Source organism: Seriola dumerili, unplaced genomic scaffold (assembly GCF_002260705.1).
Source record: "Seriola dumerili isolate Sdu_G_001 unplaced genomic scaffold, Sdu_1.0 BDQW01000149.1, whole genome shotgun sequence".
NCBI lineage: Eukaryota > Metazoa > Chordata > Actinopteri > Carangiformes > Carangidae > Seriola > Seriola dumerili.
In genome coordinates this window covers 11334837-11406925 of record NW_019174404.1, presented here as the reverse complement: position 1 = coordinate 11406925, position 72089 = coordinate 11334837, and the positions used below count along the sequence as shown (strand labels likewise).

The 72089-nt window shown below is 40.9% G+C and overlaps 4 protein-coding genes across 4 annotated transcripts in view; 1 reads left to right on the top strand and 3 right to left on the bottom strand.

Annotated features, from left to right (window-relative positions):
• The window catches only part of bahd1 (bromo adjacent homology domain containing 1), a 27898-nt gene extending 17061 nt beyond the window's left edge, over window positions 1–10837 (bottom strand). Inside the window, exon 1 of the mRNA XM_022750892.1 lies at window positions 10519–10837. The gene's annotated coding sequence lies outside the window, so the exon portion shown is untranslated. The remainder of the gene's footprint in view (window positions 1–10518) is intronic.
• Window positions 10838–16124: 5287 nt separating this feature from the next.
• Window positions 16125–24259, bottom strand: ivd (isovaleryl-CoA dehydrogenase). The gene is made up of 12 exons (XM_022751318.1): window positions 23990–24259; window positions 23059–23148; window positions 22813–22864; window positions 22422–22591; window positions 22220–22313; window positions 20713–20843; window positions 20479–20575; window positions 20209–20302; window positions 19499–19580; window positions 19275–19379; window positions 18592–18664; window positions 16125–17340 (listed from the first exon to the last, which is right to left on the bottom strand). Exons 1-12 carry the CDS (start codon window positions 24119–24121, stop codon window positions 17207–17209), a joined length of 1254 nt encoding a protein of 417 aa, XP_022607039.1. The 5' UTR covers window positions 24122–24259; the 3' UTR covers window positions 16125–17206.
• A 1466-nt stretch (window positions 24260–25725) lies between these two features.
• Window positions 25726–38299, top strand: LOC111225692 (inositol-trisphosphate 3-kinase A-like). Its single transcript, XM_022750711.1, has 7 exons — window positions 25726–26362; window positions 31391–31487; window positions 31768–31981; window positions 33302–33506; window positions 35477–35578; window positions 36008–36079; window positions 37221–38299. Exons 1-7 carry the CDS (start codon window positions 25952–25954, stop codon window positions 37491–37493), a joined length of 1374 nt encoding a protein of 457 aa, XP_022606432.1. The 5' UTR covers window positions 25726–25951; the 3' UTR covers window positions 37494–38299.
• A 2672-nt stretch (window positions 38300–40971) lies between these two features.
• On the bottom strand, window positions 40972–71658 carry LOC111225567 (leukocyte tyrosine kinase receptor-like). The gene is made up of 28 exons (XM_022750526.1): window positions 71579–71658; window positions 69893–70042; window positions 69393–69621; window positions 66783–66948; window positions 65374–65491; window positions 63226–63375; window positions 62538–62638; window positions 62235–62395; window positions 61732–61826; window positions 59996–60067; window positions 59481–59655; window positions 58154–58304; window positions 57801–57929; window positions 57288–57444; window positions 54726–54911; window positions 54066–54164; window positions 51646–51798; window positions 51352–51465; window positions 47616–47802; window positions 47426–47516; window positions 46875–46939; window positions 45616–45745; window positions 45426–45523; window positions 44731–44823; window positions 44357–44458; window positions 42721–42855; window positions 42150–42240; window positions 40972–42009 (listed from the first exon to the last, which is right to left on the bottom strand). Exons 1-28 carry the CDS (start codon window positions 71616–71618, stop codon window positions 40972–40974), a joined length of 4476 nt encoding a protein of 1491 aa, XP_022606247.1. The 5' UTR covers window positions 71619–71658.
• Between the last annotated feature and the right edge of the window lie 431 nt (window positions 71659–72089).

Genomic DNA, 72089 nt, shown 5'->3' with positions numbered 1-72089 from the left:
GAGCAGCCCACAGTAGCTGGAGACATGGTGAACAAATCGGTGAGCGGTGACCTACTTCCGAAGTGGCATGCTGGAGATAATATCCATGCGCTGCCTGCATTCACATTCGCCGTTGCACCGGGACATCCCTCCGTACTAACGCGAAATCACGGTCATGTTGCTGTAATATTCCTGCAGGGACTAAACTCTTTCACCGGTGGTGATTTTTTCTTTCCCCCCCCCTCCTTATACGAAACGCGCACTGTAATATGTCTTTAAATATAGGCTACATCTAAAATTAATTTGAGTAATATTTGGGTTTATTTCAGCCCAATGGTTTCCAGAGCCAAGACATCCCCGTGGAAATCACCAAACTTCCCCTAATAAGATCACTTCTTAAAAATAGGGACAACGACTAGCAATCATGTGGCAACGATACAGTGATGGAAATGTATTTTATTCTTCTTATTTTCCCCTCAAATCAGCATTAGATAATTTTTTTTAAAATCAGGAAATAAGGAGAAATTGAAAAAAATAAGCATCAAAAGATGGTGAACAACACACTATAAACGTCACTACAGCACCTACAGAAATGCTACACCAGGATACTAACTTTAAACTCACTATAGTTAATGTCTAACATCTCCAAATTGAAATTGAGAAGTGACATGAAACACTAAAAGATCACTATAAACTCACTCTGCATAAAAGGTATGGCCTATCACTATAAATAGCAGCATAATCATCATTATGTGTAAAATAACTGCCAACCCACTGATGAGTATTACACTCATAATAAAAACAACCATGAATCCCTCTTAACTAGGCTAAATTACTTTGTATTTCTTTCTTAAGAAATAAATCTGATGAATGTTACACTGATACCTGCTACAATTGTCACCTGAAAGAAAACTAACTGGTCCTTGAGGACAATGATTATAGGCTACTGCAAGATCACTTAGTCCATTTCGGAAATATTGTAGAAAAAATATATAAAACTATTATAAACCGGCTGTGTATAAAACACGCTTAAGTTCCTATATTATTTGTGGTTAACAGTAACAAACATTATTAAATATAGAGCTGAAATGATAAGTCTACCTACAGAAATGCGCTCTAAGAACTTTTTCACTATTCGGTGACATTTTATACAAAATAAAAGATAGATTATTTAATAATGAAAATGATAGTTGTAGCCCCACAGTGACAGTGACAAAAATGTTTACGTATAAGATCATTGTCAAGTCACTAATGAGTAGCCTACTACATCCAAATATTAATCCCTAAAGGAATATTCCGCTGATTTTTTTCCCCCTGTCAGATCAATGACAGCATATATCCCTCTTAATTAGTCTCATTTACTGTATCCTCTTGTCTTAATGATACATGCAATCTAATAATATGGATGAGTGATCAGTCTCTGCTCGTCATTTATTACCGTGCTTCTTGAGGAAACACAGATAAGATTGGCCTGATATGACACACACACACACACACACACACACACACGAAATACACTCACAGTCAATGGAAACTGCTCAGCAGCTGGACTCGCTCTGTGGGTGTTCCGTTTACTGGAAAACTTCAATATCTGCTCCAAACAGCAAGTCCAGTCTTTCTGACAGCAAACTGATCGGAAAGCCACCCCTTTATCAAGTTAGCATGTACCGTTAGTCAGAGTCAAGCTTAATTGGGGTAAATGCTGATTGTCCTCATCAATATCAGCTTTACATTGTGTAATTAAGAGCTGTAAACGAGCTGAGTGTGTTGAGTTAATGAGGCATGAGCACCGATGGAAGCTGAGGGAGTATAGACTGCTGAGAGCTGACCTGCACTGCAATAAACACACTGCAACACACTGCAGAGAGATGCATGAGTCCGACCAGGACGACTACAGTAAGTGCTTCCTACAAGCAGGAAGCACTCACTCGCTCACTCACTCGCTCACTCACTCACTCACTCACTCACTCACTCACTCACTGCTAGTGACGATAAAGACAGCAGATATGTACATCATTACTGGATAGTCCAAACACTTCCTTCATCCAGCATTGATACCACTTTAGGGCTGTGAACACAACACTTACATTTCATCACCTTTTTAGTTGATGTGGCAAACTTATTAGCAAACTGCCTCATTATACATCCAACACACACAGCAACATAAACATATGACGTTGAGTTTCTGGCGACCTGCTCAATATTCACTCTTCTGTTAGCTCTGTTTCTCGTCACTACCAACTCGACCAAAAGAATTGAGACTGAACCAAAACATTAAAGCTGACAGCCAGAAAACCAAAACAATGGGCTGAAAAACAGAAGCGAGGCCAACTGCAGAGTCAGGTGATAATTCTCTGTGTGTTCGTCACCATTAGCGACCTTTTCACGTCACACATGGTCATTTCATCCATTGTTATTATAAAACACATTGACTATAGCTGCTTTTACAGACTTGTTTAAAGGCACATTTCCCTTTGGTTTTAAAAGACACGGTTATCGATACTTTGATCATACTCTGCAGCTGAAGTGAAGTAAGCCAAACTGTGCATTTTTTTTGTGTTTTGGAATCATTTTAAAAAAGAATTTAATTGAAGCAATTATCAATGAAGACAGGTCGGGCTGTTGGGGCTCAGGAGGTAGAGTGGGTTGTGCACTAATCAGAGGGTGGGTGGTTTGATCTCTAGGACGTGTCCCCAAAATTGCATCTTGTGGCTGTTCCATCAGTGTATGAATGTGTGTGTGAATCGGTGAATGTGGCATGTATTGTAAAGTGCTTTGAGTGGTCTCCAAGACTAGAAAAGCACTATATAAATGCAGTCCATCCATTTCCAGGTGTGAATATCACCTAGAAGGACACTCAGAGAGTGCAGACTTCTGACAATGTCAATCAACATACACCAGACTTCAGAGAAAAAATAAATTCTAATTCGTAGTAAATGATCTGGATCTGCCCCAGAATGTAGTGGGTTCTTCCCCGGCTAAAGCCCCACCCCTCCACCAAGTTCAGTGCAACTCTGTTTGGTACTTTTTGCGTAATCCTGCTGACAAACGACCAAACCAACAGATACAAGTGAAAATACAAACTCCTAGGTGGAGGTAATAACCATGAAAAATCAATACTGAGGGGCACAAAATATTATACAAAATATAATTATATAAAAAAAAGTAACATTTAGTAAAAATGGACATTGTCATAATAGAGAAAACAGAACATCACACACATAACTCACATAACCCACAGGTTCCTTGACAAGTATCAAGTAGTTCAGGGAAATTAAAATTCCACTTCATCATCGTGTGCAGGGAGACAGTCCCTCACGTGAGTAAGCATACACCTTGCAGTCCCGGGCCAAGACATGTAATATGATTATAAAACTCAACAGTATTTCTTCAGAGTTGTGGTCCACTGTATCGTCTCAGTGTGCTCCAGACCATTTTCATCTCAGATATCTCCAAACTGATCTACATTTGGCCTTCTATCCCTATTCGACAAGATCTTGCCCCAGAAACCCTCATCTCGGGAGATATTTACTGAAGATGATGAATTTTTCATTCTGAAGGTGGAGAGATAGCATCGGGGGCGAGTGAAATAACACTGTAATACTTTATTGATCTCTCTCTCCTCTTGCCCCTGCCTGAAAAGTCAGAGCTCGGATTGTACCACAGACCAGCCGCCCTCGAGCTGCCAGAGCATCAGCGCACTGTAAACAAAAAGTTTACAAAAACAGCTACAGTATGTACTTGGACTGAAAGAATTTTTTTCATGAAAAAGAAAACAAGTTTACAAACTCTACCCTTCACATCTAAAAAGAATAGTAATAGCTACAATGTGAAGTCTGCTGTCATTTTAGAAGATGTTACATGTACGTCGTGGTGTACCATTTCCAATTGCATTTAACTCCGGAAAAACTACTGCAGGTCAAAGAAGAAATAATACATTCTTCCTCTTACAAATGAAAACTAATAAGAAATGAAAACATACGAGTTCAGTTCACTCAGGGGTTTTTGCTGCTACAGCCTTACTTGGTCCAGTATGACCAGTAGCTTATGGTGGCTAATATAAGCTAACATTAGGAAAGGATAAGCTAGGTATAAAGGAGTAACTGAGTTCATAGACTTTATTGTTCTTCCATTCATGTGGAACTATTAGGCTTAACATACAGTTTTCCCCTTTTATTTATTTACTATTAATTTGTCCTAGTTACCGTGTTGATCATTTTCCCAACAACCCACTGAAGCAGTGATCATCAGGATTTTTTAAGACAATGTATCAAATGGCAATGTGGAAACAATCTGACTGTGAAAACAGCTGATGCTAGTGATGAACCCGCAGAAAATTACCACCTGAATCTGTGGCTCCTCTTGCCTTTTTTAGAGCTTTGTTTACCCTTTGTTTACCCATCAGGACCATGACTTTACTGTTTTGGTTCACTCTCTCCACTTTCTTAGCATTGCTTTCAGCCAAAATAGGCAGCGATTTATAGTGAAAAAGCTTTAAAAAAAAAATCCATTGTACAGTACCTGCTCAGCACCAAACAGCAGAGAGACGCAGTAAGGGACCAGCTGTTGAACATAGTGGAGCATTCAGCAGCTAAAGAGCCAGATATTTCTCTCAGGAGTTGGCGCAGACCAAAAATGGAGCTAAAATAGAGGGAATACTGGATTCGCCAGGTGCCCAGAAACAACTTTGTTCTCCATGGCCTCAGCACCTACAAGGCCAGCCACAGCACTGCCACCACAGTAAAGGTTCACACTGGTAACGCTCAGAGCTAGTGTGGTTTCCTTCCTCATTGTCTCTGACATTATCTTCAGTGACGAAAGCGTCCAGAGAGTCATCACTGTCATGATAGGTACACAGGTCTGATGCCATTGTAATGGTGACTGTGTCCATCTATTCCTGACCCTTGTGAGCAATAACCCCTCCTTGGTGTTGCGACTGCGGTCACACACAGCAACTGTGTGAACGCACCAAAAATGTAATAAACATCTAATCCCCTAAAACCAATGTGGTTTATGTAGCCACATAGAGAAAAGCAGCGAGTAGCTGGGCAACAAGTATTCACTTTCAATTTCACAATGATCTATAAATACACGTTTCATTGCATATATTTTTAATGTGATTATTCCAACAGTATACGAGTAATCCAGTGAAGACATACAGGAGGCCTGAATACAGTGTTAACCAAAGCTTTTTTTTTTTTTTTAACAGTGTGTGACAGATTTGAAATATTTGTGTCATGCATTGCTGATAGCAACAGTGTGATACATGACTGGTTTGTTTGTCTGACAACAACTTATTCACGCAAAAGAGTGTTTGTGTGAGTTAAAATCATTTAAAAGGGAGATTATCAGAATTTGAAGAGTGGAAAAACAGAAGAGTTAAATATAATAGAGCATGAGAGGAAAACTGGGGGATTTTCCAGGGACAAAGCATGAAAACAATCTGATAAACTAAATGTGAGGAAGATATGAAACAAACAGGGCACACAGTGATGTCTAAGCCTTGAAACAACTGAGACACTTACAGTGAAAAAGTAGCTGAAAGCCAATAAAATGTTTAAAATCAACACACAAGTCAAGAAATTGTCAAGGACACAAAAGCACATGACATTGAAAGCCCTACGTATGCTGGTTTAGTAAGCTGTTATTTCTCAGCTTCAGTGTGTAGCCTACAGATGTAGAGATGATAGTTCAGCACTTCAGAGCAGATACAGGACAGGAAGTGTAATTATCTGCTTCTACTGTTCCTCTTCAAAGAGATGAGGCATGATGCCAGACAGCCTGATTGGAAAAGATGGAGAGGAGGAAAAAAGAGGGTTAAAGAGAGAGAAGATAGTCAGATAGAAAAAAAGTGATGAAGACTGAACTCAGAAAGATTGAAGCAAAGCGCCAGAGAGGAGTTGGAAAGTGGAGAGGGAATGTCACACCTCACATCTCATTGAGCAGCAGAAAAGTCAGACTTAGTAGGAATCAGAGGGACAATTTTTCACATTCACCCTTCTGCTTTTCTTTGCTTGACAGCTCCTCAGAGATACATCCGTTTGACACAGACCGTCTCGAGCGAGCAGGTGAGAACAAGGCGAAAGAAAAATTTAAAGAGAATGGTGTTAGAGACAGCAATGGTGGTGGCGTGGGGGGGGGGGAGTGGGGGAGGGTGAAAAGACAAGAGAGTGATGGATTGAGATAGTACGGAGAATGGAGACAGAGAGAGATTGTCATCATCATCATGAACAATGACTCTCTGATAGGAGGCCTCTCGCTGGATATTCAGCCCAGCTGAGGAAGGAGTGAGGAGGGGGCGGCCGCCTGCCTGCCCACCTGCCAGGGTCTCAGTCATGCTTTTAGCATCTGCCAAACTGAAGGACGCTTAGTGCCATGTGCTTTTCACTGAAGAAGCCTGACGTTTGTCAGTCACAGTGAGGGCTTCTGTTCTGTTCGGCCGCAGCCAAACAGGGTTTAACGTCCCCCCCCCCCAACGCACACACACACGCACACATACACACCCCTACCCCATGTAAACAATCCCAGTGTGTGTGAGAAGTGAGCGAGACCCCGGCTCTGAAAGCTCCACATCCACTGCAGCTGTGGGCCGCCCGACAGCTGACGCCAGGCTGTGGGTCTCTGCTCTCTTTCTCCTTCCTTCCCCACCAGCCCTGCCTCCTTCTTCTTCTTCTTCTTCTATGTTTCCATGAAACAGACCTGTAATTTTCACAGCTGTGTCTCGGGCATTGTGCCAGGGTGAGTCAGGGAAAGACAGAGAGAGAGAGAGAGAAAGCAAGAGAGAGAGGGGGGGGTGGGTTGGGTGGGGGGGCTGGTGGACTAATGGCTTTTAGAGGACTACAGGCTACAGCACAGCTTTGCTAATCCTGAGCCACTCAAGATTCACTGCTCATTCAGACCAGAGGAATATTCAAACAACTGAACAAGATAAAGATCCAACTGCAAAACTCATTAACATTATAAAACATACTAGTGAAGTTCTGTGAACTGCATGGTGGCCTGTGAGTATGATTACAGTTTATTATGACTTGGGTCTTACTTTTGTGGTTTTGAACAGCATTTCTATTGGTCATTGTAACACTGTATTAAAGTAACCGCTGAAAGCTTAAAAACACACCAACATCGCTTCAACAAAGTCAGACAATCGGACAGGTGGTAATGAGGTCAACAATTTAGCCCGATTAAACCACGTTCAGAGGTAAAACCAAAAGCAAATGCACCCAAAATGACGGTAATAATCCCAAATTGCAGGAAAACTATTTGCATGCCAAACTAAGTAAGCACAGTAGGCCAAAGTCAAGCCAGGAAGTCAGTCTGTAAACTGTGATGCTTGTTTACGACGGACAGTTTGGGAGATAATTTTACCGTTTGCCTTCATTTTCTCCTCCAAATAAAACTGACTAACATGGGGGTTTATATCGTCTGACCGCTAGTGTTTCCTGCTCTGTTGGACTTCTTTTTAGCAATGTCACCACATTCCTAGATCTCAGCCAAGGCTGGATTACCCACAGGGCCTAGCAGGCATCTGTCCTGAGGCTCCACAACTCTTCAGGGTTAAGGGTTAGGGGTTAAAGCTCCAGAGTTCAGCTGCTGATAATTTTAATGAATATTTGCACAGAAATATGAATTATTAAAACATAATACAGTAAGTGACATGATAAGGGCCTTCTAGCTGTGTCCTGCTTCATTCATGATCTTGAAAAGGTCCTCGCTATGGCTAAATCTAGTTGGATGTGTTCAGGTGCAGTACTGGGTGTAGGTAAGTCAGTACACAGAGCCAACACAACCACTACAGTTATGCGCATAAAACAGAAGAAAATAGACTAGAAGCATAAAAATATGGTTCAGGCTGCATTTATGAGTGTATTGTGCGAGTAAAAGAAAGGCCTGTGTAGAAGCCAGATTGTTAAAAATATCCATAACAAAAATAACGTATCTGTTCCAACCTTGTGAGGCAGCTGCAAGCAAGAATCTATCTCGCTGGGCTTCAAGCTATTCACTTGTGGCCGAACCATAGTGGTTTGGGCCAATAAGCATCCAGTGTGTCTTAGGTACGACGACAGCGAGAAGCAACTTTGTTAACAACAATGTCGGGTCCTAAAAAGGTTAGCATAGATGCTGCTATAGCATCAGTTATATCAGAACTGGAGGAGCACTTCTTCGGCAAGAGTTAATTTTACTGGTAGTGAGAAAAAAAAAAAAAAAAAAAACATGGGAAGGATATAGAATCTGATTGGTTGTAAGCCCAGTTGGTAGACACTGATAGACAGATGGTTCATCCAAAAAGTATTTTTTGAAAGCACCTGCCCTTTTCCAAACAGTTTCCAATGAAGCCTTCACAGATGGTTCTGTCTAACAAACCATCTGGCGCATCAGGTTATATCTGTTCTGTCAGATGACTGAAAAATGTGGCTGAAACACCTCCTGAGAGGAAGTAAGCTGCCTCAAACCCCAGCAGCCCACATCGACAAGGTAGGACAACCCGAGAGGCGAGACGTCGGGCAGGAGAGGTCTTGTTGCTGCTCTCTAAGCTTTTGCTCGCAGTGCACAGTCATAACATCAACTCCGCTCTTGTCTCTGAAGCTGGACAGTTAAGAAGATAACATTCAGCAGGTTTTCAGTAAGAAAATTAACTAACTGCAAAAGTGACAGGCACATACAGGTTCCCAAAGCTGTCCATATCTAGCCCAGATGAAGTCTGATTTACAGCAGAAGCTACTGAAAAATAGAGCAATTATCAACAACTGACTACAATGGTATAAAAAGTTATATAAAAGGAGATCGCTTGTACTGAATGGCATCCAAACAAATCATGCCCAATGGGCCGTATGAGCTCCCGTTAGATAATATTTAACATCACTCTGTGGAGCACCACAGTGTGATGATGATGACAAGTGTTTTGGAAAAAGGGGATGTGTCAGTGTACTTTTCCTACGCTGCTTCGTGAACAATAAGTCATTCACACTGAGTGGAATGTTGTTTTCACTTTTAGAAAATGTCCCATACTAAAATATACGCATCATTTAGCAAGATTGGAACAATAAACCACATTGAGTGTGTTACATTTGTTAACACCTATTGTCTTCCCGTCTCTGCTGTCCTTTCGTCTGACCACATGTGGCCTGTATCCGAGCAGGAAGTATCCGTCTCCTTTGGGACAGCAGGGAGGACAGTGTGTTTGGGTGACATGAGGCACACACCCCACCCCCCCTCCTTCAAAAATAATGGGATTATGTCCAGGATTGATATCCAGCTTTATGGCTCACGTGTGGCCACTGCACCCTCTATTCAACATGCTGCTATGACAGGCCTGTCAAGGTAGGCTGCGGAGAACTGACTGGACACAAATCTACCACGTCCTCCAAAACTGAAGCTCCATTGTCAGGCTTTTCTGTTCACAAGAGGCTTTACAAACACCATTATGCCGAGGAACTCACCAGGCAACTTGTATTTCATGCATTATAACCCTGCTGTCATGTCAAAGCCTGTGCTTTCCGGCAGGAGACGATCAACTTCTCACAAAGTAGATGTTTTAGTTTTTAATCCAAATGGAACAACAACTAACAGTTATCATCATTAACCATTCATCTGATTATTTCCCTGACTAAAATTAATAATTGTCTAAAATGACACTAAAAAAAGAGAAAAACGTCCTTAACAAGTTTCCAAATCGCTTGTTTTGTTTGACTAAGTGGTGGAGGATGTACTCAGACCTTTAACTTGAGTAAAAGTACCAACACCACAGTGTGAAAATACTCTGGCTTCAGTAAAAGTACAGACAGTATCAATAAAGTTTACACCAAGTATGAAGTGCTCTTTATGCAGATGGCTCATGTCAGTGTTATATAACTGTGTTTTACATTATTAGTTGAACATGAACAGATCTGGTCGACATGCAGCTGATTTAAACTATTTCATATGCTTTCAGTGGTTAAACTTATTGTATGTTAATGCAATGTAATTTATATGCTCTACAGGTTTTAAACTCAATATCACGAACAATATTTCCCTCTAAAAAGAATTGAAATTAAAGTCTAAAGTAGATTAAAATAGAAATACTCAAGTAAAATACAAGTACCTCAAAACTGTACTTAAGTAATTGTAATTTTAAGTAAATGTACTTTTGCAAACAAAAAGTCCAACCCCCCACAATCCAAAACAAAGACCCTAAGTCACTGTCTAATAGCAAACACACAAACTCAGCAGCGGAGTCGAGCCTCAAACTTGACTGGAACAGAAGCTGCTTGTGTGACATTTTCTGCGATCACGAGCTGGAGTCCCAGCCGAGGCTCTCACTCTCCGTGCGGGCGAAAAGAGACTACTGTGCCACCTGCACAAGTGCAAACAGACAAAACTGACATCTCCAAAAGTGGCCTCTGGAGGTTAACAGACCACCAGCAAAAGGAAGGATCCATCTATCTGTCTGTAGCTGACACATTATTTCAGCCCCAGCATGTCTCATCGCTCGATCTTGTCCTGCCACTGACACTTTCAGTTTAGCCGGAGAGACGATAGGAGTTGAAGGTGTTTGTGTCTTACCGCTTTGAAGACTGGAAAATAACCCAGCAGAGACGATTCTTTACAGGGGGGCGGAAGAAAGATTACTTCCACAGGGCAAGAGCGTGATGCGTCAGGTGTAGGCTTCCCGCAAGTGAAGGAGGAAAACAGAGTGGAAGGCGACTCATGTTGAGTTGATCGGGTGAAGCCGTTTTTTTTTTTGTTGTTTTTTTTTCCTACTCCAAACTGCACTGCTCCATGCGCTACGCGTAAAAATCCACACTCGGTACACTTTAAACTACAATCCAGGTTTCTAGGACGAAGTGAGGCGTGCCGAGCATTCCGCGGAGCTCCTGCAAACTACGGCTCACTTCAGCGTGTTTTTACATAACAGCATCATCCGCTTTTTATGTTGACGCATCATGTAGCGAAAACATGGAGTTTCTTAAAGGGCCACGGACGCGCCGTCCACATGTCACCGTCCACCCCCCGGCAGCCCCGCTGTGGCTGACAGATGGCTTTCACCTAGTTAATGTCTTTTAAGCCCCGTTCTTTTGACACTTGTATTAACCCTGGCAGCAGAGAGTGAAAGAGCTGGTCTCTCTGCTGCTCAGGACTGAATGAAGGATCTGTGGGTTGTCAGCTCTGGCTCATAACCAAAACCTGCTCCGACATGTGACTGCATAGTGCCTCCTGGAGCACTGATGGGCAGGAGTTTGTTGTCTATTTAATGAGACTTTAATTTTTCAGTGTTATTTTATGTGGTGGAACCTGAGATTTCTGTCATTATGGGTTTGTTTGGTTCAGTAGTCTATATGCAGAGAGAGTGGTCATCAGATTCCCCAAACTAAACTAAACTATACTGAACTAAGCGAAATTAAAATAAAATAAATTAAAATAAATTACAGAAATCATGGAATATGAAAAACCAAAGGGAAAATGATCATGGTTTTTCTGTGTGTGAATTAGAGACCACTGCAACCTAAGAACTCATCTGACAGACACATTACATGATTGAAACCCACACTAATCTCAGACAGCTGCTGATATAACACATGTTTGCATACATTAACATTTAATCTGCAGACAGAGACTGAAAAAACATACTGCAAGTTCCACCCTCTCCTCACCTGTTATACAATGCAGACTTCAAAAAGGATATTAATCATCACAGCTCCACTTAATAATAAGACACCCTTTAACAGAGGTTATGAATTGAAAATAAATATTGAAAATGTAATTCTTTACTAATGCTTCATAGATCAGTTATAACCCATCAAGAAGATCATCTTTGCTGTTGCCAGGTTGCGGACAATACCTTTGGTTGGTGTTCATCCTTTCCATTTTGTAAAAATGTTGACATAAATGTTGGTAGTCCAAATTTTAAAAAAGCCTTATGGGTTTCTCGCTTAATAACAAGACATCGGGTCCCTATTTACATATTTTAATTAGTCATTAATAAAGAGGTTTAATCCATCAAGGATGTAGTTAAATGAAGTTAAATTAGCTGTTGATAAATGCATTAGTGAAAGAAGGTTACACAGCATCCAAGAAACATTTATCAACTTCAGACTTGATTCTTATTGTGAAGCAGGAAACCTTCACTTGACAATAAGGCATTCAGTTTGCACCTCTCCCCTAAAGGGAGGAGTCCTTCCTGCTTAATAAAGAGCCATACAGCCAGAGGTTACACAACAGTTTCCTTCACTGAGATGTGGACTCACGACCCAGAGGTTGGTTTAATTTTACATCATAATCACTTATTACTGATAGGCACCACTTTAGAAAGTTGTTATCAACGACTTGGAAACCCTTTATTAGTATGCTTAAGTGTAACATTAGATCCATAATATGTATTTGACATTATATAACTTAAGTTATAAGACACACCAAAAAAGAAATGTGATGGCGTCTGTATAAACTGACTGCTGCGCCACAGGTGCAACATCATCACTAAACTATCTTCCTTCATCTTGTCGTTGTGTTTTTGATGGAAGAACGAGCCACCTGCCAATTCAAAGGAGGAAATTGGCAGAAATAGTTTGATTGACTGTTTCCCAGATCATCTGAGGTCTTGTGAAATGTAAACAGATAAATTTGAGATTTTGCATTATGTCAAAGAACAGAAGCAGTAAAAAGAGGGACACTCCTCAAGTCTGTTCGATCGTTTTAAACTTGCTTCTTTTGCTTGGATATCGATTGGTTGATTGATTGGACTCCATTTCGGTCTTTAAGTTAAAATAAATAACAGAAGAAAACATTAATGTGCACAAGTGATCACACATACACACAAAATAATGTATCATTGTCAAAAAGAAAGTATAGCAATGACTGAAAAAGATAAGCCCACACCTCCCATAATACAGATATTCAGACTATCTAACTCATAGCATCTGTTTTCTTGTGTCACTACCTGGAGCTTTCAACTTGCATCTCATGGTCTTAGTCTGAAAATTGGTATATGAACACACGGTTGGGTCAACCATGCTGGTTCATAATTCTGGGTTGTTTGGGGTACTATGAATGGGTTGCTCATGCTGTGTGAAAGGGGGTTTTAAGGTGTTCATTTGCAGCTGAACAGCTGGTTGGGTTACTTTGACCCAGCTGCTCGTTCAGTCATTCATTATCCTGCTTGGCCATTGTTGAAATGTCTGGACCCATCTTGCATTCAGAGATTTGGAAGACACATGGTGGACAGGATTTCATGGTAGGTCAATATTAAGTGAAAGTCCCATTAGGTGCTAATTCTGGCTATAAAAAAATGTATATTTTTATGAAATAAAAAGTGAAAGATACTTTACCTGTCAACGTTGCCTACTAAAAAGTTAATAGTGAGGTTACATTAAAAAAACACACAAACTCAGCAGCGGAGTCGAGCCTCAAACTTGACTGGAACAGAAGCTGCTTGTGTGACATTTTCTGCGATCACGAGCTGGAGTCCCAGCCGAGGCTCTCACTCTCCGTGCGGGCGAAAAGAGACTACTGTGCCACCTGCACAAGTGCAAACAGACAAAACTGACATCTCCAAAAGTGGCCTCTGGAGGTTAACAGACCACCAGCAAAAGGAAGGATCCATCTATCTGTCTGTAGCTGACACATTATTTCAGCCCCAGCATGTCTCATCGCTCGATCTTGTCCTGCCACTGACACTTTCAGTTTAGCCGGAGAGACGATAGGAGTTGAAGGTGTTTGTGACATTAAAAAAAACGACAGCAATTTGAAAAAATGTCAGTAACCTTAGCTGCTAAACTGGCCATTAATTATAATATCTTGATATATCATTTTATGTAGAACATAATCATGATCATCATGGTACAACCTGGGACATCATTGATGACATAAGCAACAGCATAAATCAGGGAAGTGTTTGACTGCCCCCCCTCTAGAACTGCTGGAGTCCATGGAGTGGTTGGTGCTCAGGTTAAACCTTTATATACAGTCTATTTAACCAATGAGGTCTAGTAGAACTGTACTTATTTAACAAAAAAATAATGATGGTAACTGTTACAAAACACAATGTTAACCACAAACAATCCTGTCATACAAAGTTTTTGCTGTGCTTAAGATTAAGATGGAAATCTGGCTAAACAAAGCATGAGTGTAAGTAGCGTTAGCTGCGACCCTTCTGACCAATTACATAGATCGCTTAATCTCTTCCTAACATCTGAATATTACATGGGTAGCATAACTACTAAGCTTTGGACGTTATAAGACTAGCATTAAGCTTTACAGTAACATTAGCTGCTAACTGTTATCATTAAACTTATAGTAAACAAGGCTAGCATGAAGCTAAGCATTGCAGTGTCACTAACATAAATCATACATTATAAGGCTAGCATTAGCTGCTAAAGTTCAAAAGTTTGGGCATTAGAAGGCCAGCATTAGCTGCTACTTTTGTAAATTTCAAGGGTAGCTTTAGCTAATATTTGGACATTAGGCTTTGTAAATATCATTAAAGGCACATTTACAGTGACCTCTTTTTGTATTGTGTGTATTTGCATAATTATGTTTGCATGAAATTATGATTAGGTATACAACAATATTAATTGTTATATAATATACAATAGATAGATAGATAGATAGATAGATAGATAGATAGATAGATAGATAGATAGATAGATAGATAGATAGATAGATAGATAGATAGATAGACAGATAGATAGATATACATTCCTTCTCAGTCAACTTAAGCAGTTACCTCAGTGTGATAAAGATATGAATGTTTAAACCAGACTTATTTCCTGTAAAGGGAAAATCCTCCCTGAAACAGACCCATGTATTATTCAAATGCAGTGGGATAGTTCAGTCATTGTCTGAACTACAGTCTCCCCTCTGGCTTTCCTAGAAACAATGAGCTCTATGTTCAGTGGATACATAGGGACAATAGAAAAGTGTATGTTTTGTTTTGTGTTTTTCTCTGTCTTTTTAATTCTTTCTTTATCATAAGATACTTCCGAAGTAAATCAGGACAAGCACAGTCACCTCTGATTACAGTCAAGAGAGCAGACACAGTGTCTTTTACATCTTTCTGCAGAGAGCTCATGAGTGTCTTCAGATCTGAAATGCCACTCTTTCATCTCCACTGGAGGGTTAAGAAATGAAACAACAAACTCAGAATACTGTTAATCCCTCATCTTTCTTTCTTTTCTTTTTTTTTATCACACAGCGGAGCAGCATCAAAGTCCAACCAAACAATCTTCTGCACATCAATCAGTCTGAGTCAGAGTGTGTGACAGAGATGAAACAACAGTAGATGGATTGGAGGAAATAAGCTGAGGATCCATCATCTTAACAGGTGATGGAGATGTTTCAGCAGCAGGTTAGTGAGTGAGGGATAAGAGTGCGGGGATTATGATGCATATTCATTCATGGAAGAAGAGTTTTAAAGAAGAGAATGTTTTAAAATGTCTCTAAATTGTATTTTATAATTTTCGTAATAGTTTTTTTGTTTTGTCTTTTTAACTCAGACCAGAAACAGGGGTATTCATGAAAAAAAAACTTTCTCTTTCCTCTTTCCCTTAGATAAAAATAAACTTCTCAGAAAATTAGAAGAAATTGCTGTGTCTTCATTATATTATTTGTCATTTCACAGAGGGCTGTCTTTTTGCATAGTCAGGACAATTCAACTGTTTTTAGCCATGCTAATTCCATGACTCAGTGGATGGCAATGCTGGTGGGTCAGTGAGTTACTTGATCCATCACTTTGGCCCAGACTGAAATATCTCAACAGCTCTTTAATGGATTCGCATGAAATTTGAACAGATATTTATTGCCCTCAGAGGATGAATCCTATTGACAATGGTGATCCCCTAACTTTTCCTGTAGTGCCAAAAGCAGGTGAGTGTTTTCACTCATCCTGTGATACAGTATAGATCAGCATCTGCTGGATCGTCGTGAAACTTTGCAGACATTCATGGGTCCCATATAATGACGCCTAATGACTTTGGTGATCCTCTGACTTTCTGCAACTGCTACCATGTTGGATGTCTCGACAGCTGTTGGCTGGATGGTCATGACATCCATCAGCAGAGGCTGAGATACTGAATACGAAATTTTTATAAAGCACTTTAAAATAAGTATGCACATGGGACATTACTTGTGATCCTTCAGGAAGTATATAAAAACTGTCAAAAATTGCAGTTCAGAAATAAAAAAGGTTTAATTTTTATTTCCTGCAAACGGAACTAGTATATATTTCATACATTTTCATACTGTACAGCTACATACTGACACTTCAGAGAGAAGACAAGACAGAAGGTTTCTCCAATGGGACTGATTTACACAGTATACAACAGTGGAATATGTTTGCTCTAAAAATGAACAAACAGGGTTTCTAATGCTAATTCAACAGAGTGCTCACAGACATCAGCTGTTCCTTCTTAATGATCAAACATTTCAAATTGTGAAAGGGAGTTTATGAAGATTTGATTCGCAGCCAAGTTACAATGAAAAACTCCTCACATTTAAAGACTTTTTTTTCCTATTAGCTGTAGTGATCATGAGGTGAAATGGTTAGAGAAAGTTATTTCTGTGTGTTGTCAGGTTTTATAAACAGCAACAATGACCTGCTTGAGTGTCCTGGAGTGACACTGAGCCTCTGGCATCTATTTGCCAATTTCCTTACATAATGCATGATACAGTATTCACAATCCACTTGTTCTTACAACCCTTGAGATCACGGCAGCAGCAGTTTTGGAGCATTAGTAGGACTGTTCAAGACAACACAAAATCAGTTTTCATCTAGTGGATGGGCCTCAAGAAACTGTTAAAATCATATAATAATGATGATAATAAAAACTTCACTGATGCACAGCCATATTATTATATAGATTTTCAAATTCAATTTCATCACGAGCAGAAAATCTGTGGTACTGCCTGTTTATAGGGATCAATAATTAAGTCATTGTTTTATTGGCATTTCAGTGGTTATTAAATAACTAACTGAGACTACAGTAACCTAGTATATTTATATAAAAAAAAATTACATGACATGAAGGCCACTTCACACACTAAATCAACATTTAATTTGTTTTGTCAGGCAGCTTGTAACATCACTGTCAACACTCTGTGATTTCATTTGTATTGTGTATGAATTAGTACCAGGTGAGACTGATTCTGAAAACCCACAACAACCTAACAGCAGCAACAACTCATTCAGTATAAGGCCCCGGGAGTGAGTAACTGTGTTCATCCATGGCGAATCGTTCCCTCAGCGTTCGCCCAGTTCAGCTTATTTGAACATGGCGTTGAAAGCTCGTCCGATGATGAGCCGACGAACTTCACTTGTGCCCGCGCCGATTTCATACAGCTTTGCATCACGTAGAAATCGTCCCATAGGGTAGTCGTTGATGTAGCCGTTCCCACCTGTTGACAAGTGACACATAGGTTAAAGTTAGTGTGCAGTCTCACAGCAGCCATGCCTGTATGAATAAAAGCTTTGTCAACATATCAAATTATTGATTTGCTTGCACAAGGTACAAAATGTTCCCTCAGTTTGCCTCAAAGTGCTTTAGAGATTACATTGTTTTCATTACCTTGTCAGATTCTACTCAAACTGTATGACAACAATATGTATATCCGTATGCATGGCTCGATAACCAATGTGTATTTTATCCCTGAAGTATAATTTTATTAACAAATCCTATGTCGATACAAAATAGATTGCTTTTGCACTACAATTAACTGTATTATGTGAATCTGTTTGAAAGTTTAAGAAAATTTCTAAATTAGGCAAAAAGCACAGCATTACAAAAAGCAAAAAACATCAAACAGAATCCTTCACCCCCTTAACTTGACATGTTCATTTGTTTGCATAAATTCTTACATTCTGTTAACAAAACGCTATAAAATGAAGGCATTTACTGGGCAAAACAAGATAATATGTCATGTACACTTGGTTCATCAAAGCCTGGGATGAGGCGCAAATGGCAACAGGGAATATAACATGAACGTAAAGAGGCAAATTCTTTGTAACTATGCAAAATGAGGGTATTTACAAAAACCTGTGATGTGTAGAAATCAGTGCACATCAGTCAAACATTCGCATTAAAATGAAGCTTATCAAAAGTTAAATCAGGAAGACATTCTTTCTACTTTACACCCTCATTCAATACATCCACTAAGCCACACCTCTTGGCTTCTATCCATCCGTATTATATACATTAAATTCCCACCACTCCATTATTGTAGAGGTTTAAGAGGCAGTTCCCTCCATGTTGACACTATGTAGTCCAGTAAACCTCCTCTCTTGTATCCACATTGCAGCCATTCGCTGCTCAGTGTGCCATTTATTAACCAAATTAGCTGCACCTGTAGAGCCCTGCTCCCAGCTCCTGACAACGATGCTAACATCAAACCGCTACCAATTACAATGGCACCACGACTCCGTTCACAATTAAAGTACAGGGTTATCACACTGACCAATTTATAGGTTTATTCCAAAAACTGGGCATACATCCCAGACTAAATTCATGCCTCAATTTAAGTCCATAAATTAGACTTTTCTGACAGTAACTGACTGTAAGTTCATTACAACCTGAAATATGTTTCCTTTCCTAATCAATGCTAGTTTAAGGTTCATTTTTCATTTGAACCCCTCAGTTTCTTGGCACTTACCCAAACACTGAATACCATCCAAAGCAACCTGAGTGGCATTCTCAGCACAATACAGGATCACTCCAGCACAATCCTGCAACGAAAACACAAACAACAGTCACTGTGTGCAGGGTTGGGGAAAAATACCTTTGGACAAAGTAAAATAAGATGCTGACTCAGGGAATGACGGCCTTATGCAAAGAGCTTCACAAAAGAATAAATCGTTCATTCTTCCTTAGGTTTCAAGTGAAGTCTGAGGAAATTGTATGATAAATTAAACTGTATTTTATCACAATATGAACAGTCAAACATATCTAACCACAATCTGACATAACGTGAAATAAATATCCCACAAGTCCTCAGATCATTAGTTGAGATTACAATCATCAGTGTTTTTTGAACTTTTGACTGAATTTCACAGGTGGAAATCTTCCACATGATATGCAGTATTTTGACATTAAAACCATTGAAGACGCCTTTTCAAGCCTATGAAATACCTTTCAAGATATAAGACGTTTTAGAAACATTTACAGAGGTAACAGAGGTGAAAGAAGAACAATTGCTCATCACACAAATGCATCGATATACAGTATTTTCCAAATATATTTTAACATTTTCTTGCCAGAGGTTTAACTTTTAAAGCACATTTTAAATAATATTTTTTCTGAATATCAGTGTAGATGAGTGATTAGAAATCCTCTCACCATTGCACTGAAGTGTCCTTTGTCACAAGCCCGGGCAACATTATACACATACTGCCGACAAGAGCTCAGTCTGGTGTACATGTCGGCCATCTTGCCTTGCATCAGCTGTTGAACAGATGAGCATGACACATTAGGTCAGTTTCACTCAAGTTTTTCTACACTTTTAAATTCTTTGCTGCCAATTTCAAACTGACTTTGTCTTAAGTGAAGGCTAAAGCTCAAACCTGAAAGTGCCCGATCTTCTGTCCGAAAGCTTCTCTCACATGTAGGTAGGGGACAGCAAAGTCCAGAACTGCCTGCATGATGCTGCAAAGTAATTATTTTAAAATCTGATGAACAATTCAAGTCTCATTTATCCGGATATTTAACAGCAAGTCACATAAAGTAAATTACAAGATGCTAAAAACAAAAAAAGTGAATGATGTGTCACGGTGTGTTCTCTGATTCAGTGTGCTAAGTGGCTTTTTTTTTTTATGGCAGAGGTGTGAGTTTGATCAGCAATGTTGTTGGTTGTTGTGAACATCTTTGAAATTGCCTTACTGTTTCTGATATCAAAACATTGTATTTCATAAGCCTTTCTGAGGACAAAGCAATCATGTTTTCTATTCTCTTTAAACAATGTCTCAACACTTCCAGTTATAAAGGCTTCAATAAAATGTAAGCACTGCTTTGCTCATGTAGGTAAATATAAACTACACAAATATGCAAACTACATTTTTTTGGCGTGCACTCAAACCCACAAGGTTTAACAAGCAGACAGTGTTTGCATTCAAATTGTTTCCTCAGAAAAACCTGAGGCAGAGTTAACGAGGTATAAATATTCCAACGCCAAACAGTCACATTAAAAAGTAATTACTTAGTTAAATAAATCCAAGTGAGAACACAGAAATTACCCCCAACATGTTATATTTTGTGTGTTCTGGTATGAACTTACCCAATAGGTCCAGATGCAAGCACCAGCCTCTCCAGATCTAAGCCGCTCATCATCACATAAACGCCTTTGTTCAATGGACCAAGGATGTTTTCCTCTACAACAAATAGGAAAAAAAGTTTGATCATCAATGGACAATAATAAACAGCAACGTCACTCGAGGATCACGTGGCACACGTGCAAAGAAATGAGCCGAAACAAAAACCGGTCTGTGGATTCTGCTGTTTTACAACTCAAGTCAACATATAGCGGAGAGAGCACTTCAACACACACCTGGGACTTTGCAGTCTTCAAAGATCAGCTCGCAGGTGTTTGATCCCCTCATGCCGAGTTTGTCGAGCTTCTGTGCTGTAGAGAATCCCGGCATTCCCTACAAAATACGCACACATACATCCACAAACAGAGACACCTTTTAAATTGCTATTAACATGAAAACCCATAACATCCCCTCAGCTACATGTGAAGCAAGACGCAGAGAAGAATACATCTGTACTTGACTGGATTTACCTTTTCTACAATGAAAGCTGTGATGCCTCTTTGATGGGCCTCAGGATCTGTCTTTGCATAAACAATAAGGACATCGGCATCTGGCCCATTTGTGATCCAGAACTTGTTGCCATTCAGAATATAGTAGTCACCTGTTAAAAAAAAAAACATACAAAGTGGAAAGGGAGTTAAACAGCAGGGTTATCCTTTACATCATCTTGTGTGCGAAAAAGTTAACAAATATTCCTCATCGAGAAGGCCTGAGCCCAGACCTGTGATTTTGGTTATTTAATTGGTACCTTCTCATAAAGAGTCTTAGGCCATCGCAGCTGCAGACGGCTCAACAATAAATTCTCTCGTCCTGGGATCATAACACACAGCACTACTCTATCATTTACCTTACAATCAACAATGGCTTCAAAATCAGTATTTACAAGACATGAAGTAAGGCGCAGCCACTAAGGATCACACCCTACAGCTGATTCCACGCTGACATGTCGCAATCATTTCCACCTCTCTCTGTGTCAGCTGGTAGGTTCAAGGTGATACACTCGTTCACTGAGGAAGCACAAAACAGCTGCAGCATATTTTCACCTCAGTGAATGTGTGCACCTTCTACACATGACCTTAAAGTTTATTTTTTGATGATGTTCTTTGACAAACATGAAAGGCTCCATACACTGACGTCGTCTACAGCCCACCAGTGCTGTTTGTCTGCCTTCTCTGTTCACATCTTATTGCCTCAAATTAATTGACACTTTTCCTGTTCATAGGGAATTTGAAAGTCACATTTGTATATTTGCATTCCTTGTGTTCATTGCCTTAGGGCCATGCAGGTGCTTTATGCCATTTTTGTACTTTGCTGGTATTTTGGTTCACACTCAGCCCACTCTCTCCACTGAGCGCAGCGATATGTGGGAATCACTGAGTCTGATTTTCTGGAGAAAATACAAATTGCTGATAACGTCTGATTAGAATCAGCCAAACCTAGAACTTATCTATGCATCAGTGTGCCATCCAAAAACTTGTTAAATGTCTTAAATACCCACCTCTAGAATGAAAATGTATCAAGGGGAGATGAGAGTTACACTGTATACAGCCTAAAAAGTTCTCTTATCAGGCTACTTAGCTTGTCAGTGACGTTATGTGACATGAGGTGAAGGTTACCTTAAATACGTATCAGTCTAAATTCTAAACAGATTCTATCTTTTAGCTGGCCAGTCTGAGTCACTTGGCAAATGTAATATTCAGTGAGAAAAGGGCTTAATGCCAGCAGTGTGTTTGTCAAACCCTGACTCAGTAAAATTCTTAGGAAATGCAAAATTGATGATTTTAATCAGCATCATAGAAGCATCACAGCAGCATAGAAACCAGAGCATCTGATGGCGAGCTAATAAATCTCAGAGAACATACCTACACACATGCAGGAATACAGATATGTTCATATACTGTACGATTCAACACAATGTTTTGTAACTTAAGCCTGCAGCACTAATGTAGAGGAGTGATTCAGTTTTTGGTGTCCTACCTTTCTTCTTGGCTCTGAGTTTCATGGATACGACATCTGAGCCGGCGTTGGGTTCACTCATGGCCAGAGCTCCGATGTGCTCTCCTGTCATTAACTGACAACAGGAAAGACACAGAGGAGAATGAAAAATTAAAATCAATTTTCTTTTTTCATCATCAGCTTTTTTTTTTTCTCCAACAGTATGAGCAGTTTTGGCTCTGACCTTTGGCATGTACTTCTCCTTCTGCTTTTCATTTGCATGGCGTACCATCTGGTTGACACAAAGGTTAGAGTGGGCGCCATAACTGAGAGCAATGGCTGCCGTCACTCGTGACATTTCTTCCATCACAATGACATGATCTAGGTAGCCCAATCCTGTGCCCCCATATTCCACTGGAAGAGATGTACAGAGTAAATTAATATTAAAACACCTATAAAAGAAAGAGAGAGCAGCTTCCAGTCAATGCTTTGTTTAAAAAAAATAAACATGAAAAAGCTTCTTACTGGATAATTAACTCATAAAAAATTGTTTTGCTAATTTTCCAGTTCCCTGCAGGTAACTGTGACTGCATCTACATATGCTGTAGATTGACTGTTGATTGTTTTCCTCATACCTGGAGCAGTGATCCCAAGGAGCCCCATTTCCCCCATATCTTTCCAAAAATCCTGGAGGAGAGACAATCCAAAAGTTACCGATACAGACATCCTGCTCCATGTTTCATGGTAAATTTAACTGTGGCAGCAGCACAGCCAGGGTGAGGACAATGTTTGGTAATGTAGTTTGTTTGATGGTATTTCCTGAACTGTGACACGCAGTCAGGGGACAGCAGGTACACCTACAACTGAGTGTTTCAACTCACCCGCATCCCTGGGAATTCATTCGTCTTGTCGATCTCATCAGCATAAGGTCCAAGCTTTTCTGCGCAGAATTTACGAACTGTCTGTCTGAGCTGTGCAAAAGACACAAGAAGAGCAACAGACTTTAGATTAACTTATCAACTTATTTAAGCACTGAAAAAAGAACAGACTCTGACATTAGTTCCTATTTTCCCCCTGCAAGGCAGACGGAGACACAGCTCAGCTATTCATCTGAGAGGAAGTGGAGACAAATTTGTTGTCTGGGTTGCAGGTGAATGAGCTAAGGTATTTCACAATCACACAAAAACCTGTCAAATGACATTAGAGATATGTCCAACATCATAAATGAGCAGGACTGGAGGACTGACACTTTCAGCCAATCAAATCTTTTATATGAACTCCACCCCCTGCGCTCCTCCCTCCCAGTCAGTGTCCACTCTCATGAACTTGGTGCCAGAACATGACTGACCCCTGTCACCTTGTTTTGAATGAATAAACATTGATGTAAAGTATGTTTAGATGGACCTCTCACCGCCTTGCCAGTAATTCTAGCCGTTGTAGTAGTAAGTAATAGAGCAAATTCAAGCTGGTTAAGTTTTTTGACGGGAAAAATATTAGCTCCACCTGCTTCAACAGATCAATAAGAGGAAACAAAATTAATTTGGACTAACATTAGGAAGCTGTCGAGTACGAAAACTGTGTTTTCTAGGTGGTGAGCTAGGTCGGCTAATGCCAATGTGTTCTTATCTGTTAGCTAACGTTATGTCATCACGCCATGAGCATTGCGCTCTTACATAACCGCCCGTCAAACTTATTAAACCGTCCTGTACTTATCTTTGTTTATGTGACTACTCTTGGACTGTTTCTACCGCAAGGGTATCTGCACAGATAAGTGAACCTTGAGTGTCTTGTTAGCTAGCCGACATGGCTAACCTGGATCTGGTCTTCGGTGAGTCCGTTCACCACATCGTCCACCGGGACGGAAGCCCCGGCGCATCCTCTCCTCGCCACTGCGGGGATGGATAACCGGGAGCCGAGGCGGAGAGCATTTCTTACGGCAAACATTGTGGTTTCTTGCAGAGCGAGAGGTGAAAGGGGGGAAATAAGCCAAACGCTGATACGGTGGATGGTTGTCAGACCCCAGGGCTAGCTGCCCGTTTAGCGGAGGCAAAGTAAGAGGTCTCACTCTGCCACTATTTCCCGGTACCACAAACGTCATGGACGCAGTCGTTCCCTTTTCTTGTTCTTTGGCGCTTGGCAGTTAATTTGTGCATTAACGCCACCTACTGGACTGGAGTATACAACGGTAGATCAGTCAACAAGTGCAGTATACGTTAATGATATGAGGATGCAACACTTTAGCACAAAATAATGAAGGTTATAAAACAAGATGTTTTCATAGGGATTCTCTTCAAAGCAGGGCCTAAAGATTAAATAACAGATCCATGTTGAGGCACATACACATACGTGTGTGTTTAATGTGGAAAAGAGAGAATGGGAGCTGAGAGAGGTCACAACACGAATGAATAGATGAGGAGTGATGAGGTTATAAACTCCGCTTTGCACCACATTGACAACTGAAAGCATCTGTTTGGTCTTGGGATGCCTGCTTACATTCATAAGTCATTTTCTAAAAGTCTACCTGCTTTCTCAAATTAGAATAATATAAATTATATTTTGTCTTAGCTGCTGTGTTTGTATAGATGACTGAATTTTTTTTTCACTTAATGCTGTGCATATCAATCTACATGTAAACTGTATAAAGACTCAGCACTGTAGCTGTGAACAACATAAAACAGACTTGAATCTTCACTTTGGTCTCTCAGCTTCTGCAGTGATTTGCAGCATCTTCTCAGTGTTACATGGCAGATGTCAAGCACCTTTGTGGCTGATCTAACTTACTTGCCTTTCTTTATGACCTCATTAGCTTTTTTCAAAAACAAATAAATAAATAAACATTGTCAGGAACACCTCTGCCATGCTTTCTTTTCCACAGCCATCTGTAAAATTATTAAAATCAAGATAGTGTTCTCAGTTGTATATGAAAGGATGGTTGTAACACTCTTCAAAGATTTGTTACAACCCACCCACCCAACCATTGTTTAGTTTACTGTATTAGTGGTTTCAAATTAACAGGGGAAAATGCATCACATTTGCCAGGGAAACTACCGTTTAATCCAATAGGCTTATAAATTATGAATTTGGTTTTAGTAAAAATAATTTACTTTCTTACCTCAAAATGTGTTTTTTCTCTGTAGAATCTACATGTGCCTGTTTCCAGCCTTGACAACACAACCACGTGATATCTATTGGGGGGAAAGTGTCCCTGTGTGGTGGAATTGTTGGTGTTACAACTCTCTCCATGTTACAACCGCACTAGTCAAATAGGGAGGCTACTTGAAATAACGCTGTTTTGTGTTTTGAAGGCTGAAGCTTTCAAGCGGTGGTGTGTGTGTTTTGGTGGGAATATTTTGGATTTTCTGGTGCTTTAAGCACATTCTGATTCAAATGCAGAAGAAGCCTGTGCCTATTAAACAACTTAACCTGTCAGCTGCTTTAATTTTTCAGCCAGGAAGCGAGAAAGACAATGCGGAAGATAATAAACCTTCTACAGTCGCGTAAGGGAGTGCGCCGGCGCGCGCGCGCGCGCCTGTAAACGGTATTGAAGCGCGAAGCGCGAGCCGCGCCACCAGCAGAGAGGGGTTCCCCTCACAGAGCAGAGAGGCTGACAGAGAATGTTTGAAAGCTCGGGCAACAACGAGGAAGTGCCACAGAGGACCGAGTGAACAGACTCAACGTGCGTCTGAACTTTCTGAAAGTGAAATGACCGGATTTAGAGGCTGAAGTGGAAGAAGCTCTCTCGTCGTGCGCCCTCGCGACGGATTAAGGTCTCCAATGCCAAAAGAGTGCAGGAGAAAGACCTCCAAGGACTTCGGGCTCCCTGGGATAAACGAGGGATCTCGCTTAGAGCGAAGATCAGCCGGGAAGTCATCCCAGATTTGCGATGAGCTCCTTCAGAAAGCCGCTCAAATCGCCCCGTCGTCCGCAACCGCAGCGCCGACTGTGATGGATGCGCGCCGGGTACCGCAGGTTACCATCACACCGGAGGGAGGCGGCTGCTCCCGGGAGATGCGACAGGAGGACTGGGATGATGCGGTGGACGGTACCCTGCGCAGGAAACTGTCCAACTCCTCCATCTCCTCCACGGGGTCCTCTGCTGTGGAGTCCGAAGATGACTTACTCAGTGACAACGAGAGCAGAAGCAAAGGCATCATAACTTTAGAGCATCTGGTGGACACTGGAGAGGTGAGTAACCTGCAAAGACATAATGATCTGGTTTGAGAAGGTTGAAGAGTTTTCCAGGGGTTTATAAGCCTATAGTTTCACTGTATTGTATGTATGGTATTTTCCAGTCACAGAATGTGGTAAATAATTCAAAACACCCTGTTGCTTCTCTGCATAAATTGCCTGCTGTTATGTACGGTGAATGCACGACTACATTATCTACAGCAAAAATGTGTTTGTATGGAGCATCCGGGGATGAAAACATTTTAAATTGCCACACTTGACCTCCTGTTTATCTTTGCAAATTCGCATCCTTTATAATTACCCAGTTACAGTGAACAGCTCATGTTATGAAAAGAAGAAACGGTGAAGCACGGCAGCACATAAACAGCAGTCAGCAAATTACTTCCTCACAGAAGACCACTGGGATATGTTTGACTGCAGACAAGAGACAATTGCAGAGTGATAACAGTGATTGTTCAATGTTTGTTCAGTTGGACTTTCAAGTTCCATGTGTTAAAAGTGAGCGCTGTAGCAAAGATTTCCTGTGGGAAATTAGTCACTTATATAGGAGTTACCTTTGTTTCTGTTCTGTTCTTGTGTGTGTTGTTTTGAGATCTGTGAAATTTCAGTTGTCAAATGTACCAGTCACAGTCACGCTGTGTTTCCTTTGTTATTTGAGATCATATACAAAGGAAGATTAAACATCCTTGAGAACCCTGCCAGAGAGGAAAATCTTCAGGAAATGTAATTTTCCCCACTGAAATCACATTATCTCACTTTATGTTTAATGGGTTATCAAAGCCTTTCATATCACGTTAATGATGCCAGCCGCTGTATGAACTGAAACCGGCATGAAGAAGCTGCTGAAAGCCAGATAACCTTTGTTGTGTGGGGATCTCTGGACTGGTACTGTCAGAGCTGTGCTTCTGTTACATATCATGTTGTTTATTATTATTACATATAATCTTTGAGGCCACATGTATGGTAGATGCTGGAGATAAGAACTAAGCTACTTACATGATTTCATCTTTTAAAAAAGGTACAGCCTCTTTCTCTGCATCCTCAGTGGCATTTTTTATATCAATAATTTTTGTGTGTCAGGTTTTTTGCGGCTGGATCTCTCACTCAGAAGTCATACTCATTAATATGAGTGATGCATGTGTTACATGTTAAATGTCAGATCATCAAGTCAGTGAATTTTATCTTATGCCACAGTAAGCCCTGACCTTTAACACTGTGAGTCCCTCCTTCAGCACATACACTAGTGTTGAGGGATCGGCCTTTAGTTCAATAGATGCTGAGGGTGCAAATTTGTTTGCCGTTAACATTCTTGGCTGATACAGTTTTATCTACAGTTTTACCATTGTCCGACAAGTCTCAATCCTACTGAACATGCTCGCATGTGCATTAAGATAGTGCTGTTTTATACCTTCCTTTCATTCTGATATTGTACATTGAGATTTGAACCGATCAGCATATATTTCTGCAGCTATAGATCTTTTACACAATCATGTGAGTAGTCGGGAAGTTGAGTGTGATCATAGTGAGTCACCTCGGTGTTACAGCCTCTAGTCAACAACATAATCTGCTTTTTGTCTGAACTGTCACCACGTTTAACTCAGGTTCAGCCTTTCAACAGGTGTGTGTGTGTGTGTGTGTGTGTGTGTGTGTGTGTGTGTGTGTGTGTGTGTGTGTGTGTGTGCGTGTGCGTGTTTATGCTGCTACCACTTCTCGTCGCCTTCTCCATACAAGGTCTGTAGCTGTCACTTTGTTTTAAACAGACTAAATACACATTGCCTGTTAAGCCTGAAAGCGAGAGTGTTGTCTAACATAAACATTGTCCAGTCAAGTGAGTCTCAATATGAAAGCTTCCCCAAACATGAGATCATTCAAACTCTTTTAGTGGCTCTTTTGGACATTGAAACTTAAAATATGTTTGTCGTATCACCTCTGAAAATGGTGACTTTTATGCTGCTGGCCCTTCAGCCCACACACAGACACGCACACACAGCCACATAATACAGCACAGGCTAACACGCCTCTGTACTAATGTTTTTTGTGGTCAGTAGCTAATTTCAGCCTTGACTTTTGACATTTAGCAAAAAACCACTTCAGGAAGTAAAAGACTCCTGAGTATCAGTACTTAGCCTTTGCTAGTTCACACTTAAATGCATGTGCTGTATAATATGGATTCATTCAGAGTAGTGAGTGCACGGTAAAGAGTGTCTTAATGGAAATACAACAGTGGAGAAAACAGACGGAGAACAGGCGGGCTCATCATTGCAGTGAGATTAATTCGAGAGTCTGACAATGGTTTATTTTCCAGTAACAGCTTCACGTGAAAGGCCAATATAATGACTGGTCTGGGTGAGTCACATTGTCTCCCCCGTTGTTCTGCTCAGTCTCTGGAAATCCATTATTGGAAATTGTGTTTTTTGGGTTTAAAATGATTTTTTTTTTTTTTTTTTTTAACAGTTTGGATCAGCATGGTGTGGAGTTAGCATGTCATATATTTACAAAACAGGCCTGGTTTTACAAAGCAAAGGGGGTGTCTGACAGAGTAGGAGACAAGTGTTGAAGAAACCAACCATAAAGAAAGTGTCAGATCGGTCCCAGAATGAGCTTCTTGTTAACTTTATTGCCCCTGCACGGTTTGTGTGTCTTCTTCTAAAGCAGTGGTAGAAGTGGTGCTACTTGTACTTTAGTATTCCTGTTTTGTTCCACTTTTCACTTCTGTGCTAAATTTCCAACAGTTATAGTAACTTTTGAGACATTTGACAGCTATAGTAACTTTTTTTTAGTAGTAATTATTTTTATGTTAAAAAACATGAAATGTAACAAATTGTTAAATGTTAAATAAGTGTATTTTACAAAAAGAGGAAAGATTCCACAAAAACGAATACATCTGTGTTTTTGTTTTCTTCTTTCCTGGCTCATTAATCATCTAAGATTTATTTTGTGACTCTGTGGAAGTCTGTTCTCGAAAAAAAAACTACCTATCAGCAGGTAAAAGTACAGTAGCTCCACCTAAACCTGTGGAACCTACAACAGTAAAATCCGGTTGTCAAATAGATGTGTCAGTACCATCAAGGATGCCATAATAATATATGTATATAAGACACAGAAGCCGTTCAACCACTGAATGAGTACTTTAAGTACATTTTACTGATAATTCCTAAATACTTTTACTTAAGTAAGATTTTGAATGCAGGACTTTTGTTTGTAACAGACTATTTTACATTGTTGTACTGGTGCTTTTACTTTGGTTAAGCATCTGAAAACCACTGGTAATTATGCAGCTTTTGACGTGCTTTGCTTTCTTGTACCTCAGTGTACTATAAGCAAACCTGCAAAAAATTTCAAGCTCTAACTTGACAGTTAAACCCGTATTATTCCAAGTGTTATCAGTAGAACTACAAACAAACTCTTGTGGTTTCTGTCATCAAGGCCGACAGGGGCAACGTGGTTTGAATAACAAGAAGTTTCCAAGTCAGACTTTGTGTGGAATATAAATATTGTCCAGAGAGCTGCAGGGTCCTTATGTTTACATCTAAAGGCAGGGTTCAGTTTCCGTTCCCTCTCAATCTGTGGATAAGACATTACGCAACATGACTCCACTTTATCTCATTCAAAATGCAACCAATCAGTAACACAAACTGTAAATCAGCATATTATCTGCCTGCATTAATTGACCAGCCAGTAGAGTTAAGACTTGCAGCGATAAAGCAAATGTTTGTTTGTGAAAGTCTGACACCTTCAAAATGTGATATCGTCAGTAAACATTGGCACTAAGTGAAGCGTATCACTTGACATTTAAGAGAGGCTTGGCTGGCTGCTGCGGAGTTCTGCTGTTCGTGAGGACTGTGAACACTCAAGCATGAGCAGAGTGTTTCACTGACATGAGAGACCTGTTTCATTTCCTCAATCAAAACACAGAAGAAAAAAAAAAGGACCTATCCAAGGGCTAAAGAGGGGATCTACAAACATGTTCTAGTTTTCCTTTCCATTGCCTGGGAGATAGTTTCTTTAGTTTTTTTTTTTGTTTGTTTTGATTATGTTGTATAGAAATATACAAATTAGAGAGTTAAAGTGTTGGGATTTGGTCAGTTTTCTTGGAGGGAATAAAACAGGCAGTCTCCCGTAAGTGTGAAGCATTACTGTGTTTCTGTGAAATCTGCAAGCTGTTACTGTGATTTTCTCTCCCTCTCTCTTGTGTGTGTGTGTGTGTGTGTGTGTGTGTGTGTGTGTGTGTGTGTGTGTGTGTGTGTGTGATGAGGGACAGAAAGAGAAAGAAGGTGAAACTGAAGGTGGTGGGAGAAGAGCTCTTAAACAAACAGCCATGAAAAAATAAAAAATAAAAATTTCTGCCAAGAAAAGATATTTCTCTCCTCACACATTTTTTTGTTGTTCAGGATTCAATGCATGCAGTCATACCAAAAAAAAGAAAAAAAAACAACTGATAAACTGACAAGTGAGTGGGAGTTGAGAGGGAGGCAACATGGGTTATTTGGTGTTAAAACTTAAGATTTTCTGTTAAATATGACAATTTGACCAAAGATGACAAATGCTGCACGCCACATTCAGTGTGAAACTCAAAAGATATTAATGAAGATCTTTCCTATATAACCAGAAATTGTCTATTGCTGTGTATACATGCTCCTGATGTTAAAAAGTAGGTTCTGGAGGACTTGTGAATCAAAGTTGTGAGACCATCACCACACCAAGCTTGAGATGCTCAATAGAGATGTTGAGTGCAGATATGAGTTTCCACAGAAATGGCATTCAACTGACCTAGATTGGAGGCTTCATGCAGCGGAAAACTGAAACCCTGGCATCAGATTTACTGGGTAGAATTGCTTACATGATCAGATTTCTATACAGACATTACAGGGTGGACCAAGGTCGGAGACTTGACAGCACTTCTTGTTATCAGATCATTTATGATAACAAGGACACAGACAGACTTACCTCAAAATATGACTCTGACAATGATTCTATTCTGCTCCATTAAATTCACCTCTAATTGTTTTCTTGCACCTTCTCCAGAGCAGGCCGTGGTGGAAGTTAAAGACGATTGTTCAGTGGCCCTTCAGGGCTACCCAGAGGAGAAAACTAAACTGGGTTCAACTCGCCGGGCATAAAGGTATGACCTGCTCAGATCATATCACTCACTGCTCACACCATCATATATGGTTTGTGACACTGTAGATCTCCGATCTCTGATAATCTGATGTCCTGTTTTTCTTGCTGCCTCCACTGTCAGTATTTAGTGTACAGTGTTTGACATGTTTCCTTTTGGTATCGTAATTTTTGTTGAATTGTTCTTGGCACTTTATGAAATAAGAAAAAAGTAAGAGGTCACTGCACTGACAGGGATGAACAGCCCTAGAATTCCCACAGTACTGGTTTTTATCTGATCTCAGGTAACTTCAAAGCGGCAGATGAGGGCACCATTCTGAAGAAGTTCTCAGAAAACGAGATGCAGTGTTTCGAGAAACTGAGGGATGACGCGCTGCTCCCATTTGTTCCCGGTTACCACGGCGTTGTGGAAAAAGACGGAGAATCTTTCCTCCATATGACTGACCTGCTGGCGAACTTTGACCTTCCCAATGTCATGGACTGCAAGATGGGAGTGAGGTAAGGAAGTAACATATTCATGTGTTTACTTGTAATAGATTTTTTTCATTTATTTATAATCTATATTTATCAGCAATCACATTTTTTTCAAAAAAGGCCATTTCTTTGTAGCGTATTTCTGCTACCCTAAGTGTCAATTTAAATAAGATAATGCAGGATCTCTTTTGTTTATGTGTTTGTTCTTTCTGTTTATGTTAAATGCTCATGCTCTTTTGAAACGGATTAATGAGATTAGTGAAGACTGGTGACAGTACGTGCCGCCTAACGCGCTTTTGCTCTACAAGGGAACACCTGTTGTAACTGCAGGCTATATGCTTGGCTTCCTGCCACAGCGGGCGGGGTGCCTCACTATATCATGCGCACAGGCACAAATACACACACATATACACAGACGCAGGCGCACACATATACACGCACACATGATTGCACACACGAATGTATATATGCACATGTTCATGCATGCACAGACATGCAGGTATGGACAACCCAACCATCTGAGAGCCTTATTTCCGGTTCGAACAAGCAAATGTGCGCGCACACTGAATCAAGCACAAACATACACACAGATATGCACTAAACCCACACACACACACACACGCCGACATCCACACATGAATAAATGATTTTATTGTGTACACAGTGTCTGTATTTCTGAGGCTACATACAGTATACACACATACACATTTACAGTCTCAGGGTGTCCCTGGAGACTCCCTTTGTCAAAAACACTCTCAACCACAAAGTTGCTAAACCGCCAACTTGCACAAACACACACTCAGACTTTCACACAGTTGCACACTGGAGTCTCCTCTCAGCTTCCCTCTTCAGCACAGAGGAAGTGTGGCTCACAAACTGAAACTGAAATTCACATCTGTTTGCACATAATTGTCTGGTATGAAAACGACAAGTGTGAATGTGCCGCTGTACAGTTCACCAGAAGAATTGAATACTGCGCAGTAAAGTCATTTATGCCTTCGTCATCACTTCTGCTTCAGAGAATACTATTATAAAAAGGTGTTGATCTCTCTGGCTTTAAGTGCGGCCAAAGACAAAATATTCTGTGAGAGTAATGTTTTGTTGAGAAAAGTCTTAATTGTTGAGAGTTTGTATTTTGTTAACAAAACAAATATATGCAGAAGTCATACTGGCTTCAGAAAAAGAACAGTATGTGTCTGTGAACCCTGTATGAATCCAATACAAACCCTGAAAGTAAATAACCGTTACCATTTATTTACATGCAGAGAACACTTTAAAAAATGCCAGTGGTGTGTAAACACAAAGGTCCTGCATCTGAAGGATTTTGCTTTCCTGATGTTTCAGGACGTACTTGGAGGAGGAGCTCGTTCGAGCGCGAGAGCGGCCCAAGCCGAGGGAGGACCTGTACAGGAAAATGGTGGAGGTGGACAGCGAAGGGCCCACTCCCCAGGAGCACACCCAACGAGGCGTCACCAAGCCTCGCTACATGCAGTGGAGGGAGACCATGAGCTCCACCAACACCCTGGGCTTCAGGATAGAAGGGATCAAGGTAGAGGGAGTGATATGCCATGTGGACACTATGAGCATGTCATCAACAGGGTGACTGTAGTGTGATGCTAAAGAAAGCTGGCTCATGACAGAATGATCTTTGGGGTGAATTTCCAAACCAGCTGGGAGGTCAATAAAAATACATTTACACACGTGTGTTCATTAACAAACCAGTACTTGGGTGAATTGAAGCTACTCTACTAGACATTTTTCTAATAGCAATGGGTTAAAAGAGACTAGTGTTAAAAGGATTGCTCGTAGTGACGAACCCACACCCAACTCTGCAGTTCCCCTGACCTCTAAGGAGTGTTTTAGGGTCTTTCAGCTCATTGTTTTGGTTGTACGTAAATTTACTGTTTTGATTCACTCTCATCTGTCACAGTTCATGCTTCCATTCACTCTCTGCTTCCTTTTGTCATGTTACTAACCGCTCAGTTCAGACGCTGCAGTAGATCGGCTTTCCTGCCTTTCAGCCATCGTACTTTTCCCCGCCCACCTACTCACCTGTTCCCTATTCCCCTCATCAGCTCTTATACTGTATTTATACTGGCCCAATTACACTCATTCCCTGCCACATTGACTTTTGCTTTCCAGGCCGTAGCTTTCCTGCCTTTCTTACCTGTTTATGACTGACATTTTGCGTGTTTTTTTCTGCCTGTCTGTTACTGCCCACTGCCCAGGACCTTCACCTGCTGTTTGCCCTTGCCTGCTTCTGCCTGCTGAGCCTTATTAAACGCAAACTTTTATCGGTATTTGAACCTTGTTATTCAGTCCTCCTAAACATGAGCCATGACAGTACGATGTGGACAGTATGGACTCAGCTGACTGTGTTCCAGTTCACAAAGAGCTCGCGGCTCAGGCTAATACTATTCATTCACATGAGCAGCAGCTCACCTCACTAGCTAGTGGACTGCAGGAGGTCTCAAACCACGCTGAGCGCATCCACGATGATTCAATTTCTCTCACTATCTGAACTGACCACTGTCTCCAAAAATGGCACAGAGAGAAAAGGCAGCCCAGCAGTTCCAAACCTCATTCATCTCCTTCCCCTGCTGCTCCATAGTGACTGTACTGCCTGCCCTGCTAGCTCTTCTTGACCCGCTAAGGACTCCTCTGAAACTATCCAGACTCAACCCAGAGGAGCAATGTCATTAGCACCAAGGTAACCTCTGCCTGTACTGTGGTCAGTCCGGCCACTTCCTTGGGACCAGTCTAGTAAAAGCCAGGGCGTGCCAGTAACTGGAAGGGTTATTTCGACAGATGAGGCAGGCTCAAACATACCCAGCTCATCTTTGTACAGCAGGGGCAATAAATGTGGCTCCCCACTCAGGAATTCCCTCTCAAGAGTGGAGTCACGGAAGCTGGCTCCTCTCTTTGTTGGCCACTTTCCAATCTCCAGTCATCAACTCTGCAGCGGTTCGCCTCTGTCTCCCGAGGTCGATGAGGATCCATCCCACATTCCATGTTTTCCCGTGTCCAGCCTCTTAAGAAACACCAGCTGCCTACACTGACATCCCCTCCTCCATCCTTGATCCTGTTTTGGTAGTGGACTTCCACCCGTGACCACCCTACCATCGATAGCCGTCCTGCCACGCCCTCGAGCCCTGCAATAACTTTTGCTTTCCTGCCCTTTTTTTTTTCCTGCCTCTGCAAGATTATCTAGTGTGCTTTTCATGCAATAACCTTTCAGCCTTTCTTGCCTGTTTTTGCCTGCCTGTTTTTGTATTTTGCCTTTGCCTGCTCCTTTTGCCTGGTTTATCTGCCCCACCTGTTTCCAACCACTGCCCACACCTTTACTTCACCTACTGCTTGCTCTTGCCTGCTCCCGCATGCCAAGCCTTAATTAAAGTTTTGGAGTCTCTGAGTTGTGTTAATGAGTCCTCCTAAACTCGAGCCATCACACACATCAGTCCTATTCGTCAATAATTTCATTGTGTAACACTTTGTATTCAGGCTCTTTTCTCTCTTTAGAAATGTGACGGTACATGTCGAACTGACTTCAAGAAAACAAGATCGAAGCAGGATGTCATCCAGGTGTTCAACGACTTTGTCGGCGGGAACTTCAACCTTATAGTAAGTGGCGGTCAGTTACTGCACACACACATATAGTACTGTTTATTCATACATTTAAGGACAAGACATGCTTTACTGTGCATATAGAGTACACAAAGCAGTCTCAACAACCAGCATTACCTCGAAGCCTACACCAACTACAAACATACAGGTTGAGCAAGCTCTCACATCCATTTTCAGTGTTTGGACAAATATAAATCAGTTTTTGAAAAAGGCTGAGGCTCGTCTAATGATAAAGGAAAACAGCCTGAAAGTGTTTGAACTTCAAGAGCAAACAGGAGTAATTGCATACACACGGAACTAAGCAAATATTCACACTGAAATGCTGTTTGAGTTTTCTGCTCTGGGGGCATCCCAAATGTACATTGTGTCTACACCCATGTTAATATTTTATGATACGGCCTCAACTGTTCTTTTCTTAAAACACAGACATCTTACCTGAGCAGACTGACGGAGATCCGGCAGGCCCTGAAGACGTCAGAGTTCTTCAAGCGACACGAGGTGATGACTGATCTAAAGATGAATGACAGAGAAAAAACAAACATACCGCACCTAAGTAAAGTGTTGCACCTGGAACCTTATCTGAAACTCTGCTTGAGGGATTGAACACCATTGTTCACTTACTTGGTGTTTTGGTGATGTGGTGGACAGCTTCTAACATGTTGATAAAAAACGTCTGTGAAGACCATATAATTTTCATACGAATCCAGCCATTCAGTGACCCCTTGCGCCTTGCATGGCCGTGGTTCCCAAAGTTTCTCACTTGACATACTGCACAGTCCTGTCAAGATAAACTCAAGTAGCAATCACTTTTAGCTAACTATTTAAATCCATTACGGTTAGCTAATTATTTCAGCTGTTTATCCTTTTAGCTGAACTGCTCAGACCTTCTCCACTCATTTGCAAACTAGTTTTTGCACACTCTCAATCATATCATTTAGTGCAGTGCACTTCTCACTTAACTGGAGCCTACCACCTGCTCAGGTGAGTGTGGGGGTGAGCTAACCCCGCACACGCCTGTCCAAGCAAACCAAACCCCACACAACCACTACATGCTAATTTCTGTTACTGCTGACAATTCCCACTCTATATTAAGCACCAGATATTATTCATAAGTGCACAAGACCCCCCAAATGTTACCTACCGCTGAACAGTTCAACCTATCTTCACATATTCCTGTCCAGTCCCTCACTACTACTAAGAGGACCTAATGACACACACCTGTTTCCCCTTTCGCTAATTAAGCTGAGTCAAACAACTGAAAATATTCAAAGTGGGCTGACCCTTCCAACATATCAAGCCTGCAAACAAAGATCAACCACATCTCACAACCAGTGTATGGGATAACTAAACCAGAAAAATGAATAGAAACATCCAACTAAAATACTGAGTAAATAACAATGATAATAAAGACATAACAATGATAATGTGGGGGATCAGGGCCTAAGGAAAAAGGAATCTTAATAGCTACTCTACAACCTTAAACGCACATCCTGGGAACTGCAGAATTACCCCCTGTGGTACAAGATCCTGGTTGGGATTCACTGTTGTATACAAGAATTTGTATTTATGGATTGATGGATAATAAGGAGCAGGAGAAAGAAAAGCAAAAGCTAATACGAAACCCTTCTTGTTTTTGTAGGTCATTGGAAGCTCTCTCCTCTTTATCCATGACCACACGGGCAATGCACAGGTCTGGATTATTGACTTTGGCAAGACCACAGCGTTACCGGAGGGCCAGATGTTAAACCACGACATTCCCTGGCAGGAGGGCAACCGGGAGGACGGTTATCTGTGGGGGCTGGAAAACCTCATCCACACATTGGAGTCTGTAAGCAACAACGGTACCAGTGAACAAACCTGTTGTTCATTTGCCATACAAAATAGCCAGGCTCTAGAAGCAGGTGGCCAGTGACCTTTGACTTATAAATATGTGTAAGGAACTCAAACTATTTTACCCACAGAGAGGCCCTTAGGGAGGTTTCATATATGTTGATATGCTTTGGGAGCTCTATGAGCAATGTTAAAAAGAGTACATTTACCGTTTCAAGCAACAAGTGACCATATTTGGCACTGAACCGTTTGATACTTACACTGACAGCGAAGACAGGATGGACACTGAACAGAGAGGAGCAGAGAATTTGTCACTAGTCTGAGTAAAAGAACTGACACTAATTCAACTTCCTTCAAAATGAACAGAAGTGAAAGTGTGGGCTTTCTGCATTTCAGTTTTAGGGAGGGGATGTTGCATGTGAAGGAAATGCTCATAGAATCCTAATTAAATCAAGGAGAGTCAAGTCACAAACTCAGTCTCACTTCATACCACCAACTGTAACCATCAGCCATGATGTTACAAACCTGAGTGTAATATTAAAGCACAATTTCTTTTCAGTATGAAACTCTGACTGGGTCACAGACCTTATAGTCATATGACTACAACATTATAACACATTCTCAGTATAGTACTGCATACTTATTAGACTGTATTATCAGTGTCACTGTTTTGATAAACCGTCATGTATTGTGTAACAATTTATATTTCTTTCATTGATTATATCACTGTAATCAAACTTGTAAATATTTAAATTTCTTGTGCTGGTGCACAACAACAAAGCACATTTTCATTGGTGTTGGTCTTATTACTGGTCAGATTATGATGTGTGAGAAATGTACAAATGAAATGAATGAAAATGTACACGGAATTAAAAGGGACCAATACAGTTTTTTTTAATGCTCAATAGTAAAACACTAATTTAGCGTACCTTTTATGTTAGTCAGGAGTGCGGTCATGCCTGTCATTGGGACAAAACTGTGTAACTGATCAAACTCACAAATGAGATAAATATATGTTGATTTATTTGGGGCACAGTTAGGTTAGATGAAAGACAGTATATTGCATAGAATGCCTTTGCACTATTGGTTGAGGCATAACAACACCCTCAGCTACATAAAGAATACAGAAAAAAACTTTTCAGTAAGTGTAAAATAAAATGCACCAGGCCATAAAACATATACACTGAGCAAGAGCAAGATGAGGGTGTTTTTTTTCCTCTGTGAAAGAAATTCCACAGTAATCGATATTTGTAAGTGGCACAAATCTCTTGCTAAAAAGGATTCTTTAGAAAACTATATGAGCCTTTTAGTAAGTTACCTTTTCTATAGATGTTATTTTCAACTGGACTGTTGAGCAATTTGGATAAACACTCACTAACATCAGCAAGCCTGAGCATAAAAAAAATACAGTAAGCCAATAGAACCCTTATATTAATGTAACCTTTCATTCAACATATTAAAAAATAAACTATCAAAATGTTTAAGCTCAAAACAAAGAGTACAACTATTAAATCGATTAAATAAGAATAACCTGAAAATGTAAATACCAAGATTTTCACAATTGAATCTTTGATTAATTGTGTAAGACAGATACCTGCAGCAGCATGTTTGGTATTTCAAAGCTGAATACCTCCCCCTGCTGAGTAAACATAGGTACTACCAGCGCTGCATCAGCAGATGCAGTGTAGTGTATCTAATGGCAGTGATCAACTACAAGTACAGATTCATCACAAACAATGAATGAATAAAAATGGGAAATAAATGGCAAAACAGCTACAAATGCAATGGGTTAGTCCAGTGTAAGGAAGTGAGTACAAAAATAGCAAATATTTTCACAGCTGCATGGTCATCATCGAAATCTATACGTTTGCAGTCCAGAGAACATGGGGGACAGGGGGTTAATAATCCAAAATATGCAAAGTCAAATCAAGAGTTATGTGGTTTGGGGGAAAAAAACTTACAGAACATCCACCCAGAGATTTTTTTCTTGCTGAGAGTTAGATGAGAAGATTTATACCACTGTCATGCCTGCACACCGAATATGAAGGGACAGCCAGCAGTCAGTTAGCTTAGCTTAGCACAAAGACTGAAAACAAGGGGAAAAAGCTAGCCTGAATCTGCCCAGAGGTAAGGAAATTTGCCTACCATCACCTCTAAAGCTCACTAATTAACATGTCATGTCTTGTTTGTTTTAATCTGTACAAGAATCAAAGTAGAAAACCAGCAATTTGAGGTTTTACAGAGAGTGACTCCTATAAGTCACTGTGCCTGGCCATGAAATAGTCCCACCCATAACCCCCAGTGAAACCCCAAACTTGTCATTTTTAACTTTGTTTTTGTATAGACTATAATATATAGTGTTAATTAGTGCTGGTAGGTATTTTGTTACCTTTGGACAGACAGGCTAACTGTTTCCCCTTGTTTCCGGTTTTTATGCTAAGCTAAGCGGCTGCGGGTTGTAGCTTCATATTTACAGTACAGACACGACAGTGGTTTTGATCTTCTCATGAACACGACCCATGAGACTGAATGAACAATGGAAACATACTTCAGCTATCAATGAGTACAAAGCTAATGTTGTTCACATTGGCATCAGCTAGGAAGGCGTCAAAGTGTTCGACCGGGCGTCAGGCGACAGCCAGGGAGAGATAAAGGAGGCTATTTACATCCGTTGTGAGTGGATGTTGTGTTGATAGCTTTTTGCCAAACTTGTTTCCAAAGTTAAGAATAAACCTTCAGGCACAAGATATACTGTATTTTCATGAAACACATTATTGCAGTAGTTTGGGAGTGTGTGTTTTCACATTATTTGGGGTTAAAGCAAATCAGAATCACGTGACAAGCACTACAAGTTGCTGATATATGCATAAAATTATAAATGAAACAAACTCCTAATTCCATACCACCATACCAAAGACGCTTTAATTAGTCTACAAAAAGCTACTTCTGATTTCACACTGACATGAAAACTTCTAATAAAGCACATTCTCAAAGATTCTCTTCCCAGTGGCTCAATATTTTTGGCTTGTTAGGGTCGTACTGCACGCTGAATACTACGAAGTCCAACCAGTTGTTTACAATAATGCAACACATATTACTGCCAAGGCTGTTGTGAAAAAAATACACTCAAAAGACAAAGAAAAAGTAGGTAAAAAAATTGGAGTCCAACTACAGCAGTTATTTATGGCAGCCATCACCAACAGTGTTGACATTGGGAAAGTGCAGGGCTGCATGTCGTCCAGTGTTTCAGCTTCAGTGTTCAGCTACCAGTTTACCAGAAGCCAAGGAAAAGAGTCCAGCACTGGCTCCCTGTATCACAGTGCAGAGGAGTGTTTGTGTGCATGTGAGTGTTCGAGTGTGTTTTTTCCAGCATTCCAGGAGCTCTAACGATTTGATGCGGTGGCTCTCAGACTGTGGTGGAGCCCTCATGGTCATGCTTTTTGTTTCACAAATCCCGAGCTTGAATCTGTCTGTCTGAGTGTGTCAGACAAGGGGCTCATTGACAGTGACATTTTCAATTTTCAATATTAATCCAAATCCCTGTTACAGTAAGCCGTTTCTTAGATTGGGGTAACGCTGAGGTCTTCAGACAGAGAAAAGCCAGAGTCTCGGTCGCGTGTTGGTTTCTCGGCTTTGGTGTGTCTCCTCACGTCTTCGTGTCCATAGCTGGCGTGGCGCTTCAGCAGCAGCTTGGGCATACAAGATGAGGAGGAATGGAGGCCTAACGCCAATCCCAGGCTTGTCCCTGAGGAGACACTCGGGGCAGAGCTGGTGTTTGTGATGGCTTCTGAGCCTTTGGGCATAACCAGGGGCAGGCTCTCTGCCTCGTAGCTTTGCTCATCGTAGGCATAGTTGACATTGCCACAGGGGAAACTCTGCAGCTTAGCCAAGTCCATGCCAGCTTTTGTGGTCCCACTTGCTGGGGTCTTATGTGAGGATGTACTTGGTGCAGCTTGAGCCTGGCATGAAGGGGATGGAGTTGAGGGAGGAACGAGGTGGGTGCTATTGGCGTTGTCGCCCCCAGCCTCGTCGCTCTCTGAGGTTGGGTTGCAGGTCTGTGTGTTGGCGGTGGAGGATGAGGAGCTTGACAGTGGCATGGACTGAGTCTGAGCCAGTGTTTTCTTCCCTCGGAAATTTTCCAAAACCCAGGAGCCGTACGTGGGGTTCCACAGGTTCTTAGTCTTGTTCTTCAGCCTCTGGCTCCCTGAGGAGGAGCTGTTTCTGGAGCAAGGTCGGTGGTGTGGAGGCTCAGGGTGGAGCCAGTGGCTTCCTGCAGCTGTTGACAAACCAGGGGCAGGAACAGGCTCAGCCCAGCACGGCTCCAGTGCCTCACGGCACGATGTCACTTCATGGTGGACAGGTTGGGTTCTCTGGAGGAGCAGACGAGGTTTGGTGGGCTGTGGGGGAAGAGGAGTAGGACTTAGGCCCAGAGAGGAGAGCCCCAGCTGGGAGGAGGAATCCTGCGAAACAGGGTGGGACACCAGGAGTGGAGTGAGGCTGGTGGAGGTGTGGTCAGAGGGACGGATTACTGTGCCGCCATCGTCCTCTGTGTTAGGGCTATATTCCACTGGTAGAGGTGTGTTGATCACATCTGGGTCCTGATAAAGAGACGGACAGATATTAAAAATCAGTATTTGCATAAGAAGACAGGAAAATTAAGAGGAAATTATAAAGGAAGGAAAAAAAAACATATTTGGACAACAATATTCATGCAATATTAATGTGATATAAATTATACCTGAGTGCAGTAGTTAATTCTTTCCAGGATAGTTGAGAAATTGGGCCGGTGCTCAGGACAGTGCTGCCAACACTGGGTCATGATCCGATAGCTGCTCAGTAACACACACAAATTCCAGGTACATTTTTTTAAGCTGAATGTTATATAAACTATATTATAAATCTAATTCTGATGGACAAATGGTAACACAATAATAAATATCCTTTCCCCCCACTGCTGGTTCATCACTTCACAAAAGAAGCAGAGAAAACTCTCAGAAAGTTCAATAACTTCCACATCAAAGTTGGTGGACAAAGCAGATTCTGTGTGGCAAGAAATAAACCTTGCACCGTGTATACTACATGAAATGTAGCTATGACCAATCAGAAAATGATACAGAAATGAACATTAATGTATTAAGGTGAAGCACAGGCACATGTTTAAATCATGGCCTGAATTTTGGTCTCTGCGATCTTCTGCGAGTTCAACCAAAAGCGCAAGAGGGGAATATTTCACAACACAAGTCTAGCAAAAACAATTTCCTTTTACATCCAGACTCGTCCAGTTTGATGTATTTCCTGTCAGTACTCACACAGGCCCAGGGCAGCCCTTGGGAGGATCCATTCTGCCTCCGCTGGTGACAAACTCCAGCACCTCCTGGTTGGTTTTACAAGGATATGGCATGTAGCCCAGAGAGAGGATCTCCCACAGCAGCACTCCAAATGACCTGCAGGGGGAGACACAGATCAACAACTGACTGGCCTGGATCATTTGAGGCGACAGAAGAGATGGGGGGGGCAAGTCAAACCTTTCCTGATCTCGTGTTCTTCAGACTGAGGAGGCCTGAATAAGTACCGTATACGACACAAACAACTACCAGAAACAACAGGAGATGTCCTTTGTCCTCAGCTAGAGGCGATTGTTGAATTAGAGTAAATCAGAATTCATCACATTTGTTTCTAACTACAAACCTCCCTGTTGGTCTTTAGTGTGGTTTTCCTCCTAACAAAATTACTGTTTGTTCCCTGCAGTATAATTACATCTGAATCCCACTTCTAAGTGATCAGCAGTTACAGCCTGCTTTATCATGCTGTGAGATCCAAAAATCACTGTTCGCTGACAGGAAACAGAAATCATTCATAGAAAACAAATTAAAGTTATGTTGCTTGGACTTGGATGTTTCATTTAAAAGTAAAAAAAAATAGGATATTGATATAATATAATAAGATATGATATTAACTTAAGTGTAAAATTTGTGTGTTGTGAACATTTGTTTGTCTCATATCAGTTCTACTAGTATTTCATATTATTGTAGTGCTCTGTTCGAACCTCCCAGATGGTGAACAATGCATTTTGTGTTATGCATTTTCCCACTGTTGTTCCCTGAGGTTGAATTCTCGTAAGTGGATGGAAAGCCAAACAATCTAGCGCTTGTTTTTGTCATTTGTTGCAGAAGAAGTTCTTGATGGAAAATGATTCTTCTTCCAAACAGCTTTAAGCAAGACGGAACAATGGCCCTCTGCAGAGCTTAGCTATCCTTTTTTTTTGTTGTTGTTCACGTGCAGCTAATACTGTGCCTATTCCCCCCTACCATGTTTGACTTTGCCACCCACCGTCTGCGCATTCTGTTTCCAGCTAAAAACATTCAGAGTTGTTTCAGACTTTATCTGTAATCAAACCTTTTTTTTAGCCCGTGCTAAATATTTGACTTGTTTCATCATTGGAGAAGTGGTTTGGACGCTGCTCAGCTGGCTCCGTGTTTCGAATACAGACACTGTTGATGCTGAAGATGCTCATTTGAAATACTGGTTTTTAGACCTTGAACTCATTGTAGGTCGTTCTGGTTTTGTTTAGGAGTAAAATTACTTGTTTTGTGAAAATCTCTTCAGCTGCAATTTGGGGTCTGCAATACTTTCCACCACCCAACTCTTTGACATCTTTGGAAATAAAAAAATAGATTTTCAGTGGAAGCCTAGTATGAGCTGTTTACAGTCAATTATTATATTATATTATATTATATTATATTAATATATAATAATAATATACTGTATGTGGTGTGACAACAATTAGCATGAGCACATGATATTCAGCATTTATCAAAGACCCACAAATTTCTGAATAATATGCTCTATAATAAGAGATCTCAAACTGATCCACTTTTAAAATGAAGACAGTTCTTCTTTGTGAATTTATTTTGGAGCCTTCCTGTATATATTATGCGTTTATACCATGTATCAGTCTTGCAGGTAAAGATTCCCTCCATAAAGGCCTCTGGTGGCATCCATTTGACCGGCAGCATGGCACGGCCGCCTTTCCTGTAATAGCTGGCTCTGGGAAAACAAAAAGCAGTGCTATCAGATTTAGGAATGTCCATTTATCATCGCTTTTGAAGGGAAGGTAAATACCACAAGGCCATGAACTCTGTAAGTACGTTTTAGAGACTGGCCCCATGGTGGAAATTAGATCGCTTTTCAACTGGCCCCACATTTACCACATCAACCCACTGCTGCCTGGACTTTGGCTCCCATGAGACACATCATCGTAAACCATCTGCTGTGCTTTGCTATGTGGACTTTAAAAGGTGCAGCTCCTGTACACAAACCTGTAAATATCTCGTGCCATGCCAAAGTCTCCGATCTTAGCCACTCTGTCCGGTCCAGGGCAGGTGAGCAGGCAGTTTCTAGCAGCAATGTCTCTGAAAAACACAGTAGCTGTTACAAAAAGTAGCTTCATGATGGCACCACACTCTAACACTCGATAAGTATGAGTCAAGTTTGTAATCTGATGGTTTTTCATGAAATTTTGCTGAAAAATAAACGATTTTTAAAAAAGGAGATTGACTTACATGAATTTACATTCACCTTAAGATGTTGTGTTTGTGTGTGTTGACCACTGTAGCTCACAGTTAACAATATACACATGCAATGAGAACAGCTCATCTAGTCAATCCAAGTAAATATAGTATATTTATCTGTATGTGAATATGGTAACATTACAAACCATTTTTGTCTTATTGATTATTTTTTCATCAGGTTTTCACATTTTATAATATTTGAAATAAATAAAAAAAAAAGAAATTCCTGAATTCAACAATAATATTCAACATATGATGATATAATATTCAAGTGTTTTTGTTGCAGTAGAAGCAAAACATCCTCTCAGCCGGTGCAACACACTGTTTGTTTACATGTAGTGCTCTCAAGTACACACACAAATGAGTGTAACCCTGGTGCTTTTTATTTTTTGCCTTCTTTAAATTGAGCTCTTAGCAGTAATAACAGGGTGTGAAATCTGAACCTGTGTATGAAGTGGTTCTCCTCCAGGTAGCGGCAGCCACAGGCGATGTCTCTGGCCATCCGCAGCAGCTCCCGCATGGTGAGAGAAGAGGTCTGGCCCTGGATATAGTACAGCTCGTTTTAGTGTACCACGCAGACAGAAACACACACACACAAACACACATGCACAGAAAGGTGCAGTACAGACGTACAGCTCGTGGCCTGTTCTGTCTCAGGAAGCTCTTCATGTCTCCTCCGGTCATCAGCTCTAGCAGGATGAAACGTGGCAAGATGTTCAGGCTGACTCCGATGCAGCGCACAATGTTGTCGTGGCTGAATTTGCTGCGTGGAAAAACAGTGAACAACACTTTGGTTAGCGCGACTGCAGTTGTGTCATGCAGTTGTGGGTAGTGGCTGACATGACAACGCAGATGAAAAAGAGAGAAGATATGGTCTCATGTTGCGCAAACATTATGTTCAAGAGTTTTGTTCTGCAATATGTCGACCTTCCAGCGCAGAAATAAACGCTGTGAATGGAATTTCATTATATAGCGCTTTAAACCAATTCAAGCTTTAATAAGTGTGTGTGTGTAGATTTGAAACTGCACAGGGACAGAATTGTCACCATCAAGCAAGTTTTGAGAAAAAAAAAAAAAAATCCTGAATTGGTGCATGCTCAGGTTAAAATATTCTCCCTAAATGCTTTAGCAGATTCTAAAATGGACTAATCGACATTCTTCCACTGACAGGTTTCATATATATATATATCTTGGCTGTCAGTTGAAACTTTTGGAAAAATGAAAAAGCTGATTGACCGAACAGATTCACTTGTTCACGTCATTCTGATGTGTTTAAATAACAGCATACAGATTTGAGGGATAGCAAGGGAAGGATCTACTGCTCCCTTAAATGCGGAGACACAGCTCGTCCTCTGTCCTCAAAACACTCATTTTGCTTGAGACTTTGAGAGAGTGTCCTAACCACTCTGTCCTTGTGCACTCTCAAATCTTGAATAACAAATTTATTACAAATTGTTTCATGCTGGCTCTATATTTTTGTCATGAATTAACTTCCATACTGTATGTGACCTGAGTGATTTGTGTTATCTGATCGTTATTAACCCCTGTCTGCCTAGAAACTTTATCTCTAATAAAACAAAAATGGAGACTAATAACTAGTCCTTACCAGTTAACATCACTCAGGTCATAAATTAGAACTAAATTAAGTGCATTATCCAAATATATCCCTGCATATATTTTGCCTGATTGGCCTCTCATGTCATTTGTCAAAACTACCAGTTCATTATTTGAGGTGTGTAATCTACCTCCTCTCACTCAGAAGAGCACGTTGAGCTATAAAACAAAGCCAGCACACAGGTCAGGTGTGCTTTAAGCAGGATGCACTGGCTGAATCATTGTGTGAACTAAATTATATGGTGACCGGTGCGGTGTGCTGCTGCAGTGTGGTGCACCTCATAATCAGCGCCTCCATCAGGAAATCCATTTCATCCTGTTCAGAGCAGATTTCTGGAAGAGTCTGTGGAGCAGAAAGTATCAGAGAAGTAGTTTGAGGTGTGTGTGTGCTATTGTTATGAGGAACGCCTTCACTAGACCCAATCAGAGGACTATTGAGAAGCAGGCAAACCCATGTGGAGATTACTCCGCTTTTTCTTTTTCACTCATCAAGTTTTTAACGTGTGCAATCAGACATTCAGCAATCATTTTGTGCAGTCATGATCATTTTGCAGTATTTCAATTTGTCATTGCATGATGATGATCATTACAAGACAAACCACATTTTCATATTAAGTAGTAAGAAAAACAAATAATCCTTCTTTAAATAAATGCGCTACAGAAACATGTCTTTTCATATCCCACACACGTGTGTGACCTTTAGAAGCAGCAGCACCCCTGTGGGATGTTGTTGAGTGGATTATATGTACTGAGCATAACTCCTGGTGAGGTGCTATCATCTGGCACTTAGGTGCAACTTGTCCCTATGTACCTCAGAGAGTGAGTTTACCTTTATGGCCACCTGCATGGGACTGTTATCACCGCTCATCCCCAGAACCTGTCCTTCATAGACTTCACCAAAAGCGCCGTGGCCAAGAGCTCTGAAAAGAAAAACAGTGAAAAATACAACAATTGAACACATAAAGGCACTCTATGTACCGCAGTAGCACAAGGAGACATTGTGTCCCCTTGTGACCTACCTGAGAAGTGTGATGTTCTTGCGCGGTACTTCCTTCAGTTCGCTGAGTGAGGCTGCTTTCCCTGCGAAGCAGTAGTTGGGGTTGTAGTCCGTCATGATGGTGGAGGAGCGGATCTTGCTCAGCTTGTACTCTGGACTCTGCAGACGCCCCCTCACTGCGTGCAGGTCGTTCTTTCTGCGGCACCACACTAGATACAAAGACGAGACAGAGGGACAAAGGTTTAAGGAACTTTCTTCTAAAAATCGTAACGCTGACTGTCACCAGGACCCCACACTTGCATGTAAGTTGTAGAAGCAACTTCCTGACTATCTGCTGAAGGTAGGAGCGGTAACACAAGGAGGGGTCAAGCTGCATCTCAGTGGTTGAGATGCTCTCTAACTGTTACGGTAGCAGTCAAAAATGATTCACAGACATGAATTTTGTTCTTAAAAAAAGCACTCCACCGACTTAGCAGTGCACCCCTCAAACACTGTCAGACAGACGATATCGTCTTTTTTAATCCATGCATTCTGCTTACTTGTCTGAGACTGGTGCATACATTGTCCACAATGTAACTTGACAGCTGTCAGTTTGGTTTGGAGATTCAGGTGCATAGAGGTCTTTTAACCTCACTTTTTTCTAATTTCACAATTTTCAAACTTATAGTCCTCAGCCCCAACAAATGTTGACTCAAGTGACAACACTTCAACTCACTTTCACACAGCTCCCTCTGGAGCCACAAAAGGCTTTACACAACTTTTTTTTCCACATATGCAGTAGTGCTCCCGAAGACCTGTGCACAGAGTTTGAGGTGTAAAATCGGAGGAGTTCCCTTTTAAGAGGATAAATCCTTCCGCGTACAAACACATCGTTTTTGTGGGATGTCCTCTCCTTGAGTTACTGCTCCTAGACTGTCTGTGCCAGTGAGTTTGGACTCACCCGCCGTGGAGGCAGCCCACGTCCCCGATGCAGGTTGGTAGTCTGCCAGGGAGGGGGGGCGTTGCGTGCAGGTAAGAGGTGCCGTCGAGCCATCGCCCGGTGCAGATGCTAGGGACTCAGGGGGGTTGGGATGAGGGGAAGGTTGAGACGAGGGGGGAGGAGGTGGAGGAGGAGGGGGTGGAGGAGATGGGGCGCCCAGGGAACAGACTACCTCCCTGCATGGGGGAGAGCTCAGGTGAAGAGACACCGTTAACCTGAAGGGTGTGTGTGTGTGTGTGTGTGTGTCTGTATGTGTTTTGTTTCTTTCTTTTTAAAGCCCCTGATCAATACAACATCTTCCTTTTCCTTTTTTTTTTTTTTTTATAAAGGAAAGTAAATGTAAGGTATTGCACACATGTCATCAGTCTTTGTTTTAGTACTTGATTTATTCACTTGCAAAGTCACACAATTACACACAATGCAGTTAGTACGCTAAATACTTCATCCATTTTTCATAAAGAAGATGTTTGCCCCAGTATGTTGTGCCCTGTTTGCTCTTTGTCTGGTAATTACAGGAGTACGATGTCATGCAGTTACACTCCACAGCTTATCTGCAATTAGTATCTGTCTGATTACACTCTGATTACACAGAGTGAATCTATGTTTAGTTTTGCCAAACCTCAAACTTTGTGCAATATTGTTTCACACACTAACATTTTGTTTCCTGTGTTTTCTCTGAACTCAGAACTTGGTGTATTTTGTCAGAAAATAAATTTTTCTGATGACTAATATTTGCCAGTCTGGCTGACCTTAACCTTTGCTAACCCGTCCTTTCCACTTTAATGCATTTCCTGTTCCCCATTCTTCTAATACATGACTGTCCTTTAAACATCGTTGCCCATTTCACCGAATCTCTCGTCTCCTGAAAGGACAGAGCGCCCCTATAGTTCTGTCTGCATCTGCAGGAAGAACCAATTTATTGCATTTTATCAACATATTCTGACACTTCTACTGTTGGAAATAGCGTTTTCCCAATGTGCATTTTGTGTATGCAGTAGCAACCGCATCCAATATGAACATCCTGTCTTATAATACTCTTTCATGTCAAGGGAAATGGAAGTTGTGTAGTTGATTTTTCTGATTTATGCCATTTCAGTGCCCCAAGCTTGTTGAAATATTTCGCTATAGAGCCGACTGTAAAACTTCTACTGCCTTGCTACTACCTGTCACGGCCAATGGGAAAAACAACTCCTATAATCCATCAGCTTTACTTGAAACCACTTTCCTTACAGGAGGTTTATTTTATATAACGGCTTTTGCCATGCCTGGTTTTCTTGTCAGTCTGTATTTGAGCCTAGAGAGATGAGTGAAACTGATATTTCAGCAGGAAGTCGGTGCTGTGCAGATTCCTCCAGAGACCCTCACACAAAGTTTAGATTCACCAAAACTGACTGTGGGAAAGAAAGAGGGAGCGAGTCTTCTATAGCTCAGCTTCACTTAATATTCAGCCGGAACCTGCTATATTCAAACACCTTAAAAGGCACTTGGTGGAGGATTAGTGTGTCTACCGGTATGCAAGGATTCCCTTCCCAGTTATCTGCAGCAGACGCAAAAAGGTGACAAAGGTGCAAAAAGAGCATAATTAGCTGTATAATCCCTCACTGTCCTATATTACTGCACATGTTGTTAAAACTGCAGACAAAAAGTATTTATATAAAGTGTCTGCAGTTCATAAAACAAGGTTTAGTATATAAGTCAACATCTAACAGTATATGTTGCATAGCAGCTTTTTAGACCAAGTTAAATGCAACATTTAACTAACATTAGTTATTGTACAACATTAATGTTATAATTCATATTAAATATTATATTGTAGTTGTCTCTTTATCCCTCAGTTGCCTTTCTTACTTGTTCCTAGAGTGTCATTAAAACTGCACAAATTGGTTAATTCCCTAATTATTCCCATTTTATTCCCATCACCAGTAAAGCTTTTTACATCATGTCTGACTGTCCAGTTGTCTCACATTGACCCAAACCTGCAACCAGTGAGTTTTTTTTTTTTTCAGAAACAGATGCTCATTGCTCACCCTCTCCTCCGTTCTGTACATCACAGTGCTTCGTGTAAATTGCATTTAGCTGGATCACAGCTGCAGTCTTCCTGCTATATCTAAGACTCTTATCATAGAGAGTCAATGCCCGTGGGTTCAGATTAACTTATGATTGTCACTGTGCTTTTTTTTAATTTATTTTCTGTTTTCAGCCACTGAATCATCAATGCCTGACATTTACTCATATCTAATCTCACTCACCAGTACAAATCTCCAACTGCGACAAACTTCCTTGTTAAATGTCAAAGCTTTCTGCTTGTACTTTTCATAGTCAGTCATGTATTTTTATATTAGTCATACGTTGAGATGAGCTTACAGTACATCTCTACTGTTTCATGCTTCCAAGAGAGCAATCGTTCTACTGTAGGCACTAGATACAAAATATGAACAATATGGTATGGAACCACAATCACCTCCATTATCTAACTTCTCATCTGCAGTATAATCTTGTTTCACACTCTTTGAGCTTATTTCTACCATATTTACAGCCAGAGAAAGAAGAGCATCACCTCAAACAAGTGCTTGTAATAAAAGTGAACCCATATCTTTCCCACGGCTCCTTTAATCATCCAGCGCACAGCCAGTGGAGGACACTTAAACCAACACTTATCAAAGGTGCTCCTGTTTCTCTTGTCAGTAACATCTGGATGCATCTGTACGTCCAGCTGCTGCTCACAGCCGGTGGAAGGTGGAGGGCACAGATTGCACACAGAACTGGAGGAGTCTCTTACTGAGGATGACGCCGGTGCAGATCAGCGCGATGCCGCTCGCAATAGTGGACACCACGACCGCCAGGATCAGCGATGTCGACATCGGGCCCTGCGGAGCCGGGCCTTGAGGAGCTGCTGGGAGAGAGAGAGAGAAGAAGAAGAGGGTCCATTGACAGGCTTCAAAAAGTGATTTAGTTTAGATGCTTTATCTGTGGCATTGACTTTATCAAATTAAAATGATTTGATAACACATAACGACTATTATCCTAAAGACATAGCACTGTATGCTTGGGGGTAATTACATACCTACAGTACCAATACATGTAACATTGTCGCTGGCCAGGACTTCGTCTTCCTCGCAGAGACAGAGGATGAGGTGAGTATCTTCATCACGTTTGCAGCTCTGCGTCTGGCAGTGGCTGCAGTTCAGCTGCACCTTGATCTCACACTCCCCATGACTCTCCATCGCTGGAGGGAACAATGTACACATAAACACACGCACGCAGCCAAACACAAACTGTTTGTTTGAGAGGGAGATCATTAGGTTTGCAGGACACTCCAACAAGGCGTGGTGATAGTCCATTATTTTCTGTTTCTCAGCCAATCCCACAAAACCAAAACCAACAATGAATTGATGCGACTAACAAGTGTTGTTTGTGCTGCTGTAGTCTGACATAACTTCCTCTGAGCCGAAGAAATGAACCGCTGTCCAAAAAGACATCAGTGAGCCACACGTTTTGCAGTGGCTGGACATGTTTGTTTCTTATGAAGAACATGGACACTGTAGTTTATTTGAATCAGTCTCACATACATCACCCTGCAGCTGAAAGCTGTCCCCTGACAAATGGGAACAATATTTACTCCTGTTTGAGTAATGTTTACTAAAAACGTCAGTGCCTCCCTGTTCATTATTTGAAAATTGAAAACATATTCATGACTGTTCTGTTCTGACAGCTCTGGTTTTGATGATTGATGTCTTCAGTAGGTATGAATGGGATAGAGACTGAGAGCCGAAGACAGGCTGGAGAAGTCGCACAGCATCGAGTGACAGGCTTACACAGTGTTGGTTTCGGTCGTTTCATGAATATTACTGACAAAAAGAAAAATAGAGAATATCACCAGCCTTCTGCTTTAGTCTCTGAACACAATGCATGTTGTATTCTGGTATGTGTGATCAGTTATGTGTGTATTTGTGAAAAATACAGTGATAAATTAGCTCTATAATACATTTAACCATTACTGGCTCAACATCTTGGGCCAGATTTTACATGGCTGTAATGTGATACTTCTTCCCATTATTAGGTTACTCTCCATTCTGGACTAAACAGTGATCCATTGTTTTATTAATACAAATTATGAATAGGAGGCTTGTGCCACGTGTGTCAAATACTAAACATCATTCTTCAGTTAGAGATGAGGAGATGTTTTAACTACATAAAAGAAAAACCTATTTGGCTTTCAAACTCAATCATGATAACATCTCTCTTTCTCAGATCTCTCTTTGAATGTGTTTCAAGTCGCTGAGCGAGTCATGGCGTTTGCGAGCGATGACTGGCAGCACACGCAGCAATAACAACAGCGTCTTTCACATGAGAATGGAAGTCTGTCTGTTGGCGCCGAGGGCAACAGGCTCCATGAGGCTGTGAATTAGTCAACTGCCTTCCTGTTCCTCCCGCTGAATAATTAGAATCAGATGGTAGTCTCACCAAAAACAAAAAGGGAGAAAGAAAAAAAACAAACACTTGATATACAGTCTATCCATGTGTATGTGTCTTAAGTGTTCAGACTGATAGCTCGGCACAAACAGGTACACACATATGCACGCACACACACTTACACACACACACACACGCACACACGCACACACACTGAGGCCCTGGTTGGATCAATAGCTCGGAGAACTGAGTGAACAGAGGCCCACGAGCTCAGGATTTAATCTTCACACCGACAGTGTCTCTGTGCTTTGGGATCAGCTGTCTGTTTAATGCTGTCTGTTGGGGACAGACTCCAAGCAGAGATGCAAATATATGTTACATAACTCTAAAGATTCTCTTGACTTTTCATATTCATTCTGCAACAAATAAAATGCAGAGTGGTGTCTTAGTTTACAGTACATCTGTTCATTGAGCCTGTAGTTTTACAGCCAGGCTACATGTTTAATAGTTTCACAGTTACAAAACAGGCTTTACTGGTTACTTTTTCACTTTCTGTCTTGATTTTATTTGTTATTATTGTTCAAATTAGTTCTTTTTGTTCATTTTAGTATCATTTCATATTCTATTTTATACTAATTCAATTAATTGATTTTTTTATTTCAAATTCAAGCTGTTGCTAGGAAACGTGTCACCACTTGGTTGCTTTATCCATGTGAATTACACCTGTATTTTATTTTTTCTAGTGTCTTCTATTCTCCTCTACTTTCATTAAAAAAACCTCTTCACTCAATGTCCACTTACTAGCTTTTTCCAACTATATTTAAAAAAAATTAAATTGAACCACAGCTCACAGCCTTCATCCGTGGATGGTGTTTCCTTTCTGTTCTATTCAATTCTATTTTATTTTATCTCCATAATTTAACTGGAATTACATTTAAAAGCTTTTACAGAGCTTTCTGGTTTTTCAAAAGCAAAATGGAGCATCTAATATACTCAACTCTACCTTACATTACTGTGCTCTCATCTGGACTAGTCTTTACATGATCATGACATCATGTGGTGCGTCAGACTGAGTCTCACCAGCAAGAGGCTGCAGGAAAATCTCTCCCATCGGATGAGTGAACGAGACTCCGTTCTGACCGTCGGCTGTGATCTCATCCGTCAGCGCTGCGTCACCTCCTGTCACAGAATTCATGTTGTCAACTCTCCTGTCTGCCAGTATTACAGTTCATATTAACACCTTTCTGATCCTGTTATGACGGTTTATGCTTGTCAGTGTGTTTGCCAAAGACTTCTTTTTGTCAGTTTGTCGCCACTCTCAACAGTTTTCTGTCGACTATGTCACCTTGGTGACAGAAAAGTCGAAAAAGACGCGAAATTGTGATGAGATTGGAGAGATCTTACATTTAACCAGCTCCGTCCTGCTGGCTCTGGCAGGCTGTTAAGTCACTCAAGGATAAAACCGTAGAAATAAAGAAAACAAATATATAGAATTAATATGTACGATTATCATAGCAACAAACTAAAAAAATGATCTAATTGCACTGCATCTGTGACATTACTTGTAACATTGCAAAACTGTAGGCTAAATGAATTTGAGAGTGACTGTTCTTCTTTAATTTAGTGGGGTGTCTTGGTGGAGATGACAAGAAAGGGTGAGACAGATGAAAAGAACAGACATAAAAGTGATTTTTTTAGTGCAGGGGTGGAAAATGGTAAAGCAGTGTGAAATGTTGTCACCTCTGTACCCTCCTCCGCCACCTCCGGCTGTGCAGGCCCCACCTCCGCCTCCAAAACCCCCGAAGGTGGACCAGCTGAGCTTGGACTGGGCCAGCGGACATGATGACCCCCCCTCTGCACCCTCCACCAGAGACTTGCCAGCTCTCAGGTAAGGACTGGGACTGTCTTTCCAGCCTCCACCTCCACCTTTGGGGGAAACAAACACATACACAAAATTAAACCCTATTACATCCAACATTAAAAGCCTGTGGAGGAAGAAACAACACAGGTGGACTGAACACATGGCTGGTTGTGCTCGATAGCTGCAGAAAAGAGACTGGGCGACTGAGAAAGAAGCAAGCCTTATTTCCCACATAACGTTTTTAATAGGTGCTGTTAAAAATAACCAAAAACCGTCCAAATCAATGAAACACTTAGTTCGAAGAATGTGTCAAGTTATAAAAAATACTAACTTTCTCTCATAAATTTGAAGATGCCAACCCCATATCGGATACCTGGTTACTCGAGCAATTTTCTCTGATTTGACGAAAAGGTCCCTCAAAAGCCACCAAAGACATTATACAGCTATTTCACAGGCTGATTCTGATTAGTAAACAGATTTTGATGTGTAAATGTTTTTGTCAGTCTTGGGCAGCAGTGCTTACGGTCTCATCATCATTGCCATTTCTGCCATATGTTCATCTGTATTGGCTCTATTCAGCTCTTAACTGGCGGCCATTGGACTGACTGAGCACGCACAGTAAATTAGCAGCAGAGGCATTTAGTGAGAGAGTGATGTCTGACAGTCTCTGCTCGCAGCGTGAGGGTCTGGAGAGAAGTCTCAAGAAGGCAAGGTTTTCCAAGGAAAGAGTTCAAGGTGGGAAGATGTCCAGCTGGAGATTTGAGTGAGGCAGAGACACACTCCAGTGGAGAGACTGTGAGATTTATCTCTGTTCACAGTTGAGCAGGCACAACAGGGTCAACGGGAAGGCTTCCTCCATTCTGTCACAAGTTTGTGAAAGCTGTGTTCAACAATGATTTAGTGCAGGGTGAAAAGAGCAGGTAGCTGGTAACTGACCCCTAGTCACCACAATGCACTGATAAAGACAGAAGAATCCTTTCAGCGATGAGCAGTAATTTTAAGGGGTGGCGGTTTCAATCACCAACAGATCAGGGCGTCTACACTAAGCTGAGGAGCAGAATCACACATTCATCCAGCAGGAGTCTCTAAGCTTTAGTAAATATCACAAGATCTTGAAATCCTATCATGTTATCCATGATGATGACATATATTACAGTTGATCTCCTGCAGCTGTAGTCTCATGTGACAGCAGGACAACCAGTTTTAACATTGACAAAGTTCAAGTATACACACCAGCAAACACACACATCTCCTGTACACACTACCAAAAGCTGCATATTTTCTCTGACAGACAGATCTTTATCTTAACAATCCCACTGAAGTTTCAATAAGATGAGCTGATAGATGGTGTCTGTTGAGACTTTACTGGTCAGGGGAGGATTTACTGAGAACGTTCCAGCAGACATTTCATGGGGGGGAGAGAAAGACGTCTCTGCCGTATATGTCCTGCTTCAAAGGTCAAGACCCGCCATGAAAGGAAAAAATACAATCCAGAGAGATCCCATTATCCACAGGCCAAACGCGTGCTGTTGTGTGAGAGCACACATGCATGCCAGCATGTGCTGCTTCGAGTGTGTGTGTGTGTATACAGAAAAAAAAGTTTTTTTAAGCCACCTTTTAGAGAAATTAAAAATGTGCTTTCGATTTCACACAATAATTTGAGTTCACTCAATTTCAAGGAGAAAGTCTGTCGTCCTTCGAGGCCCTTAGCTCTTCGGCTCTTGATAAAAAAAAGCCCATTCTTTATGAGGACACTTAAGCGCTGTGATCATAAAACATTAGACCTCTCTTGACATATTCCATTACAGAGCCCAGAAAAATGTTATGAAAAGGTAACTAAACCCAGGATTTCCATATTTTTACAGGCCATGCAAAAAACTCTGAGAAACTGGGGTGTCCTGGTGGCCTTGGGTTTAAAGTACTGATCATGAACCCTAACATCCCTGATTCAAATTCAGCTGGGACCCATACTGCATGTTTACCATGCCTTTGTCTTCATCTTCTGTCATCTCTTCACTGTTGACGATCTAATAAAGTCGTAACCCCCCCCCCCCGAAAAAAAAAAATCTGTCATTCCATCTACTTTAAATTACTTACAGATGTCAGTGTAAACTGTTTTAACCTGTTTTGATTAAAGAAATAGTCCCTCTGAGGACTGTTGACGACATGTTCTATGGATTATCCTGAGTAACAGGAACACTGATTTGAGAGAGAGATGTTTCTGTCGATTTTTTAAATGTAATTTTTCAATGTTGAGAGAATGACAAATACAACAGTGGAGCGAGTAATCTCAAAGACATATATCAAAAAAACTCTATCTCCGTGGCAAGATACTACTACAGGTAAATGAGAAAACCTGTTTTTCCCTAGTTTCATTGAACCAACCCTTTAAACAAACAAACATCCTGTAATGGCGGTGGGATAACTTTTTATTAACGGACCTGCAGCGCCGGTTCGACCGTTGGTACTGGGACGTGTGGTGCTGTTTTCGTACTGCTCCAGCGGTATCTGGTCCAGGCTGGACTCCGGGTCCTCGAGGTAGGCATTTCCTCCTCCACCAGCTGCAATCAGCAGGGGAATCAGCTCGCCGCTCTCCATCTGACAAGACGGCAACACAGAAACTATCATTGGTTTCACGTGCATATATTTGGCATCTAAACACGTCACTGCAAATGGAAAATGATTAGAGTTTTGACAAAGCATCAACATAAGCAGTAAAGAAAATTGAATATGACTCAGGAGACCTGCATTTTATTATAGATGAGATTGATCGAGTGTGTGTTCAATCTCTATTAAACCTGTGGATTAGAGTGTGAGACACTCCTGATTTGTCTCAGTGCGCCTGCAGGCATTTCGGATGCCTATCAGCGCATGCGCTTAATCTGTCCAAGGCATCACACAAACCCACAGAGAGGACGTACAGTGCTGAAGCAACACAAAGTTTCCTCTGTCACCTTAAAGATGTAGGTAGCTCCGCCTCCTCCACCTCCTCCTCCAGCCCACTCGGCGCCAGCCTCTCCCCTGAGATCATCTTCAATCACTGACCACTCTCCCAGGCAGATCTTCTCAGTGTGGGGATTTCTCTACACCAAAGGTCAGAGGGAGATTCAGGTTTAAGAGAAAGGTGCCATCTTCAAAAAAGTGAATGAATCTGGCAGGCAAGATTTTTTTTATTTATTTTTTTTATTTTGTTTCCTCTAGGTCACTCTCTCTCTCTCTCTCTCTCTCTCTGGCAAAGGATATCCCAGTGGGACATCACACACGTCAGTAAATCTTCCAAGCCTGACTTCACTCTCACCCTACTCACCCCCGGGCATGCATCCTCTCCTTGATGGCCCACCAAGATGTAAAGTATATCTCCTTTCTCCAGAGGAAATATGGCAGAGATGAAGACCCCGTGGTTGCGTTTGTTGTGGTTTTTGGCTCCTTTCCCTCCTGCAGCTCCATAGGCAGAGATCCTGAGGGAGATCAATGCACCACAAGGGAATTAAATGCTGTGACTGAAATAAACTGACTCAGGCTGTATATCATACTGGACAGATAGACTGCAGTACACTGCTATCGATATCTGACATAACACACCAATCAGGACGCACAATCACCTTTGTCATGATTTCCACTTACAAACACACACTCTGTGTTGACATTGGCTGGGTGTACCGCTGTGTGTTATTTAGCCTGAGTAATTCAACACCCTGTAAATCCTATGATTAATCCTGCCATTTTTCTCTTGTCTCATTTCATGTCGTGAGTGTGACAGTGAGGTCCCATGACCAACTGTGCAAAGACAATCAAACAGCTTGAAGTCTTGATCTGGCAGGACAACAATCAGTTACACTGAGCATGGCCAGAACAATTTAGTTCCTGAGCATGCAGTCACACCTCTTAACTGTCATTTAGCCCAGCTCTCTGACTCACACAACAATGTCAACACATGTGGATGACTGCTCTCTCTTCAGTAACTAAGCTCTTAAAAACTATGTAAAGAAGCGTAAACACCAACTCTTTCTGGTCACATCTGATCTGCGATATCCTGCATTTCAGGAATCACTGATTTTACCGGACAAGTCTGGCTATAAATGGCATTTTAGTTATTGTCAACAAATACTGTGAAAAGGCCAAAACCAGCAGCATGTTAGTCCATATGTCTATAATTTGACTTGCAATCACTGTCTGTGCTCTCAGACACTCACGCCTTCAGCTCCTACTGAAGATGTAAATCTTAAAAAAATGCGTCGCAATCATATACTTTCACTCACACTAAAAAAAAGGCTCAATCATTTCCTGGGCACTGTAGGTTTTTAGCAAACGTTGATTGAACAATAGTAAATGGAGCATGCATCACCTGCAGATCTGACACATTAGTAAGAATATCAATGGCAGCAAGAAGCAATAAACTAGTGTCCAGGTTCTGTATATTAAAGGAACATGTCGCTTTATGCGACGTTGTGACTCATTCATGTGTTTTAAGAGTTTTTAGACAACAATATGACTCGATAGTACAGATTACGTAGTCAGCACTTAGTAGGATCAATTCATTGTTGGTTTTGGTCTTTTGATGTGATTTTGAAGGAAAATAAAGACGTATTATGAACTGATGGATGAGCATCAAAGCCATCCCCTCTATCACTTACAGATATCTGTTGGTAGCCGGCACCCTCCACATTTGGACTCCTTTCAATGGGCCTTCCTTCCCCACAGTAACACTGACATTTTTGTTTCTGTAGGTACTGTCACACTGGGCCTGTGTCGGGCCGTGAGGTCCGCTGGCACCGCACGAGTTAAACCACCACGTCATCAGAGAAACCTCTAGAAAAAGAAAAAACACTGGCATGAGCTGGTGGGAGATTGTAGAATTATTGAGAGAGTCGATAAATGTAGGTACTGTATATTCACTTTGAAAGAACTGAGAAAAACACTAGAAAAAATACAAAGAGATATGTGACACTAAGGTAAACTGTTGAACATTGAAGAACAGAAGCGCACAAGTGGCACAACGTAGGAGAGTCACTGGAGATTTCATTAATCAACAATCTTCTACCTGGTATGTAAATTCTGCATGCACAATGGATTAAAAATAGCACGGTAGACAAAGAATGCTCCAGAAATTCACAAGGTATCCAAGGTGACAGCTCGAGCTGCACGCTACCTGAGGGGGAGGGCTCTGGAAGGGGGCTTAAGATATCCTCCAAGCCCGTCATGGACAGCAGAGAGTTGAGATCTGAGGAGAGGGGGAGCCCAGGTAGAGAAAAGGTAAGAGGAAAGAGAGAAAAGGAGTCACAGTCACCCATCTGCGTTTCACTGGAAATTATAATCAGACAGAAAGGACACGGATCAAAGGAAAAAAGAACAATTAAAGGACGGGTATTAGGGATGAACATAGAGACTAATGTGTAAGACTAATTCCTGCGCAGGAAGACATCATGAATATGTTTCTCTCTTATACCTCTTCATCCACTTTGCATCATACAGACACAGTAAAGTTGGTCCATTCATTGGTGATTTCACTGTAGTTTCTGTACATTTCTTTTCAGCATGCAAGTCTCTCCAGCATGACGAGATCCCAGCACAGAGTGAGCTCGTGGATGTAATGGGGAGAAACACAAAGTTAAGTTGTGGCCTGCTAAAGTTACTCTGGGATCCTGAGTTGACCCTGATATCAGTCAGAAAATGCTCCGGTCTTTCCCAACTGCAGCTGAGCATCACTGTCCCTCCCTTGAAGTTTGAAACCATCTCTCCCTTAAATCAGGCCCGAACAAAAACTGTCTTATCCCTTTAATTGAATTATCCCTTTAATTTTGTATCTACTCTAGTACCACGCAAAATGGAAAAATTCATCCGGGACCATTTAAATCAGAAAGAGTCCCCTCACATGACTGTGAAAATAAAAAACAACAACACTAACAAGTGAATGCAGGCACACACTTCTACTTGATGTTGGTTACCCGCGCATCACAACCAATAATAGCAATAGGGCATCCAACAGAAAACTGAAGACCACTGGAGCTCAGAGCGAAGGACAGCAGTCATCACTTAGTCTCGACAACAGTAAGTCCCAACAGTTGGGAGGACGCCATGTTCTCCTCTGCTCTCCATTTAATCCAGCAGGAGTTTGACTCCATCTGGTTTACAGATCATTTTAAAAGTAAAGGGACGAGAGAAACCAGTTCTACATACACACACTGATAAACAGGGAAGTTGAGCTGTCGTCATTGGGCTGTACCATTTTGACAATAAAGTACAAGAACAACTTTGAGCAACTTTGTGGCTTCATTAAAGATCCAAATATAAAGTCCTCTGTTATGTAATCAACACGTTTACTCATAAGAACAAACCGTGAATCTGTAATGGTAAGGATGCAACTTATGTCAAAACCTCTGATGAATTTCTCATGTAAATAGAGAGAGTGGAAGTGTGACCTTCAGGAACTGCAATTTGCCTGAAAGGTGTAATTTTAGTTTCTATCATTTGGCTTCAGAGTAACACAGAAAAATGCTAGTAGAGGGGAAAGTCCCATATTTTGGACTGAAGTAATTTTTCCCAAACAGCACCCTCTGTGGCCACAAGTGATAATCAAGGAAAAAGAGCAAACAAAACAGAGTATTTCTAGCTTCTCTTGACTTAATCACTGGAATTACGTTGTCATCATGTGACCTGAAAGAGAGCGAGGGGTCACATGGGAGCAAAAGTAGGCAGCAAGAAACGAGCAGCTGTGATTGAAGTGACCGATATACTCACGGGTATATACTCACGCTACAGTTACATCCCATCCTGAATTCGTTTTCTCATTAATATTATAACATTACCATTATTGGACCATAGTTTAAACGGTGGCATTGCTGTTACAGTCATTTTATACAGCATTTCATGTTAGCAACAGCTCACCTGTACTGAAGCAGGTTGCTCCAACTGCAATTTCATCGAGAGCAATATCAGCATTGGAGCCTTGTCCCCACACAGCTGTCACCTTCACATGGAACCTGGAGCGAAGGACAAACCATTTGTCTATCTGGCGGATTGTTATCGTTGTCTTCATGTGAAAGACAACAGGATCCCAAAATGAAAACAGCTCATACTAAAGAACAGGTCAAATCTTTACAAATTCTTCAGATGGAAGCAGGAAGTTTTGCTCTTTCTCATCATCAGTCTAAAGTATGCACTCATCCTCACACGCCTTCCCATCATTGTAAAATTGTAATGACACTTCTGCTGGAGAAAAAGCTTTTGTTTTGACATATAAAATAAAGGAAATGGAAATATTACAGAGCCTGGAGTGAAAGAACCTGTTCTTGAATGATAGGAAAAAAGGAAAAAGAAGTGAACATGCATAGCACTTCCAAGTTACATAATCATCTGCTCCGCTATCCTTTTGTTTTTCTACTACCTACCCATGATGGAGGCCAGTCAGCTGCAGGGCAACGTCTTCCCAGTCATCTGCCCGCTGATCTTTTCTCTCCCACACCAGTGGTGCAGCAGTGGTTCCATTATCCTCTATAGCCACCAACAATGAACCATTAAAGTCCCCATGTATATACAGAGAGAAGTGCATCTGCACAGACAGAGAGACAGAAGAAAAATTTAGCAGAGTTTTTTTTATTTTTTTTTAATGATTTGAGCAAAAGAACAATCTCAGAGGGACAAAAACAGTTGAGTTGAATAATTTAATCAGTGTATCAGTCTAAATAACCGACCTGGCAGGCAGCAGTGGAGACTGGAGGGGGGAAAGAAACGCTCTGAATGGACGCCTCTTGAAGGGAGTTGCTCTCTCTTACTTGCAGAAACAAGAAGTGCCCTGGGGGAGCACAACAAATGTGACACAGCGGAACACTTAACAGGTCATTAAAACAAATGGGCTTTGAAATAATGAACATCAGAGATACAGTATTAGTTTAAAAAGTTTTTGTTATATTTTTTAATGCCATACAATTGAACTTGTTTTATTGCTCAGTGAGAAAGAGCAGCCTATAAAAAACTACTCAGAAGAATGAAAGTTGGTAGCACTGCGTTAGTTATAAAGGCATTTCTCTCTCAATACAAATATGTTCTGCAGCTGGATTCAAGCGATCCATATGATCTCTGTGTGGTGTGACTTCATATGGTAGTAATCTCAGTAGGCATTCCTATCATTAGCTGGGTCTAGAAAGAACAATAAATGAAAAGCCGGTTTGAAACAAAATTGAGTTTTGACACTTAGCAATGTGAGATTTGTGAACAGACGTGAGGAGAGATATTAAGCGTTTAACTTCCAGCTCTCCAGAACAAAATGATTTATCATAACGGGAAGAGACTCCCCAGAGGCGAAGTAATAAAGTCAGAGAATGAGATGTGAATATACCCATTTCACACACACACACACACACACACACACACACAGCCAACCTGGTGTACTCTGCAGAGTGACACCCTGCATGTCTTCTCTCTCCAGGAGCTCATCTCCAGCGACCCTCCTCCAGGCCGAGTGCTTGTTGGACAGGGACCAACCACAGGTATCCTGCTCAAATGAGCAGTGTGAGCCAAACGGAAGAGCACCTGGGGAGGAGACAGATTGTTATCATTTTTCACTAAAAACAGACATCACAGCTGCTAGTCAGTCCATATTTCCCCCTTCAGTCCTCTTCTCCCAGAGCATGAATCACATTCGGGAGGAATCAGCTTAAAACACATAGGTTAATATGCTTGAGGGCTTGCTGTATTTCTTGATGTGAAAATGTGTGTCAGTCTGTGCATTTGTACATGGTTCCTTTACTCTCCATACTGTCTGTACTCAACACACACACACACACACACACACACACACACACACACACACACACACACACAGAGTCGCATTAAACTTCTCATCTCACTCGTCTCTGTGTTTCCCAAAATGAACTACTCCTTTAGTCACCGTTTTCTGAGATGGTACATTTTTGTAATCTGAACACCAAATATACAAATATACAACTGCCTTGTGCAGTAAAAATCCACTAAAGCCAGTGGCTAAAAGGACTTTAAAGCCTGCTCTCTATGGAAGAGTGAGCTTTAATTTGCATTAAAAAGAAAATCCATAGACTCAGGGACCATTTACCTATCTTACAAGTTCTTCCTTAAATAAGTTTGGCCAGTTTTTACGTCATTGTTTTTTCTTTTCTTAATTATTCATCTATTAAGTACATTTTGTCTTTGTTTTTCTTAAATGCAATTTTAAATGTATATATGCGTATATGCTGGTTTTTACCTTTTTTGATTAGGTTTTATATGTTTGACACATGTTCAAAACAGACTAAATATGATGGGACAAAAAAATAAATAAAAATCCTTTTATCACACAATGTAGATGTAAATAAGATCCATGATGAAAGTGTTTCCAGTCCTTAGCTAGACTAAACATATCGGCGATCTCTCCACTAAACTGAATTATCTTTTCATCTGATCTGGAGCAAGATGACAATAAAACCCAGCATATTTCAGAAACATTTATAAAATGTCCGAGTGTCCCTTTAACAGCACAAAGACTATTTTATGAGGACTCATATGGGATAGATTTAACTGGTGGGCCATTACAAAAATTGCACGACTACCACCATGGCCTCGCTCCTTTTCCCCGGGGCTCCACAACTCAAGGACTCTAAATAGCCCTGACTACATTGATTTTATTACTGACTGAAGCAAGGCCTTTTGATTCTCAGTGTGGTGAAGTGTTTTTCTTTGCGCTAAATGATTGATGTTTTCAAAGAGAAGGAGGAAGCTTGTTATATTTCAGACTGTGAAGTGGGAGTAAATGTGGCCTATTGATTGACTTTTTGAAAACACACTTTTTTCTGCAGCATGTTTTTCAAATCTGGGAATTTAAAACATATAATAGATCCACAAGGCGTACCTCATTTTATAATAAATTGTTGAATATGTTATTTTTTGACATTTTAAAAAGGCAAGGTTAAAAAGGCATGATTACAAGATGATAAAAAAAAACAGCAACACAGCAAAAACAGCAGCGACAAAAAATTAAAATAATTTGCTGATAAAGTAAAAAAAACAAAAAAAAAAACACTAGCTGATGGAAACATTGTGAAACAAATTATCCAAGGACAGAAGCTGCATTCAGGCTTCACACTTTAAGTGTCCATATAATAGTTACTCTCTGCACTTTAAATATGTTGTATAGAGGCGCTTAGTGTGGAATAATCTGGTACCTCCAGTCAAAGGATTAACAATTTGTCATGGATTTAAACTTTCATACAGCTAATGCAAATAGATTTCAGCCTGCCAATAGCCCCACTCTCTGCTTTAGGACTGCTGTACTGTATTAATTCTCCACCCACAATCACAAAAAGCACCCACACTTACACACATATTGTTTTCATACTCAGAATCAGTCCAAATGAAGTAGATCAAAACAAATAAAAAATTATTCATCGTCAATCAAGGGGAAACCTCTAAAGCCAGCTGCAAAAGTGCATTTTCACAGATTACTAATTGAAATTCCAGACCGCAATCTCACTCAAAGCAACATCATATTCTGCATCCTGTGTCTGTATGAAGACTCACCACAGATGAAGCCCTCATCCTCTCCAAACGGACAGTCGGTGTGGAAGTTACACACTTGGCTTGGGTCGATGCAGACTTCTGAGTTTACACAGTGGAAAGATTCTCCGCAAACTGCGTCCTCGTGTTCTGCATCACAGCAACCACACAACACTAATACAGCTGTACAATACTGGAATCACACATTGTCCACACCAGTGGTTCCCAACACTTTTTCCTCGTGACCCCTTAACAAAAAGCAATATTTTCTTATGACCTCTCGTCACAGGTTCAGTGGGAGTAGTTCAATCCATAACTGATTTTTCCTTCTCAGATTGTTTAATCTGAAATATTCTTAAAGGGAGGTAAAACTTCAGAGGTTTTAAAAACGAAATTTTAAGAAAAGTTTGACACATGAACATAGTTTTGTTTTATAGGAAAAAGAAATCTGATGTTTATAGGTCTCAGATCTTTATTTTTTGAACTGTTGGTCACACAAAACAAGAATCATATGATATACATTTATCAGTTTGTTGATGTTTTAGAGACCAGACGATGAATCTAAAATAAGCAGGTCAGACAACTATGTGCAACTGAATACATTAACTAATCAATTTCTGTCATTTTCCTGATCTAATCTTTTTTACCCCATCTGAAATGCTGACAGGCATTTGCAAAAAAAAAAATGCATAAAAGAAAAACCTGCTGACATACTGAGCACAAACACAACTAAATCTCAATAAGCACCTTTACATTTAGTGCAGTAGAAAAGCTTGTATATTGAAGGTTATTGTGCATTTTATGACTAAAGCATGAAACTTTCTCCAGTGTTTCTATAAACCATCAAGTTTATTTTCATACATGGAGGCTTTTCAGATGTGACCTCTGGGACGGGGCAGAGCCACCTGGGGTAATGAGTGTGATCCAGACCAAACTAGCATGCTAGCTTCTGATTAGAATGTTTGCTTATGTGCTAGCTAGTCATGTTAGATAGAACACACAGCAGAAGTTGTCAGTGTTATTAACAAGCTATAGCTACCTTAACACCTGGAAATGGTGGGGTCTGCAGTCTCCTGGCAAGTATGGTGCTCTAAGCAAAATTATGCTACGTCACCCTAGCCGTAACTGGAAAAGTTCAAAGCTGAGGTCAATGACCTCTCAAGGTCACCAGAGGTCAGGTCAATAAAACCTTGGGGTATGTAGACTATTTCATGCTTTAGTCATAAAATGCACAACTGTTTTGCCTGTCTACTGAGGGAATCGTAATAATTAGTGTTTTTCTTTTCAACATCTGTGGAACCTTTAAACCAGATATTTCTAAACATGTGTCTCTGTGAACCAACAGCCAGCCCGATCAGTTTGATCAAAGATGTTTATCGAAGGAGAACAAATGCTATAAGTGGCTTTGGTTTGAAGAGAAATCTGTCTATCACACCTCTGCAGGACATGGTGGACTCACCTGATTCACAGTTTATGAGCTCCAGAGAGTCCAGAGCCACAGTGACTCCATCTTGCCCCAAACAGGAAGTGTAGAGGAGGGTCACCTCAAAGGGCTCGTCCACCTGGCCGATCACACTCTCCAGAACCTGCCACTCAGCCCTGCATCAACCAGTCATAAAGAAGTTTAAGTATTTTAAAGTAATCTGTAGGAATTCACAGCTTACTTGATTATTATTATTATTATTATTATACGTATGGATAAATGTTAATTTACTGCATTAATAAAATAATAAGACAAAAAATTTTCTCTACTGCCTTCAATATGGTTTGTGTTTTTGCAGAAGCCTGCGTGGTCAGACATACTAGCAGCACCACTTTGTTGTCTCTAAGCCACAAACAGTCATCTGCTGTCAATAACTGAGCTAAAATGGTTAATAACATTAGCTAATGCCATTAGCAGATTGAAAAAGAAAAAGTTTACAATTCATGTCAGTTGCAGTTGTACAAACCTGATGATGTTTATCATGATTTCATTGATATCATTCATGTTTTATTGCATATTGATGTTTTTGGTGAAACAAGCTTTTCCATGTTTATAACAGGTCTAAGAAAGGAAAGCGAACCTCTGCTTTTATCTGTTTGGAAAGCTGAGAAAAGCAACAGTTATCTGGGGGAGTTTCCTTCAAATCCACTGGAATAAATTAGACAAAGGCAGCTCTCAGGGCCAAAATGTTTGTAGCATTTGAAGTGGAAAACCTGCAGGTTTATGCTTTTAGAAAATAAACAAATTGGCATCGTCAATGAATCTTCTTGTGGGGTCTTTAAATTTATCACAAATAAAATAAGATAAACAATAAAATACATTTGAACATGCATTAAAAGCATAATAAACGTTATTGTCATACTAAGCTGTAACATATAATTATTATATAGACCTCTGCTGTCCTCTACAAGACTTTCACTCGTCAGACCTGTAATTTACTTGAACTTGGAGTTGATATTAAAACAAACAATGTGGCAGGTTGGGATCATGGTTACCATCAGGACTTTTTTAGCTGTAATCAAACATTTTGTTTACACAATCCTAATTTTTTGGCAGAATATTTCCTTACAAACATGTGGAATTTGTTTTCTTCCTCTTGAAAAAAAAAAAAAAAAGGCTTTTTGGCTTGTTTTGAAACCTGCATTCTTAACATCATTTTGTGGCCTTCATCTTTTGCTCTTGTACTGGCACATCACTACCACCACTGTCCATATGCAGTCAGCAGCACTCCCATAGCTGTGGCACGCACAATATGTGCATCATATATGTTGACCGCAACAAACAAAAGCTGATCAAAACATTTCTCCACTGTGGCCAAAAGCTCCACAGGCAGAGTCTTAACCCAGCATATTAAATCAGTCTCCCTCTTAAGTTATTTTTTGGTTTCTCCAAGCCCCAACTGACACATATGATGTTTCACGGCTCAACTTGACAAACCTGGGCCACATACAGCAACTCTGCTCCTGCAATAATATGACTGCAGCCTCCACCTCAGAGTACAGTCGCCCTAAAGATGAGCCTTTTTTGACATTCTTTTTAAAGTCAGTCTCGGATTGCCACTTTGAAGATGTGATGGCAGGTTCACTAAGCCTTACTTCACACATTACAAATCCACCTCTCAGAGTCCATCTCTAAAAGAAGACACCCGTGCTGCAATGGCCTCAAAGATACAGAACATTTAATAGAGTGAGTGAGTTGTGCTCCACGACTGGAATCATGCAGTAAAATGAGAATAACACATACAATCTAGGGGGCATTTCCAGGGCCATTAAGCATCTGTTTTGCAGGAAAAATGTTCAGTTAGCACCGTTGCTGACTTCTGAGAACAATCAGTACAGGTGAAACAACATATACACAGATGGGAACTGTGCTTTAAATGGAGAGTGCATCCAGAAGTTACTGGTTCTAATGTACAGGTTAGTATGGGGTAAACAGCAAGCTGAATAAATGAAACCACTGTCTGTGTGTCTCATAATGGAATTGCTCAGTCCATTACTGCACAGACATTAACAAAGCCGATGTACAAACTTATTGCATATGCCCATCCATCCCTCTTCTGTCCTAACCAATTATATATAAATTCATTTCCAGAGTCTGCATCTAGAGACGAGAATGCTTTTAGCTGCTCTAAAGATGGCTGTACTTCTGCATTAGATCAATAGGAAATACCTGTCCCCATTTCCCAAACAATACACAGGGGACCACTGTCCCCACACAGTCACAAATCTACAGTTCTGTCCCACGTGACAGGTAAGAAAATGTTTCTTTATTCAACTTTAGTACCCCACAAGTAAAATGTATTAGTTTCTGTGCCCTTGCTCTCTCTGAAGGCATGTGTCACCTTTCATTGAAGGAAATCTCAGCCCCCTTTTATTCTTTTTACTGCCTGAACCTCAACTTGACAAGCACTTCAATCAGAAAAGATGCAGGGTTTTGCTTTTTGACACTAATTAAATGGACATGCTGTGCTGCATAAGTCATAAGGACTCAGACAAATAAATATTCCTCACATACAGCACTGCAGAAGCATGCAGAGCTTGTTCTTAGTGTGTTTGCTGACCTGCGGCCGACTCGCCTCCTGTGGTTGAGGACCACAGAGTGAACAGCTGAATCTGAGAGAACTGGTTTGATCAGGAGTGTGAGGTTCCCCAACGCTGGACTGGACTCATACAGAGCCACCTGCAAGATGCAGTGCCTGTCGCTTCCTGGTAAGAGCGGGCTGGTTAAGTGGTACTCGCATCTCCCAGAGGCCTCTGCAGCAGGGGAGGAGCTTAGGAGAAGGAAGTGCCCTAAGGTAAGAAAAAATAAAAATAAATAGAAATTTCATGCTTGACAAGTTTGATAGCAGCATCATAATACTGTCACTCCAAATTAAGCATTTGACAAATGTTTTAACTTTAGGACCAATTTCAAACTTTGCATTAGGATACATCAAACACGATTCATAATAAATGTCAAGGCAGAAGCACACATTCAAATATGTTTCAGAGAAGAAGAAAGCATGGGCAGGATCCTGAAGCCGCCACTTAGTTTCTCATCAGTGAGTCACTGCACTCTTACCATCAGAGCTTCCCTCTGAATGGTCGGTCGCAGGCATCATCCCAGCCTGCGCGCTCTCTGGTTGCTGTGGCGACACCACTGACCAGTCACTTTGGTCGCTATGATTTGATAAAGTCCAGAGGCACAGTGACTCAAAATCACAGGAGGTAACTGTGAGATAGAAAGACAAGAGTGTAGCCTTTGAGGTGTGGGGATTTCGTTGAACAAAAATACATCTGAAAAAATGGCAGTGTTTAATAGAGTAGAAAAGTGCTATTGTTTCTATTCAAAAGTTTACATGATAAACTGAAGAGGAAAAACACAGCCAAAACAAGGCATACCATATACATTTTTAGGAAATTTGCCTGCTGCTAAATATTCTGATGTATGAAAACACAATCATCAAACAAAATCAATACGGAATTTTAACAGTTTTTTTGACCAACTAGTCAAAAAAACTTTTCAGAGCACAAACAGCATCTGTGATTCCCCTTAAATGATCTCAAATTGATGTTTATGACTGCCAGAGTGGGGATGGCTAAAGATGAAGCTTTTAGTTTCCCCCCTTTTTTTTTTTTTTTCTTTGGGATCACGAGAAATACATTCAACGATCTCAACACAACAAGCCGTTTTCTTCAGGAAAAAAAAAAAAAAGATCCTGAAAATAAGTACACAAGGCCATTCACAAAGGCTGCAAAGCCTTCTAAATTCACAATTGTTATGACCAAAAATGTAAAATTTTCCAGAAGCAGATCTTCACAAAAATAGTGATAGTGATATACAGTTATGGGATTCATGTACCAGATGCTTTCCATTTAAGTATGTGCAGTAATTAATGGGAAAAAAACTAAATAAATGTTAAAAATATATCTGTAAATATCCTGTGACAATGTTAAGTAATGGTTTTAAAAGTCTTACACTAATCGCTTCCTTGGTTAATGGGCTGAATTTCCACTAAATTTAATTGAAATCCAAATTGTTTTTAACAAGCAAACAGACAGACTCTTTGTAAATTTTGAGCGATTGTGTGTCTGTCTGTGTTGGGGGTTGATGCACAGGATGGGAAAGGAGGAGGCGAGCGAGACGTCATGTGATGATGAGGGGAAGCTGCCACTACAGCTAATATGGCAAACAGCCATAGGAATCCCTCTGGGGATAAAGGACAGAAATAGGCGCATTATTAATTTGTTTTTTCTTTGAAACCCACTTTCATTTCTTTCTGTTATAAATCAAGCCAATATAAGCTTCCTTTGATCGCAAATGACCTAAAAATGTGGCGGGTTGGCTTTTTTTATTGCCAAACTATTTTCCTGGTGTCAGCATGCTGCCTGTGTGCTGCTCTGTTCTCCGGATTTCACAATCTAACAGAGCAACGCTGTTACACCTCGAGCCAAACTTGCACCTGAAATTCATAACAAGTAGGTTTCTGTTCCTTAAAAAGGTCAATTTCCTCGTGGCAGATAATTGGCAATGAAGTCGAAGTTGACCTTTAAACAGATTTTAAGTTTCTGGAGCTGTATGTGCACTATACACACTGTCAAAGTTTCCTCTTTAAATTGTGCTTTCCAGTCATAGTCATTCAGAGCTGTACTTTAATAGATGCAGATAATCATTGCAGCTAATAATAATGATGACACAGACAATCACAGGAATACTTATTTGGTGTTTGGGTGAGTCAGTGCTTCAGGAAGTATACGCAGCTCTTACTTTGGCTGTCATCTTCTGAGTCCAGGTGACGAGGAAACATCTGATCTGAGTTCTCTTCCTGAAACCTGTCCAGAAGGGCGTGACAGGCACCGCTAACTGAGGAGAGACAAACAGACAGACAGACAGAGAGAGTGTTTAGTGCTTACTTTGCTTATGAGGGCAAGTCATACATACATAGAGCACTTCAAGCAATGTACAATGCTGCTGTTTGAGTTGAAACTTGGGCCAGACTTATTTTGAGAATGTGACATGGGTGTGATTCGTTGAAGAAATAAATAAGTGCCCCGGGTGGTGCTCCAGCCAGAGCATCTTGGTTCCAATGTGTATCGGAGAAATACATGGATGTTTAAACCCTGCCACAGCCAACAACGCAGCCTGCAGGTGATTGAGAACTTGGCAGTGCAAATTGAGACATTTTGATTGTGAGTGTGGACGAGACCGTCCGCCTGTAAAAAATTAGCTCAGAGTTCATCTGTGCAAGCAGCTTAGTATCATGTTCATCATTCATCGT

Bases quoted from the DNA above. Each gene is read 5' to 3' on its own strand.
- LOC111225567 (XM_022750526.1), bottom strand. From the start codon at position 71,618: ATGTTTCCTCGTCACCTGGACTCAGAAGATGACAGCCAAA. The intron at 63,376-65,373 runs GTGAGTCTTCAT...TCTCCTCCCCAG, and splicing joins GGATGAGGGCTTCATCTGTG to GTGCTCTTCCGTTTGGCTCA. The intron at 61,827-62,234 runs GTAGGTAGTAGA...CCTTCGCTCCAG, and splicing joins CTGACTGGCCTCCATCATGG to GTTCCATGTGAAGGTGACAG.
- ivd (XM_022751318.1), bottom strand. From the start codon at position 24,121: ATGTTTGCCGTAAGAAATGCTCTCCGCCTCGGCTCCCGGTTATCCATC. The intron at 22,865-23,058 runs GTGAGTTGAAAC...TCTCTCCTCCAG, and splicing joins ATGAATTCCCAGGGATGCGG to GATTTTTGGAAAGATATGGG. The intron at 22,314-22,421 runs GTCAGAGCCAAA...TCCTGTTGTCAG, and splicing joins AGGAGAAGTACATGCCAAAG to TTAATGACAGGAGAGCACAT.
- LOC111225692 (XM_022750711.1), top strand. From the start codon at position 25,952: ATGCCAAAAGAGTGCAGGAGAAAGACCTCCAAGGACTTCGGGCTCCCT. The intron at 35,579-36,007 runs GTAAGTGGCGGT...CTTAAAACACAG, and splicing joins GCGGGAACTTCAACCTTATA to ACATCTTACCTGAGCAGACT. The intron at 36,080-37,220 runs GTGATGACTGAT...TTGTTTTTGTAG, and splicing joins AGTTCTTCAAGCGACACGAG to GTCATTGGAAGCTCTCTCCT.